Source organism: Natrix helvetica, assembly GCF_964273705.1.
Source record: "Natrix helvetica genome assembly, chromosome: 3".
Taxonomy (NCBI): Eukaryota; Metazoa; Chordata; class Lepidosauria; order Squamata; family Natricidae; genus Natrix; species Natrix helvetica.
The window spans coordinates 89669707-89730654 of NC_138549.1; the positions used below are offsets into that span (position 1 = coordinate 89669707).

General features: G+C 40.0%; 1 protein-coding gene and 1 long non-coding RNA gene across 4 annotated transcripts; one reads left to right on the forward strand and one right to left on the reverse strand.

Moving 5' to 3' along the window:
* Nucleotides 1–19425: 19425 nt before the first annotated feature.
* ZNF326 (zinc finger protein 326) lies at nucleotides 19426–44767 on the reverse strand. Of its 3 annotated transcripts, XM_081947403.1 has the most exons (11): nucleotides 44617–44767; nucleotides 40788–40911; nucleotides 38463–38868; nucleotides 35512–35707; nucleotides 32582–32683; nucleotides 27710–27824; nucleotides 26798–26945; nucleotides 26004–26103; nucleotides 24703–24833; nucleotides 21708–21803; nucleotides 19426–20219 (listed from the first exon to the last, which is right to left on the reverse strand). In XM_081947403.1, the coding sequence occupies exons 1-11, from the start codon at nucleotides 44630–44632 to the stop codon at nucleotides 19932–19934; spliced, it is 1722 nt and encodes a 573-aa protein (XP_081803529.1). In that variant the 5' UTR covers nucleotides 44633–44767; the 3' UTR covers nucleotides 19426–19931. The 3 variants fall into 3 exon arrangements, with proteins under 3 accessions (XP_081803529.1, XP_081803531.1, XP_081803530.1); XM_081947405.1 differs by lacking the exon at nucleotides 32582–32683 and having other exon boundaries at nucleotides 35578–35707; XM_081947404.1 differs by lacking the exon at nucleotides 32582–32683.
* Nucleotides 44768–44823: 56 nt separating this feature from the next.
* LOC309389259 lies at nucleotides 44824–59540 on the forward strand. Its single transcript, XR_014174919.1, has 3 exons — nucleotides 44824–44927; nucleotides 58168–58227; nucleotides 59134–59540. It is a non-coding gene; the product is annotated as an uncharacterized lncRNA (long non-coding RNA).
* The last annotated feature ends 1408 nt before the right edge of the window (nucleotides 59541–60948 follow it).

The following is a 60948-nucleotide window of genomic DNA, read 5'->3' on the forward strand; positions in this document are numbered from 1 at the left end:
GTGGCCTTCTGCCCAATTTTCTTCCCCAGCAGTTAGCATGACCTTTACATTTTAGTATAGCCTGTTTTTATTCTTGCAAAATACCACTTTCCCATCATCATTATTTTAACAGTTGATACATACGCTGGCTTTCAGAAAAGGGGGAGGAGTTGTATCCCCTCTGCTTGGCCTCTATATTCAAATTTTGTTTCTTTAATTTATTTTACAAAGCATTATCCAGACTTAAAAGTTTTCAATCAATAAATAAAAAGAGCAAGTCACCTGCAAATGTGAAGCAGCTTTGTGTGATACAAAATAAATTTCTCCGTTAACTAGAGGACTTTTTTCAAATGGAGTTTTGCTGCCCTCTGCCTATCAATATGAGAAATAAGGAAGTGGATTTTATTCAAGCAGATCCTTTAAATCAAGTTGGAGAGAAAGCAAGAATAATCCTTTAAATCCAAAAGAAGAAAATATTATTAGATTTGTGTGCTGCCCATCTTGTCTAACGGGAATCTGGGCAGCTTACAAAATAATGTCAATTTCCATCCCTCCAGCCCTTCTCTCTCATACATACAGTGGTGGGATTCAGCCAGTTCGTACCTATTCGGGAGAACCAGTTGTTAACTTTCTAAGCAGTTCGGAGAACAAGCTGTTGGAAGAAATCTGATTTTGTTTTTGTTTTAACTTTACAGAACTAATCCTGTAAGGAAGGAAACATTCTGGTATTGTTTCTAGCATAATCTTTATTGCCCTGCTTACAGAAACTGCCTTATTACATTATAACAGCTAAGGCGGAAGCACCCAACCATGTGAGTGACATTGAGTTTGGCCAAGCCTGTCACGATGTTAAATGGTTTGCTAGGCCTGAACTGCCTGAATTGACACTCAAGAGTTAAACTAAGAAAGCTTTATTGCGCAGGTCATAAAACAAAAAAAGGTTCTTATCTGAAAGTGATTTATTGCGCACGCGTTACACATTCCAAATTCCTCTCTTCTTTGTTCGGCAGCCAACTTTTGGCTGACGAAGCTTTCATTATCAAAATGTAACCAATTAGTTATTTTCTGTTTTCATTTACTTTTATTATTTTATTATTAAAGTTTGTTTATTAATTAGAATATTTTCTTAAAGAGTATTTCTTTTCTAAATATCTCAAAAGATATGCAGAAGGGAATCAGCCACGGTTCATCGATCTCTAACAGGGTGTTTTTCCCCTGACAACTTGGTAGCAGAGGATGGTTTTTGATGATACAAGCTGAGATGGTTACAATTTATGGCTGTATTTTCTCTTCATGCTATCTAAAGATAACCGACTAAGCCTAATTAGCCATGTCGAAGAAGAGAAAGAAAAAGAAAGATGGGGCGAACACAGATGAATCAGCTTCCTCTGACAAAGAGGCTCCCTCGGACACAGAGGAGCAAGATTCTTCAGGTGCCGAGCCAGAAATGGGGGAAGGAGTTACAGAAAGCAAGATCTACGGACTGAGGTCAGTAAATGTCCCTCATTATCAAGATACAATTAATGAACGGCAAAAGTCTAAACGGCAACTGCCGGCAGAGGAAAAATCCTCCCACGCAGAAAGCAAAGTTTATGAAATTCCCCCAGATGGTGAGCAAGAAATGCAAAGCTATCTTGATCGAATAGAACGTTTAGAAAAATATGTTAGGGAGGCGAGAGTGTGTTTTGAGGAGATAAGGCGAAGTAGAAGAAGCTCCCCCACTCCCAAAATGTCTGAGGACGCCATCTTGTCTTCTTCAAAACAACAGCCTAAGACACACCCCACAGAGTTCACTGGTCAATTAGAACAAAGAGACATGTACACGTCACCGAGGTCACGTGGTCCCTTTGAGCCCATTGAACTTCAGCATACGGATAGAAAGGAGAGGCAGCCAAAAAGTGAAGCTGCACTGCCATCTGCTGGCGGAGAAAAATCATTACAGCAAAAGATTATGAGGTTTAAAGAATTAGCTATGAGTCCTTTAGAAGCCAAAACTTTGTCTCCAAAGGTTAAGTCTTCAACACCCCCTGGCGGTGCAGAATTCTCCCTAGATGGAAAAAGGCAAAGCCAAAGGCGAATTCGAGGAAGCCAATTTGATGTTGCCACGCAAAGGCCAATGATGCAACCCCAGCATCCCCTGGTTCAACAACCAGCTTTGCAACCTGAGCAACAAATTGTTCCTCAGCAGGTATTCACAGTCACCCCCTTGACTGGTGAGTCCAAATTAAAGGAGTCAGGAGAGAATTATAAAGCCTGGGTCAGTGAAATTGCGCTCTTGCTTCGAAGAGAAGGCACATATTCCATGGTTTTTAATCCTCCCCGTCAACCCTGGACGCCTGCAATAAGAAACCTCGAAAACAGAGCAATCACGACTTTACTCATGTCAATGGAAATTGAGATCCAAGGTATCTTTCCACCTGATGCAACTGCCCAAGAAATATGGGCTATTTTGGAAGATTGCTACAGGCCCGTTTCAATTGAATCCTCATGTTTGCTCATGTCTGAGTTCCATGGTTCGAAGTTGAAACCTGGTGAACGAATTGGTGGACATTTGACCAAACTGAAAAGAATGAGAAGTGAATTGAGACAAAATGGCCATGTAATCGATGATATCCAAATGATTAGCATCATCATTAACTCATTGAATTATGAATGGAAAGATGCTGTTGCAAAGATTAACTACGTGCCTATTGCTCAACGCACAGTTAACCACGTTTGCAGACTTTTAGTGGAAGACGAAGCTATCAGGTTAGCTACCCCACATCTGCAACGGCCTCCAGCACCAAAGGCTCCAGCCAGACGTCCCTTCCGAGGAAGAGGCTACGCTCCAAGGATGCCAAAATGCTACACCTGCAACCGTGTGGGACATGACACCCGGGATTGTCCCCAACGAGTTCCAGCTCCCGCCACGTACCAGCCCAGAGGAACAGATTCCAGAGGCAGAGGTAGAGGCGGAAGACAAGGTCGTCGTGGTCCAAGGCGTGATCCACAAGCTCCGCTTGCAACACTGGCCATAACCAACGTTCCACAACCTGATCCAAAGTTCGACAGACGTCTTTTGTGGACTTTAGATAGTGGAGCAGCTGTGCACGTTACCCACAGAAGGGAACTTTTCACAGAGATGGGCGAACCAGAGCCCGAGTATCGAGAACTGTATTCCTTCACCAACCACACTTGCAAGGTTATGGGAAAAGGAACTGTTTACATTGAAGAGCTCGATACACACATCCCTGATGTTTATTACATACCTTCAGCAACCAGTAATTTGCTTAGTCAAAGTCACTTGTCTAGAGAGTTAAAGTTCCAGGTTCACCACCTCGAAAAAGCAAGTTACTTAGTTAAAGATGGTGATATTGTTGCTGAAACCATGCTGATTGGTGGTGTTTATTACTTAAAGCCAAAGCCTAAAGGGCAAGCACAGGCAAGTATGCAAACTCCAAAAAGGCACAACGCAGACCCAGAGAGAGTTGTCCCAGAGAGAGAAAGCGTTACTGTGCCAAAGGCTCCTAAAGCCAACAAACAAAGAAAACAGAAACAGATTGCTCAAAGCAAGCCTGAGGGTCCTCATGAAACTGTTAATGTTGAGAATTCACTAACTGGTAAACCTTTGCATTCCAGGTGTATTCACAAGTGGCACAGAAGATTGGGGCATGCCAGTTTCCGTGTTCTTAGAAAGATGCCGGAGTTTGCAAAAGGTTTGGATCTAAAGGGGTGTAAGGTGTTTTTGGATTGTGCGGTTTGCAAAAAGGCTAAATCCAAGGCGGCTGCAATTCCCAAACACGCTACACGCCGGTCAACACGCATTTTTGATTTGGTACACACTGACATAGTGGGTCCTTTCCCACCAACCCTTGGTGGCAGAAAGTATTTTTTAACAATTGTAGATAATCATTCTAGATATGGATTTGTATATCCTATGAGAGAGAAATCTGAGACCTTTCAGATCTTTAAAGACTTTGCAGCATTTGTTTCTACACAATACCAAGTTCGCATCGCCGGAATCCAGAGTGACCGTGGTGCAGAATTCATGTCTCAGCGTTTCCAGGACTGGATGCGTAAGAATGGAATTCTTCATCAGACATCTGCTCCATATACACCGGCTCATAACGGAGTCGTAGAAAGAAGACAAGGGGTTCTACAAACCATGATGCGTTGTCTTCTAGAAGATGCCAATCTCAGTAACGCATACTGGGGTGAAGCAATCAAATATGCAAATTACATTGTCAACCGTACTTGGAGCAGTGTAATCAATCAAACTCCTTTCTACATGCTGTATGGCTACAAGCCTGATCTCAAGAACCTCCACATTTTTGGTTCATATGCTATGGTGAACACTCCCTTAAGTCAAAGAAGAAAGGGAGGTACAGTAGCAAAGAGACTGAGATTTATGGGTATTGATGATAATTCAAAATGGTACAAATTCATTGATACTAAACATGTGATTGTCATTTCACAATCTGCTAATTTTGAGGAAGACATTGACTGGTCCAGGATTCATTCCAATGATCCTGAAGTTTATTTTCCTAGAGATGGTGTTCCAGATGCCACGCAGCCTGATGACAATTCGCAGGCAGATATTCCTTCTACCAGTTCTTCACAACCTGATGTTCCGTCTTCTCAAGCCGCGGATGCTGATGCTAGCGACGAACGTGAGGACGAGGATGATGATGAAGAAGAAGAAGACTGGTCTGTTGTTCCTAGACGCTCCAAGAGGGCCACAAAAGGAATCCCTCCACAACGTTATTCATGGCAACTGACAAAAACACCAGAACCTTTGATTTGCAACGTTACTCTTCCTCCAGAGACATTCACACAAATCAAACAGCTTCCTGATTCAGAACAAGACAAATGGTATGATGCAATGCAGGATGAAATGGACAGTTTAAAGAAACTTAATGTATTCACACCTGCAAAACCTCCAGTAAACAAGAAAGTCATTGGCACCCGATGGGTCTACAGAATCAAGAAGAAACCGAATGGTGAGTCTTTATACAAAGCCAGACTTGTAGCTCAGGGTTTCGCTCAACGTTATCCTGAGGACTACACAAACACTTACTCACCAACAGTCAGAACTGAAAGTGTAAAAATTGCTTTAACCACTGCAACTATTCTTGGTTTAGAAGTTTTTCAATTTGATGTGGACACAGCTTATCTACATGCAGACCTAGATGAAGAGATCTACGTGAGAAGCCCTCCAGGATTCCGAAAGCAAGAAGGGGACACCTGGTTCCTGAACAAAAGTCTTTATGGTCTGAAACAGTCAGGTTTAATGTGGTATTTATGTCTTACTGACAAACTAAATTCAATGGGCTTTATTAAGTCCGAAACTGATGAATGCGTGTTCACAAAAAGATCTAACAATGCATATGAGATAATTCTTGTTTATGTTGATGATATTGTTTATATTGGTCCAAATAAGAAAATGAGTGAGATTTTTGCCAAAAGTTTGCAGAGATACTTCACACTAAAATCTTTAGGACACATTAGCACTTATTTAGGTGTTCAAATTGAAAAGACACAGAAGGGGTTTAGTCTTTCACAAGAGGAGAAAATTGACCACATTCTACATCATTGCAACATGAAAGATGCTAGCACAACAAAGACACCCATGCAAACAGATTTTCACAACTTAACACATGAACCAAGTCCTGAGTTCGAGGATCAAACACTTTATCGTTCAGTCATTGGTTCACTATTATACATTAGTAGTTGGACCAGACCTGACATCGCACTTAGTGTTAATCTTTTATCACGACACGTAGGTAAGGCAACACAATTTCATTGGTCATGCATTAAGAAGTTGTTGAAATACCTGAAACACACTAAGCACATGAAGTTATTGCTAGAACCAACACACACTGATCAACCAAAGTTGATTTGTTTTGCCGACGCCGACTGGGCGAGCGACAAGAAGTCACGCAAAAGCACTTCTGGTTACATGATGTTCCTAAATGGTTGTCCTGTTTACTGGCAAGTGAGAAAACAGAGTTTTGTTTCATGTTCATCTACTGAAGCTGAATATGCTTGTGTTTCAGATGCTTGTAATTCTCTAACGTGGTTTGATGCTCTGATCACAGATATCTGGACACGTCCGATTCGACCAATCACCGTGATGGAAGATAATGTATCTGTTGTCTATATTTCTGAGTCACATTTCACAGGTTCTAGGTCCAGACACATTGACATTCGTTATCAAAACACAAAGCAATTAGTTAAGCAAGGTTTTGTTAAATTGCAATATGTTTCTACACATGATCAGATCGCAGACATGCTTAACAAACCACTCGCCGCAAATCAACACGAATATCTGCGAAAGAAGATGTGCCTTAATTGATGATTTGATGACGTCAGCCCAGACTAGCAAAAGAAGGGGTGTCACGATGTTAAATGGTTTGCTAGGCCTGAACTGCCTGAATTGACACTCAAGAGTTAAACTAAGAAAGCTTTATTGCGCAGGTCATAAAACAAAAAAAGGTTCTTATCTGAAAGTGATTTATTGCGCACGCGTTACACATTCCAAATTCCTCTCTTCTTTGTTCGGCAGCCAACTTTTGGCTGACGAAGCTTTCATTATCAAAATGTAACCAATTAGTTATTTTCTGTTTTCATTTACTTTTATTATTTTATTATTAAAGTTTGTTTATTAATTAGAATATTTTCTTAAAGAGTATTTCTTTTCTAAATATCTCAAAAGATATGCAGAAGGGAATCAGCCACGGTTCATCGATCTCTAACAGGGTGTTTTTCCCCTGACAAAGCCCACCCAGTCACTTAACCACCAAGCCATGCCTACACAGCTGGTCATTAGGGCAGAGAACCAGTTGTTAAATTATTTGAATCCCACCACTGCATACATGCCCATAGCAGAATAAACAGAGCTGGAAGGGACCTTGGAGTTCTTCTAGTCCAACTCCCTCTCAGGCAGGAAATCTTACACCAGTGATTGTGAAACTTTTTTGGTTCACGTACCAAAAGTGGGGGGAGCTCAGGGGAGTCGTGCATGGGCATGCCACACCCATACTGCTATGCGCATGACCAATGCTCCCCCCCCCATTTTGGCATGCTTTATAGGCGCCTGGGGAGGGCAAAAACAGCCTCCCCCCCAGAGGCCCTCCGGAGGCTTCAGGAGCTTCCCTGAAGCCTCCGGAGTGCACAAAACCAGCCCTACAGGCAAACCGGAAGTTCACCTCGCGTGCCCTGACAAATGGCTCCGTGTGCCATAGGTTCGCCATCACGGCCCTACACCATTTCAGACAAGTGATTGTCCAAATCTCTTCTTAAAAACTTCCAGTCTTCTGGAGGCAAGTTGTTCCACTTGATTGTTATTTCTGCAACCTCACTAACCAGCTTTCTATTTCTGCTGACGTTGGGGATTTTTCTCTCATTAACTGGTTTGATGAAAACGACACAGAAACCAGAAGCTAAACAATAGGAAGAGAAGGTGAAGGAGCTGGATGAGTTTAATCCCAAGAAAAGAATTATATGGGGAAGGGGGATGCAGGTTGATTTTACAAAATAGCATTCTTCAAATACCTGAAAGCATGGAAGAATATTCAAATTCTGACCTCTCTCTTTTCCAGAATGCAAGACAGAGAATAGTGGACTGAAGTTACAGAAAGTCAAATTTTGATTTTTGATTTTTATTTTAAGTGCCATTCATTACGTAGGGAGATAATTTTAAAAACTGCCTTTCAGTAGAGGCCTTTCTTCACAGTCATTGATCTGGGAGACCTTCATCGGTATTTTTGCACAGAGCAAGAGTTTGAACTTGGTGTCCTCAATCAATTCTAAGATTCTTTGAGGGATAACCTCAACCCACTCAAGTTTCACAATCAAAAATTGGATAAAGCCCTCCAGTTTAAGATGTATAGTATAGAAAACATGGGGAGGGCTGCTTTATTTATGAAATCAGAGCTACCTTCTTGGCTTTTTTTTTGACCCTCTGCCTCTGTGGACTTTCCTGTGCTGAAAAACCACCTATCCTTAGGAAGCTGTCATATTTCCATCTTGTGCATCAGAATTGTGGGGGCAATTTCATCGCCATCTTCCAATGGGTCACCTATGTAGCTTTCAGGTTCACTAACAGAAATAAAGCCACCTTCTACGTCTCCTGCTCTAAATCATTTCAATTCAATACAATACAATAGCAGAGTTGGAAGAGACCTTAGAGGTCTTCTAGTCCAACCCCCTGCCTAGGCAGGAAACCCTATACCGTTTCAGATAAATGGCTATCCAACATCTTCCTAAACACTTCCAGTGTTGGCGCATTCACAACTTCTGGAGGCAAGCTGTTTCACTGATTAATTGTTCTAACTGTCAGGAAGTTGCTTCTCTCTTTGTTTAGTTTCCACCCATTGCTTCTTGTTCTATCCTCAGGTGCTTTGGAGAATAGTTGACTCCCTCTTCTTTGTGGCAACCCCTGAGATATTGGAACACTGCTATCATGTCTCCCCTAGTCCTTCTTTTCTCTTTTTTTATTGTTTTAATTAAACAAAAAACACACACAAAAACATTCTTCATTACATCTTCCAGAAAGCATGTCGATTGGTTACAAATAAATTTCGTGCGTTACTACAATCATTCTTTATACTTCATTCATATTGAATTGTAAATTTTAAATCAAAAATCTTTATACCATCAATATACCATCATTCTCATTTAACTATATTTGTTTAAACGTGCTTTTGTCTAGAATCATTTATATTTATATTATAGTAAATCTAGACAAAAAATTATTACTAGAATTTATAAGTACCCAGGAGAGATTACATCTTTATAACAAAATCTAAACAAAAAATATTAATAAAATTAATCAATCTTTTCCCCAGGTCCCATATTATAGTTTATATCCAAATTGTTTTTACCAGTTAGAGTTATTATTTCATTATTATTGTCATGATGGGTTATCTGTTAATGAATAAACATTTTAAAAACAAAAACATTTTATAAGCCTCTACATAAGTTCTACTTATTAATCACCAAAAATTAACTAAGTTTTTATTTAAAAATAAAATAAAATAAAAACCTAGTCCTTCTTTTCATTAAACTAGACTAAATTCAGTTAAGAATGCACAGAACCTCCCCTCACAACCCCTTCCTAATATACCATTTTGCAGTAGGGTGGATCTTCTGAGCCATCAATCTCATTTCTACAATTGCAGCACTCAAAAGTCATCAGTGCCTGAACAGACCAGGGTTCCTCAACCTTTGCAGAGATCTGAGGGACGTTGCATGTCACGAGCATTTGCTCAAAGCCACAGCACAGGAGCCAAGATTTGCCATTCATAAAATGGATGTTAGGATGCCATTGCTTCATCACAAAGATCTCATTCATTCAAAGTTAAGTTGATACAATAGCAGAGTCAAATAATTTAAAGCTCACATTAAAAAAAAAAAAACCTAACTATTTTAGTCCAGGTAGCCACACAAGAGATCCAGCTCTAGTTTCAATAAAGCTGCATAGTTACTGGCCTTGAAGAAAGAGGCCAACCTCTGAAGATGCCTTCATCTTCCACTGGCTAGTAAACCTACAGCAGGTTCAGTGCAGGGATCAGTATTAGGAGGCAGCAGGACCTAATGAGCAGCTCCATAGGTCATACCCAAGATCATGGATTGTATTTTGAGTCAGACAGTGAGGAGGTTGGGGAGGAAGATGGGCCAGTCCTGGAGGCTGGGAAAGGCTTGGATGAGGGCTCTGCATCCGAGGCAGAGACGGGGCTGAGGCTGTCTGGCAGTTCTCGGCTGCCTTCGGAGCTAAACAGCGGTGAGGAAGAGAACAGCTGGAGCCTGTTCCCAGTGTGCACATGCGCAGAGCTGCCAAAAGAAAAGAACAGCTAAGAAATCAGGGTCGACTTGGGAGTAAAGTCACAGGTGGAAGGTGATTGACCCCTCCCACAGGAAATAAAAGAGTGAAAGGGGAGTGGGCTTTTGCAGGAAACAATTCATTCGTTCGTTCAATCGTTTCAGGAGTGTGAAGATCTGTCCATGAATCTCAAGAGACTCTGTGCCAACTCTTTCCTTGCACAGCATTGCATTTGAAAAATATTTACATGGCAGCTTTCCAAGCTAGATAAGGTCTGTGGTCATAACTTCACCTTTGAAAGATGGTTTACCAGGCCTTTGCTGAATGTGAATGAGAGGAATTCACATTTGTTAATAAAAGGGGTTTTGTCGGGACCAGGAATCTGCTTCGTGCTTTTTGGGGAAGCCTAGGTCAGAACAGATTGTGGAGGAGAAACTAAGAACAAGACGGTCAAAGCCCGTGTTTGATTGACTGGTATACACACTTGGCAGTTTAATTATAAAAGCAAAACTGTGGAGCCTTCATAGTGTAGCTTTTTTTTAAAAAACTTAAATTGCATCTGTATTTTATTTTTGAAAGTATACTATGGAGTGTCATAGGATCTCTACAATGTGTGCACTTACATGAAATATAAATGAAACCATCAAGGATAGGGATTCAGTTGCAGGCACTTCTTTTCACATAAATTCCAGGGTTGTGGAAAGTCCTACATCTGGGCCCAAGATAGTCTATCTCTCTAAAAAAAAAAAAAAAAGCCAACCAAAATTGAATGTAGACATTACAGAAATGGGGGGAAAATGTTAATGCTGCTTGGAAAATCAGGTAGGCCACTTGGGAATGCCCAATTGTGTGCTCCGATTTCCCAATGTTAGCGCTAGATAACAATCCATCCACTTTTTGCCTGATATATTAACTATAACCCAATATTGACCATTGGCCCACATGATACTTTGGTTACAAAGGATTGACTGCTGTTATCTAGAGGTACTCAAAAGTTTGTGAACTCAAGTCGAAGTCCTAACCTTTATCCCATAGAAACGTTGCTGAAGGATCCGAAGCAAATTGTTCATATGAAGAAGCCCCACAACCAGGGCCGGATTTAGATGAAAAGAGGCCCTAGGTTATTCCACTTATGGGGCCCTTTCACCTCCCATTTTTAAGTTTGTAAATTACATGAGAGATAATAAAATACATCATTACTGTGATATATATCAATATATTAAATGAAACATGTTGTAATTGGTACTAACCTTTATAAAAAATGTGGCACGGATAATAAATAAAAATAAAAGGCCCCTCTTGATCTTGAGGCCCTAGGCCCGTGATGGCGAACCTATGGCACGCGTGCCACAAGTGGCACGCGTAGCCATTTGTCAGGGCACGCGAGGCGCTGGCCAGCTGAGTTCACCTTTTTAAAAGCTATTTTTCGCCTTCCCCAGGCTCCAGAGGCTTTATAGGAGCCTGGGGAGGGCGAAAAGAGCCTCCCCCGCCCCCTCCGGAGGCTTCAGGGAACGTCCGGAGGCTTCCCTGAAGCCTTCGGAACACTTAAAACCACCCTCCGAGCAACCCGGAAGTGACTTCCGGGTTGCTCGGATGGTCGTTTTAAGCGCTCTGAAGGCTTCAGGGAAGCCTCGGGACAGCCCCTGAACAGGCACGAGACGTGCGTCTCCATCGCCCGGGCCCGGATCGCCTCCGCCGCGCGGCGCCTCAGGCTCAGCGTCCTTGCACCCGGCCTTCACATCACTGCCGCAGCCGCTACCACTGCCGCTAGGACGGGCTTGGCCGAAGGGAAGTCCGTCAGGCCTCGGCCGCGCCGCCCTCGCCTCCTCCTCCTCCTCCTCTAACCGCGCCATCGCAAGGATTAAGGCGAAAGGGGGGGGTGACGGGGAAAGCGAAGAGGGCTTTGCATGATTTTTTCGCCTTCTCCAGGCTCCAGAGGCTTTATAGGAGCCTGGGGAGGGCGAAAAGAGCCTCCCCCGCCCCCCCCCCCCGGAGGCTTCATGGAACGTCCGGAGGCTTCCCTTACTACATCGCAAGGATTAAGGCGAAAGGGGGTGGACGGGGAAAGCGAAGAGGGCTTTGCATGATTTTTTCGCCTTCCCCAGGCTCCAGAGGCTTTATAGGAGCCTGGGGAGGGCGAAAAGAGCCTCCCCCGCGCCCCCCCCGGAGGCTTCATGGAACGTCCGGAGGCTTCCCTTACTACATCGCAAGGATTAAGGCGAAAGGGGGTGGACGGGGAAAGCGAAGAGGGCTTTGCATGATTTTTTCGCCTTCCCCAGGCTCCAGAGGCTTTATAGGAGCCTGGGGAGGGCGAAAAGAGCCTCCCTGCCCCCCCCCCGGAGGCTTCATGGAACATCCGGAGGCTTCCCTTACTACATCGCAAGGATTAAGGCGAAAGGGGGTGGACGGGGAAAGCGAAGAGGGCTTTGTTGTCCTCCTTCTCCTCCTTTCCCCCTCCGGCTCGAACGCGGCGCCGGCAGGCAGCGAACGAGTCAGAGCCTGCCGACTGGAAGAAGAGGGTGAGAGGCGGGTCCTGTGAACGGTGGCAGCAGCGGCGGCAAAAGTCGTAACTCGGCGGCGGGCCGCCCCGGCTGGGAGACAAAGGAGGGGAAAGGAGGCAGGCAGCCGAGTTGCGACTATTGTCGCCGCTGCTGCCGCCGTTCACAGGACCCGACTCTCACCCTCTTCCTCCAGTCGGCAGGCTCCGACTCGTTCGCTGCCTGCCGGGCCCCGGCGCCACGTTCGAGCCGGAGGGGGAAAGGAGGAGAAGGAGGACAACAACCCCCCCTTCGCTTTCCCCGTCCTCCCCCTTTTGCCTTAATCCTTGCGATGGCACGGCTGGAGGAGGAGGAGGAGGAGGAGGAGGAGGCGAGGGCGGCGCGGTCGAACCCTGACGGACTTCCCTTCGGCCGAGCCTGTCCTAGCGGCGGTGGCGGCGGCAGCTATGTGAAGCCTGAGGCGCCGTGCAGCGGAGGCAATCCGGGCCCAGGCGATGGAGACGCACGTCTCGTGCCTGTTCAGGGACCGTCCCGAGGCTTCCCTGAAGCCTTCAGAGTGCTTAAAACGACCATCCGAGCAACCCGGAAGTCACTTCCGGATTGCTCGGAGTGTGGTTTTAAGTGTTCCGAAGGCTTCAGGGAAGCCTCCGGACGTTCCCTGAAGCCTCCGGGGGGGGCGGGGAGGTTTTAAGTGTTCCGAAGGCTTCAGGGAAGCCTCCGGACGTTCCCTGAAGCCTCCGGGGGGGGGGCGGGGAGGTTTTAAGTGTTCCGAAGGCTTCAGGGAAGCCTCCGGACGTTCCCTGAAGCCTCCGGGGGGGGGGGGGGGCGGGGAGGTTTTAAGTGTTCCGAAGGCTTCAGGGAAGCCTCCGGACGTTCCCTGAAGCCTCCGGGGGGGGCGGGGAGGTTTTAAGTGTTCCGAAGGCTTCAGGGAAGCCTCCGGACGTTCCCTGAAGCCTCCGGGGGGGCGGGGGGGCTCTTTTCGCCCTCCCCAGGCTCCTATAAAGCCTCTGGAGCCTGGGGAAGGCGAAAAAATCATGCAAAAATGGGCGCGTTGTGCGCGCATGCGCACTGGGGGCACGTTGCATTATGGGTGCGGCACGCCCGCACACGACCACCTCCCCCGCGCTCCCACTTGTGGCACGCGAGCCAAAAAAGGTTCGCCATCGCTGCCCTAGGCTGAAGCCTAGTTAGCCTATAGGAAAATCCGGCCCTGCACACATCCCTGAGTCGAAGCTACTCTGTATGGAGGATTCCTCTGAGGTAACATGCAGGACAGATCAACAGTGATTGGGAACATTTAATGGCAGTTGTTCCTGCCCGAATCAGGCACGTCAGTTACCGACAGCAACATTCACGTACATTTACGACCTACAAATATGTAGCTTTGGATCATTTTCCTCAATAAATGTAAGAACAACGATAATGTTTTGAGACATTTTGTTCCATTCATTGGGTTGCCTTGATCTAGTTGTAGGACACATGCAGGGAAGGTGATTACATTTTTAGGCTGTATTTATACAGAAATATTGAAGCAAAAAAAAGATTCACAAACTTTTAAGCACCACTACAGGTGGGGCTGCTTTGGAAAAGCAACCAGAGAAAAATCAAATGAATGCACAAACTACAGAAAGAGTTTTGACCAAATCCATTATTTGGAACATGTTATTTGCTCATACTGGAACATCGTGAAAGGTTTAAGAGCTGGATACATTTAACCTGGGGAGAAATATTAGGGGGGAAACGTACCGTTATAGCAGTTTTTGAAACAAAATATCAAAAGAGCAGCTATCCAGGAAACGTAGTCGCCCTATGGAGGGAATGGATGCCATATAAATTTAATAATTAAATATATGATCTCTGCTATGCCAAAAGGTAAAAAGGCTGATGTATATGGGTAGTATGCTTTGAAATATTCCCTTATAGGTGGATTTTAAACAGAGGCTAAAGGGCCATCTCTGTAGGGATGTTGTGCCAGGTTTATATTTGGTTGGACAAAACAACACACAGGATTTCTTCCCATCCTTTATTTCAGCTCCATTGGCTTCAAATCTATTTCCAGTCATAATTCAATGTGATAGTTATTCAAGTGCCAAATAGCTTAGAATCTGACTCCTTAAATTATGATTTCCTCCCTGTAAAGTCCTGGCCATCCACTTACATGAAAAGAAATCATAGTTCATGACTAACCCCTAGCTAACATGTAGGGCACTTATTGGTTTGTACTGGCATTCCTAACAATGAACCTGTTAAAATCACTTTTAAGCACATTATTTGAACACAGTATAAAATGTTAACTAATGCAGTGAGATTATAAATATTAGGATACACATTGACAATTTTTTCAGTTCAAACACATGCAACTTGATCTTTCCATGTTCCATTACCTCCTTATATTGTATTTATTGGCCAAGAATAAAATGCCTTGCCCAGGCAAGCATTCTGTATAATTTAAAAATTCTTGCATATTAATGCCTCTAAAAAAACCTGCAATGCCAGCTTCTCAACTACTTTTTTCCCTCTCATTTATAGTAACAGAACTGTTGCTCTTTCAATGAAACTGATCAGGGTGGGACCAGAGAAAGTCAAAGACCAAACTTTAAACTTCACATCAGACACAAGTACCTTTTAGAATTTATGGCTTGAAAATGCAGGTTATCACTGCCTGAGGCAGTTTTCAGGAGAATGGTCAAATTCAGAAATTGTTAGAAGAATGAAGACACTTCCGCACAAAGTACACAACACACATTTTCCCACTATGCTAGATTTAAAGTACATTTCTTTACTGTAAGAAGAAAACTTTGGATTCTTCAGCAGGTCAGTATATTCATTATGGCAGCCTCATTTGTGAACATTTAACTGTCACAAAGTTTTTTGCCCTGTATTGAATTTATTCATTTTTTAAATGCAAGAGTTTTATTTTTATGATATAAAAGCATGCTGCCCTTCTGAATATTATTTACCAAAAGCAACAGAATTTGCAGCAATAAATACAACAGCCAATGAGTTAGGACTATTGGAAATGAAGCCCTGTATTCAAGTAGGATTACTTACCGTATTTTTCGGAGTATAAGACGCACTTCCCCCTCCCCCTAAAAGTGGGTGAAAATTTTGGTGTGTCTTATACAGCAAATGTTGAGGCAGAGGGGAGAGGGGTTGGTGCAGCGCCAATCAGCTATTCTAGAATGGGCTGCGGCGGTGGTGGAAAACGTGCCACTACGGCAGCAAATGTGTGGCAGAAAAAGGGTGGTGGCGAAGGCAAATGGGCATTAGCAAATGGGACGCACTGAATGGACCGCAATGGCGGCAAACGGGCAGTGCCGGACAGGCAGCAACAGTGGTAAACGGGCTACACCAAACGGGCCATGCTGGCAGCAAATGGACCGCAATGGCGGCGAATCGGTGGTGGCAAATGGGCCAGATGAATACCAGATGGATGCTGGGAGGCAGAGGCAGATTTTTTTTTGGTATCCTCCCCAAAAAAGGTAGTTGCATCTTATCCGAGTGTCTTATATTCTGAAAAATACGGTAATTTGCACAATTGTGCTCTATGCAACTTTCAGGCTTGTGTGTAATCATTGTGCTTGGAAAATATTAATTTAGCAGGTGCTGTGTTTAACGAGCTGTTGAAAAAAGCAACCAAAAAAGGCAACCATAGAACAAAATTTCTTACTGTTTTTTTTTTAAGAGGGTTAATTATAACAAACAGAGGGCCTGGAAAAACTAGAGAGGACAGGAAGATGTAAAAACCATTAGCATTTTAACTGCAAACAGTTGGTTAAACCTGTAACTCCAAATACACAACACAGGTTAGCCCCATTTCTACAATGTTTCTAGTCCTTCAGAATGAAGTTAAGAGTGTGATCCCTGAGGTACTGATTGCAACAAGCTGTTCAGATGACTTCACTGGAACAAAGCCAGCCCTGTGCATGGAGAAAAGCCACAGAATCACCCGAGAGACAGAAAATGAAAGGAGGAAGCTGGAGGTACCATTACAGCATCCTATAGTTCTCTGTAGGACACTCTTCCGAATTAACACCTGGTTGATACAAGTGTCAACTCGTAAAAGGTTTTCTGGAGAATACAAATAGAAATAATTAGATAATTTATTGGGGATTACTAAATTACTTGAGCTTCAACATTCAAAGTAACACTGAAGCTCATGATTGGGCATTCTGTATACACCAAGAAGGCTGTTTGGGGGAGATTACTTATCATATCCCAACTGCTGCATGAAAACACTAGAAGAAATGGGATTTGCAAGTATTTCTACAGCACTAAACTGGGGGCTACACACAGAGGTGGGTTTCAAATCCCTGTGCTAACGGTTCACTCGTGCTCACACACATGCGCAATGCTTCTGAGCATGCACAGAAGCACCCAGGCGGAGCCTCCCACTGCTGCCACTACCGGTTCGGCTGAACTGGGAGCAACCCACCTCTGGCTATACATTATACAACTTTAAAATCCACAGGCATCGTGCCCAAGGAGAAAGGGCATAGTTTTGTGTCCAGAGAATGTTTAAGAAGCAATACAACCCGGGTGTCAGTGTCAGGTGACATTTTGCGATGTTTTTCCCCTTTGCAGAGCTGAGGTGGGCATGTGATGCATCCAGCCCACGGGCCGCCAGTTTGACACCCCTGCAATAGAACATTAGCAAATAAATCTCTAAAGCAGGGGTGTCCAAACTTGGGAACTTTAAGACTTGTGGACTTCAACTCCCAGAATTCCCCAGCCAGCATGGCTGGCTGGGGAATTCTGGGAGTTGAAGTCCACAAGTCTTAAAGTTCCCAAGTTTGGACACCCCTGCTCTAAAGGATCAATTTAACAGTTGTTAAAGAACTCCATCCTATTATTGCAATTGCTGAACGATGTATCACAAGGGATATAGGCAAGAGATTTTTCAGAAGACCTTCATCATTTAAAAGTGAGAACAGCCAATTCACAACTAGGGTTGGAGATGGAAGCAAATTAACCCTTAAGAGTTATTGGAAGTCAGGACAATGACTGTTGTCCATGCTTCACAGGTTACAAAGGCAACACGATTGTTAGGAAATTTTACACCAACACAAGCGCAAACAGGCAGTGCTCATTTTTCACTAAATTCTTGTTTTGTTTTCCACTGAATGACATAGGCAACAATGTAACCTACGGCCTCTAGACTCAAAAAATGTATGTTGACTTCAATAAAACTATCTAAAATGATCATGCTTAAAAAGGAAAACCAGAATACATTTGTTTGTGCAAAGTATCTTTCTCAGAATGTTGACAATGGTCAACACAGCTGTTTCAAAAATTCTTTTGTAGCTTAATAGATGAAGTTTTCTTTGCAATACAATTGGTATCTATGATACCAATACCCGTTGGGTATTATGGTACAAAAAAGTTTAAGATCCCTTTTTTTTCATAACAAACAATTCATAATTAAGGTAAAATTAAGGTCAGAAATTTAATTAATTTCTACACAATATCCATTTCCAATTATAGAGGACATTACAGAAAACAAAATGTTTTCATTTAAAAAAGAACATGCCATACACATGAAAATTGTATTACAGGCAATTTTCCTTTTTTCCCACGATTATCTAAGTGCAGCCAGTATTCGGAGAGCAGAATGAAGACAAACGATGGAGCCCATCAGCAGTTCAGGTTCCAAATCAGTTTTACCAAGCAGTGACGTAGGCCTCCATAACCAGCCTTCTTTCAAAGTAGGTTCCACTTTAAGAAACAAAGTGTCACCCAAAGGAACTCATTTCTTTCATTGATTGCTATTGTTTCTTCTAAAGTGTAGCATAAATTGCACAACCAGCAATAAATAAAGCTACTATCTAATATACACAAAGTATGATAAACTTCACGTATAATGCTTAAAACTAGAATATACCAAAGCATGCAAAATTCTAGAATCAAGGAATAAACCTGGCAACTTTTTAATGCAGTTTTGATGGTTTCCCCATTTCAGCTGGAATGTATTACCATACATAACTCCTATTTCTAGGGCACTCTAGAACTTCGTAAATCTAATATTTTATTTGAATAGGCTCCTTTCATTAAAAGCCAATGTGTGTGTGTGTGTGTGTACGTGCACCTTTTAGCAGAAATTTAAGATGCAAAAGGAAAGATCTATAACTTGAAAGGACAATAAAAATATGTATATTTTATCAGGGTCAGATTTGAACTTTCATTTGCATTGCTTTCTTTATTCTGAAACTTGTTTGCATGTACACCATTTCTGATGTAATATTTTCCTATAGTCATCATCGCTAAGCCCTTCTATTCAGTTCCAAAGAGACAAGCTAATTTTGTTCCTGCACTTTTCCAAGAGTAATCTTTAAGACTTTTAAAAAATTTAGGACTTTGTAATATGTGTGGGTGCAACACGTGAAAGCAAATCATTCATAGACATTTCCACAAATCAAATGATATTTTTAAAATAGAAATCCTGCCTCGTGGCTTTTCTTAATGTAAAAAGAATCCTTTAGACCGGGGGTTCTCACCCTGTGGTCCGTGGACCCCTGGAGGGGATGCAATGTCATCAGAGAGTCTACAAAGGCTTGACGAAATCTTATGATCTGAATCTTGAGTTAAGTCTTCGAGATCCGTGGTCACAAAAAATATTTAAAGGGGGCCCGTGGTGAAGAAAAGGTCAAGAACGACTGCATTAGACCATCTTTCAATAATAAAATATGCAGTTTAAGTGAAAATCATAAATAGTGGGAGTCAAGTAGCCTTTACTTATATTAAAAAGGATCAAGTGTGCATTCACCCTTACATTCAGCCAACTAAAAAAGCACTATTTTTTGTCCTCAGCACTTCTGTTTTTTTTTTACAGGCAACAGAGAATAACAGCACTTTTGGAATGTAACAGTTGCTAAGAAAATCTAAAAGAAACTCAATCAAGGACAACTGACCGACAGATTTACTGTGAGATGCTCAGTATAAATAGATTATATGAATACTGATCAAAGTTGTGAAGATATGTGTAAAAACACTATTAATTAGCTACAAATGAAAATTAACATTTTAGATTACACTAGAAAACTAATGTACTGTTTTTCAGAGCAAATATTTATATATTGTAAATGAAAAAGGCCCTATTGTTTAATAGGCTAAATTTTGCTGGGTCTACAATTAAAACTGGACATCATGTTTTCTAAAATGTTTTATTGTTACAAACAAGTAGATTGAATCACACATACACACAAAAATACAAGTCATAACATGTACTTTACAATGAGTGATACAGTCCAGGAAGACAGGCACACTCACAACATAATTCTATATTTAATAGGCTTCTAGAACTATTTACCCTGCATTTAGTTAAAACGCTTTGTGGTGAAATGATTTAAACTTACTACTTTCTTTATTTATATCCAAATCTTAACATCAAGAAACAAAAAAAAAATCAATGTTCACAAGATACCCAATATAGTAAAGTTCTAACAGCGAGATCACTAGAAAGGTTCTATTAAAAATGGTTTTACTTTCAGTTTTAAGCAAAAGTGAAAACAAAGCGACTTCTTCAAATGAAGTACATGCAGAGGGTTGACAATAACAATAGTCTTGTTGTAATTGCTAATAAGTTTTACAATTAGCCATATGAACCCAAAAAATAAAAGTAGGACTTCCCTCTGCTTGTGCAAAATGTTTTCTATTTAATTATCTTCCGTTTGGTCGAGGGTGAAGTCAGTCTGTTCTTCTGCTTCTTCTTCTTCTTCTTCTTCCTCCTCCTCTTCTTCTTCTTCTTCGGCTTCGGCTTCAGCTTCGGCTTCCGCTTCCGCTTCGCCTTCGGCTTCCGCTTCACCTTCAGCTTCTTCTTCCTCTTCTTCCCCTTCTGCCTCTTCTTCTTCCTCCTCTTCTGCAGGTTCATTTGCCTTGTCTTCTTCTTCTTCTTCTGCCTGCTGTTCTGCACTTTGATCAGTGACTTCAAATGGATTTTCACCCTAAAAAGCAGTAATTAAAAGTTAATCAAAAACAAACTCTATTCACTGAAATATGTACTGACAGGAATAAAAATAAATAAATCTAAAATTGGATTCTCAATTCATGGTGAAAACAAGCAGGAGTAGCTTCAATATTTCCTTATACAATTTATACAATTACAACATATAATAAGCATAATTCATGTATCGATCATATAAGTCTATTTGCAGTGTTCTTTGTAATTCATTCAAACAAACCACACATTTTTAACTGATATACTGTACAGTATATCTCCAACCACTTCTTTCCAATGGCTTATTTTTTAAGCTGGAATACCTAGAAGTTGCAATATAACTCAGTGCAGAACTCAAAAGTTCTAGTGCCATTCTTACTGAAATTAAGTGTATTACTTACAGAAACAATACACTGAGTAGGGCAGAAAGTACAACTATGTTTCCTTGTCTAGTTCTTCTAGACAGTTCAACTAGATGAGACATAAAATCCAGACATTGTAACAGTATAGCTTAACAGCAGCAATCAAAAATTCAGAAGGATAAATTTGACAATTCCATTGTACTTCCTAGATCAAACATCATGAAGCATATTGAATGGTGAACATATGTTACCCTTTATTTACATGATAAATTTAAATTCTAGAATAATCCAGTTAGAAAATATCAGTTTTCTGTTAGAAGTCACTATTTTTTAATGTGCATTTATTTAAATAATTTATATGACTACCACTCTTGCAACAGTGACTCTGGGCAGCATGCAATAATTAAAATCAAAACTAGCCAATAAACTTACTGTCATCAAGTTGTTAAACTACCTGGCATATTTCGAAAGGAGCAAAAGCAGCAAAAACAATTACTTTTCAATGCCATAAAGACAGCAAAATGAATTTTGGATCATTCTAATATATTCACTTTTTATGAGCTAGCTCTCAACTAGTACAATGAAAAGAATGATCAGCATTTTTGTCTTAAGATTTAATTACATCACTTGTAACTTTCTGGGTTTTTCTGTTTGTTTTCCTGCTTGTCTTTGGCTTATTTTTCTTTTATCATACATTAAAATTATTCTAAAACAAATTTTAAAAAATACATTTGGAGCAGCAACTGACACATGCAATTTTAAAACTTGTAGAATTATGCTGAAGAAGCTTCTTGGATGAGAAGCAAAACGTCTTCAAAGAAAAACTAGAAAGTTCAGTTGCCTCTTGAAAAAATCACCCTTGGGACAATTATGCGACATACTTATTATGCTTGCTTCAGAAATATTTTAATGTAAAAGATATACTAACTTAATGTATATAAATATATTCAGTGGATTAATCTATTAACATTAATTTAATTTTCCAGCCTTTCCTTCTCTTAATATGTGAGCTACATTTTCAGCAACATCAAATGTAGTTTTGAATTTGTTAAATACAAAGAAATTAATTTCATATCAATTTTAATCATTGCTGTTGCTGCTGATGGTAAAATTAATCCATATTGCAAACTTACCTTGACATAACGTTCATACCGTGCCTTCACTATGGGGTTATTCAAAATACTGGTAGCAGTTAGAACACTTTCTCTTTTAATTTGTTCTTTGTAAGTCTGTAAATATTCCAAAGCAACATTCAAAAAATATCACAACAAAAGTTGAGTTAGCCATATATATATATATATATATATATATATATATATATATATATATATATATATATATATATATATATATATATATATATATATATATAAAGTTGTCATTGAAGAAAAAAATAATCTCAAAAAAAGTTGAATTCTTATTAATTCTTGTAAATCTAAATATCTGTCATTACTATCTATACTGAAACTGATCAAGCAGGGACCACAACTCATTACTAATTCTATGGAATCTCCATAGTGTTGAAAAGTGGGAAAGGCATGTTACAGAACTGATCATTTTGAAAAGCCAGGGCTGCAAACAGCCATAAACGCCTTAGATGTTAAGCAGCTACAGTGTTTAGGCTGATAAAATGGAGAAAAAAACTTAAATACGTATGCATAGAGTTTCATTAACTGATTTTCACATATTTTTAGAATCTGAACTAAACCTGGCTTTACTTTAAAGTTATGTTCTGATACGCCCCGAGACCTTGCAACCAGTTTGAGGAAGGAAAGAAGTGGGTACTTCTTTGAAAACTGCATTCTACTCATTATACAAACTTTCTATTTTAACCACATCTCTTTCCATCCCATTTTGTCCATATGCAGCTATGACAAACTTAATAAGAACTAAATAATTGTGTGCACCTGTGCTCAAAAAAAAAAAGTGGGCAGTTTCTCCTCATTCAGAAGTTCTAATTCCCAGCCAACCTACACAAACAATGTGTGCAAAATCATTACAAAACGAATGGTGATTGGCACTAAAATATATAACTCAGTAACTGGGAATTTTATTTACCCTGACCCAAATACCCGCTTTCACCTGCCTTTCTAATGACTGAGGCTGATCACATATTGGGGGGAGGGCATATCATTCCAAAGGGCAGGAACAGCTGCTAGAAAGGTAGCCCTTGGGTCACACAAGATGACACTGTTTCTAAGAAGAGACTTGAATGCAGCCTTCCTGTTGGGAATGTATGGGACAGGTAGAAGGTGGTCTCACTAATAAACCAGTCGAATGCTCATAGGTTTTTACAGGAGATAACCAACACCTTGAAATACATCTGGAATCTATAGAGACCTTGTGATATGTACACAATGGAATGGACTAACTGAAGCTTCCAGGTTTTCAAGGGCAGTTCCATATATAGGACATAAATTGCAATAATCCAATTAGGAGATAACTAAATGTGAATGACCATAAGCAAGCTCCCCTCCCCACGAACAGGTGCAACTGGGACACAGAATGAAATTTTGTGAAAAAATGTGAAGTCACATTTCAGTCCAGGAAGCCCCTCAAATTGTACACTAATGCAAGCAGGGTAGTACAACCCTGACCTGAGTCAAAGATGAAATATTTCCAGTTCCAGGCCCCATGAAGGCCAAAACCCACATCTAGATTCTCAGAGCTTAAAGATAGCAGGACCAAACCGTGACAATTTTACTTGAGTGACCCAGGCTCAGAAATGCAACTATCAACAAACTGGTACTGCATTCTGTGCCGACAAATTAGTAAATCTAGCACTTTGTGTAGAAGTTAAAAAGGAAATAATTCTGATTAGATTACTTTCCCCCACCCCTACCAATAACTCTGAAGGAAAGAGAACTACCACAAAACAGTGGCCCCTACACCCAGCCCTCTCTGCCAGTTCAGAAGGATACCATGTTCAATGTATCAAGACTAATGAGAGGTCAAGGAGGGATATCCCCATCCTGAACCCAACTAATTTTCTCTCATCAGAATAACGCCAATCAGCTGTTCTAGGCAATGGAGGCTGCCTCCTCTGGGGCACACTGGAGCCTTCTCTGCCAATCAGCTATTCTAGGTGGTGGGGATCACGTATTGCCGCCGTGCGATTGGTGGCTGTGAACGGGCGGTGGCGGCGATAGGCAATTTCTGCCGCCTAGAACAGCTGATCAGCAGTATTCTGGGAGGCCGATCCAACCGCCAATCAGCTGCTCAGCAGAGAAGAGTGCAGCGTTCCCTGGCAGAGATAGCAGACAGAGGAGGCAGGCTGTTTGCCATTTGCTGCAAGGATGCTAGCCAGATAAATACTGGATGGACGCTGGGAGACAGAGGCAGATTTTCTTTTCTTGTTTTCCTCCTCTAAAGCTAATGTGCATCTTATAGTCTGGAGCATCTTATAGTGTGAAAAATATGGTACCCAATATTCCTTCCTTCTATTTTCCTCACAACAACAACCATGTGAGGTCAGTTGGGCTGAGAGAGAGGGACTAGCCCAAGATCTCCCATTTGGCTTTCATGCCTAAAGTGGGCCTAGAACCACCTTCCTTCCCTTTGACTGACCCCTCTATTTACAAGATGATGTGTGGTTAGCATTCATAAGGTAACAAATGGAGGCTACTGCATCCTCCCCGTATTATACTTTTTAAAGCACATTAAAAAATGAATACAAATGTTACTCAAAGTAAATCAATAAAAGTGAAAAATGAAAAAGAGTGGAGCAAAATTACTTATTTTTTTCTTATTTATATGGAGGGAGAAGGCTCTATTTACTGTATCAGTAATATTTATTATGAAAACTCAGCAACAATCTTTTCTTTCATCCTTGAAAGAAAAGAAAAACGAAGCATCTTTACACAAATGTTATTTTTACCAGTTCTCATATATTTGAAGAATAGATCAACATCAAATAAGATTGGCCCTTTCAAAGAAAGATGTAATCAAGGGAAAGTAATATAGTAACTTATATCGTTTATATTTTCTGATTACTTTGCAGTGGGATGAATTATGCTAATATTTTATATAGTTATCAAGGTTCTTCATAAAGAACTGACAAATGGTCAGACTATGTATCTCTAGAGACCTGCAACTCTACTGAAATTGTACTAAGTAGATACATTTTACCTGTTTTCCTTTTGCATGTTCTGGAGACTTTAGATGCTGCTGAACAGAACTGTGTAGTGCAGGAACATAGACGCTGCATGCAGAGCAAAGAACAGTCTCAACTTTCATCATATGATCATCAGCCGTAACACCTAGTAAAGACATAACAGATGTCTGAGATTTGGTCAAAAAGAAAACAGATTCAATATATAAAAAAGAAGCAATATGAATTTTGCAAAATTAAAAAGGGAACATCCAAATGGGGAACATTTCCAAGTATTCAATTACTGCATAATATAAAAAAGGAGGATCAGAGGAAGAAATTACATATACAGTAGGTTAACTCCTCACAACAGTAATTGGGACCAAAATTTCCACTGCTAAACAATGCAACTGTGAAGTGTGTAACATGACTACACATTTAGCAACAGCAATCCTGGCAGTCTTGGTTACCATCAACAAGTGAGGATTTCAGGACATTAAGCTAGCACCTCCTCATTTCTTCCTGCTTGCTTCCAACAAGCAAAGGCAACGGAGAAGCCTACAGAAAATTGCAAGTCCTGGGTGGTTCGTCAGAAGGCCAGCAGGTGGGTAAGTGGTTTCTGTGGTACAAGCATGGCCAGAAGTGGATGCTGCCTGATGGGCACTATGAAATACGGGCATGCATACACTACAGTGTATCAGATCTCCATGATCTCATACTCCACAGCCAGGCTCTTTTGGGGGGGGGGGGGGGCAAGCAAGAGTGGGAACAGTTTGTGTTCAGTTTGTCATGGTACTGGGACAGAGTTGGAACTTTGAAAATCTATCATAGATCCCACTTGTTCAGCTCCCTTTAAACGGCTATTGAATGAGTGGTTGTTAACTATCTGCAGTGAGAACGAGAGCGGTCAATCCACTTGCTGATAATAGAATCAAGAGACAAATATTCAAAACAATTCACTAGTATGCACCATACAACTATTAAATGTATGAGTGATCCCCAAATATATTCTATACAGCTGTGCTAAATTTTTCAGCACTTCTTCCTCACACTCTGAATTCTAAAACCTGCTACTTTTAAGTTTCAAAAACAGGTTCAGATTTCTAATTTTTCCTTCATGCTAATTCAGATAAGAACCAATGAATCTTACATGAAATTTTTCAAATCCTCTGAAATCCAAGGATCTAAAACTAAGTTGGAAGAAAAAAAACCAGGATTTTTTATTTTTGCTTCCTAATAAGTGACCAAGATTTTACAATTTGACCTTCCAGCATATTGAAGCTATATAGGCTAGAACAGCAGTGTTGAAACAGAACACCTATTTTCATAGGCTACTTGCCTTCCATTACATCTTTTTCAGTTATCTGAGCAGCTTCCATTTGGCTTGTAGTCTGCTGTTTACGCATAGCCGTCTTCTTAAATTTATTCACCATGCACTCCTAAAACACAAATTAATATAATTTTGGAGGAATGGTAAATTATTTTCATTTATTCCCCATTCACCTCTTACATTGTGGAATTCTAGATTCAACAGTTATGATTCAAATAACTATGAAATTAGGGATAGAAGAATATAATTTTCTGCAATACTGGAGTCCTGTTCTCTTCATCGCCCACTTTGAAAAATATTAAATTGTTTCCACAACAGAATGCAAGAAAAACCTCAAAAATTCCACAGCCAGAATAAGGCACTTCTACAAATTGCAGTAACAAAAGGCTTTAGCTTTGTGGCTATGAATAGACCTGGCAATCCTATCACATGATAGACTATGATCAAACGGCACTATGAAGAATATAAAGGTAAAAAATATGTGACTAAATAAACAACCAAGCATTGGATTTAGCAGTGAGATAAAGGGTGCGGGAGGGGCAGAAAGCGAATTTATCATCTGAGCTCGATTTCAGGAAATATATGTTTTAGGATGACAACATTAGAAGATCAAACATTTTCAACTTGCGCACAATGAACCTCAGCGTTTAAAAGCACACTGTAGAAATATTTCTTAAACAGATAATAGCTATGCTCGGCTTTACACCAGTCTTTATTGTTTTTGATGATGTTTTTTAACCCGGAAGATTAAACTGTTAATTGAACTGGTTAGCTGAATTTGCAGAATTAAAATAGCTACTCACATGCAGAAACTCCATCACAACTTTGTCAAATTTGGTCTGTTTCCGAATGTGCTCTAAAGTCTCCTGGTGTACAGCACTTTCAAGATGAGCTTCAATGTCTTTCTCTTCAAAGGTTCGAAATTTACAGAATGAGCAGGTGAATGCCATTCTAGTAGAAGATACAGACACATTGTCAGTGCAACATGAAGAAAGTTTAATGGAATCAAGAGAACTAGATATTCTGATTAATGAAATTATCTTATCAAGCATTTAAACACTAATGAAAATGCATCCCTGTACTTAAACATCTTTCAACTATATGACAAATGTAGCCATCGTAATGAGATTGTGAGTTAGTCTTTTGAAGATCGCAACAAGTTTATGGACAAAGTAAAATTTGAATCTAAAATTTCCTGGCTCAAACCTTTACCTACCATACTAGCTTATAAAGCAAAATAAAAATCTGTAATGCATTTTTTTTTAAAAGAGGGTTACTTAGTCTGAACTGTAAGAAACCAGACAACCACCAGATGGCACCAGAAGGCTAGAATTTTCTTCTCTTTGCTATCTGGATTTTTACAGATCAGATCTAGTAGCATCAAAAAAAAAGTACCATTAACAAAACCACTCTTCACTATTTAATCTAAACAATTAAGATGACCCCTCAAGATGGCTTATGGGCATTCTATTCTTGTCGAAGATTTCTTGGGGATTTCAAAATATTTCCTGCATATAATGGCTTATTATGCCCATAAATCACCCTTCCCTACCCCCAGCAAAACAGATATATGCAGACATGATAGAATAAGTACTGAGATTTGAATAGACAACACCATGAAACAAACAGAGCCAAGGCAGTTTAGAGCAAGTACTATTGTTATGATACATGCCCTTAAATTAGGGGTGGGACAAATTCACATTTCCTCCACAAACCTGTAACCATCACCATACTTTTCACTATTTTTCTCCCGCCTACGCCTTTGCTTCTCTCTTCTTGCCTCAATTCGACGTTTTTCTTCCTCTTCATTTTTTACTTCTGGCTTGACGCCTAAAACAATTAAGAGTTAAATAAATTCTTAGGTTCTAGACTTTAACCAAGGGAAAATTTGAACTTACCCTACTACCTTTCAGCATTATTTAGAATCTCTTAAGGAGGGATAATTTATGCCATATGGGATGATGGCATCTATTACGATGCTGTTGAATTAAAAGGAAAAAATGCAATTTTTAACACTTTGTGATACATGTTATGTTTAAGGGCCATATTCGCAGGAATAATATCTAGAATTGAAGTCCAGCCTTAATGTGACAAAATAATAAAGTCATTAAGTAAATGCTGAGAATAACAATGAGAGATCACCTCAATTGGTGGGGCTATAATTACCATAATTTCATGTTTATTGTTAGATAAAATTTGTTAAAACTAAATATTTGCCGGTTTTATTGTGAAGACCGCTTGCAGAAACAGACAAGAAAATGCATGTAAGATAACCCAAAAAAGAAAAGAAAAGAAAAGAAAAAGAAAAAGGGGAACTTCTGCTGTGACATAGCCCTACGTGGCCTGGGACCAGGCTATTTTAGGATCTGCCTCTAACCACATCTACCTGTCCCACCAGGTCCAGCAGGAAGGGTGTGCTCAAGGTCCTGTCTGCTAAAGAGGCCCATTTGGCAGGACCCAAACAACATGCCTTTTCTATTATGGTTCCCACACTGTGGAACATCATCCCCCATTAAGGTGAGGTTAGTCCCATCCTTGTTAGCCTTTCAGAACGACCTGCATGTATGTTTTTCAGCACATATGGAGATCCCATGGTTGCATTATGTCTAATGGGATGTTTTTATCCTGCACGCTTACTTTTATTTTTGAAATATTTTTATGGTTGTGTTAGCTGTATGCTGCTAGTTGTATGCTGCACAGTCTTACATTCGGTGAGATGGACAGCTCTACAAAAATTTGTTAAATAAATAAATCAGAAATAGACCTCCTAATTTTCCCTACATGGCTAGGGAAAATCAACATACATATTAAAATGCATAACATTCCTTATTTTTCTAAACATCTGACTGAATGCCAGAAAAAATAACTTCAGTATTTTTCTCTATTTAAGGTGCTGCCTCCTTATAAGGGAGGCAAGCTTTCAATCCATATGTCCAATGGAGGTTTATTTGTCAATCTGGACATGATTTTCAAGCAGCCAAACAGCTGTTCCCTCTTACTTGTCACTTTGAAATAAAAGTCTACCTTATTAAAAACAGGTATTAAATGAGCTATCAATTTCCCAATTGACAAAACCATCTAATGTAGAACTAATAACTAAAGCATTACATAAATATTTTTGGAAATGACTGTACAACTTCCATTATCTAGGCATGAGCAGAAAGAATATATGAATCTAATAGCAGAGAAATTGGGAAAGCTTTCTGATTCCCATTGGTTGAGACACATAGCTCTATCAACTGTCACAAATTATAGTTGAAATTAAGAAAGTTTAGGATGACTAATACAGGTAATCCTCGACTTACAACCACAATTGAGCCCAAAATTTATGTTGCTAAGCAAGGCAGATGTTAAATGAGTTTTGCCCTATTCTACGACCTTTCTCCTTACAGCAGTTAAGTGAATCACTGCAGTTGTTCAGTTAGTAACATGGTTGTTTAATGAATCTGGCTTCCTCATTGACTTTGTTTGTCAAAAGTTCACAAAACATGATCCCATGACTCCAGGGCACTGCAACCTTCATAAATAGGAGTCAGTAACCAAGTGTCTGAATTTTGAACATGTGACCATGGGAATGCTGCAAAGGTCCTAAGTGTAAAAAACAATCATGTCACTTTTTTTCAGTGCCATTGTAACTTTGAACAGTCACCAAACGAACTTCTCTATAAGTCGAGTGCTCTCTGTACTGAATTTGTTGTGGAAAAACTTTTGTTTCATTTGAATATACTAACAAATTGAAGGGCCTACAATTCTTTAGCATTAAGAATCTGTATCTTACATCAGGCTTTAGTTAATGAGTCTTCGATTCCTTTTAAAAGTTAAGAGAGATACATATGCCTGCCTGGTCATACACTGCAACCTGTAGCAACAAAAGCACTCTATTTTACAGAACAGTCCCACTCTAAAGCGGTGTCTAAGTCTAAGCGCTATTGTTATTATTAGCATATATAACCTAGCCGAAGCACAGGGAACTGCTAACCTAAAAGCCTTGGTGCCCCTAGAAATTTTGAATCCAGCCTCCAAGCCTTACAATTTTCTCTGTAACACTAAATAGAATAGAATTCTTTATTGGCCAAGTGTGATTAGACACACAAGGAATTTGTCTTTGGGGATATGCTGTGTACAGAAAAAAATATATACATTTATCAGGAATCGTAAGATACAGTACTTAGTTATAGGATACTAAATAAGCAATCAAATCATACTAGGAAGCTAAATAAAATAATATAAATTGTGAAAAGGTTATAGTCACTGGTGAGATTCAGCTAGTTCGCACCAGTATGGAAGAACCATCTGTTAACTCTTTGTGGAGTTCTGCGAACTGGCTGAATATTCAAGGCTACCTGCCTGTCTGCCGATTCCAGTAGCTCACACACACCTCCGATGTTCCTGTGCATTTGTAATTAATCAAAGGAAGGGAAAAGAAAAGGAAGAAATAACCACATAGCCATTTCCTCAGCAAAAAAATTCTAGCCTCTTTAAAACTCAGGGGAGGAAGTAAAGTTTCTATCTGGCCTTCAGGTGCCTTGCAAAATAGCTTGACCCCTTCCTCTCTATGACAGTGCCTCAAATATTGGAACACTGCTATGTCTCCCCTGGTCCTTCTCTTCACTAGACTAGCCATGCCCAGTTCCTGTAACCGTTCTTCCTATTTTTTAGTCTCCAGTCCCCTAATCATTCTGGTTGCTTTTCACTGCACTTTTTTTCTAGAGTTTCAACATATTTTTATAGTGTGGTGACCAAAATTGGATGCAGAATTCTAGGTGTGGTCTTACTTCCATTGAAGTCTGTGTCTGTTTTGTTTGGTAGCAGAGCCAAAATAGACAGTTATAGAGGTGCAGATGACAGTGTCAATAATTCCTCTGTAGAACTCAATCAGCAGCTCCTTGGGCAGTTTGACCTTTCTGAGTTGGCGCAGAAAGAACATTCTTTGTTGTGGTTTTTCAATGATGTTTTTGATGTTAGGTGTCCATTTTAAATCTTGATATATGACAACCTAGAAACATGAAGATTTCTCTATTAAGATGTATGATCTGTAAACCTGTGTTGTTTAGTATTGTAAAAGGTGGTAGTATAGGAGGGTTTCTCCTAAAATCAACCACCATTTCTATGGTTTTGAGTGTGTTTAGTTCAAGATTGTTCCGGTCACACCACAAGGCTTGTTCAACCTCCCATCTGTATGCAGAATCATCGTCTCGAATGAGATCACTGTTCTATCATCTGCAAACTTCAGTACTTTAACACAGGGATCTTTTGAGATGCAGTCATTGGTATAAAGAGAGAAATGGAGAGAGCACAGCCCTTGGGGGACAGGGGGATGTGCTAATTGTACAGGTATCTGATGTGATTTTGCCTAGCTTCACCTGCTGCTTTCTGTTTGTTAGGAAGCTTGTGATAGATCCATTTACAAGTGTGGTCAGGTACAACTAGCTGATTTAGTTTAGTTAGAAGAATATCTGGAATGATGGTATTGAATGCTGAGCTGAAGTCTACAAAGAGGACCCTTGCATAGGTTCTTGGGACATTCAGGATGTAATACAGAGCCATATTAACAGCATCATGTGTCGATCTATTTGCTCGGTAGGCAAATTGCAAGGGGTCTAACAGTGGATCCGGGATGGTTTTCAGGTGGGCCAGCAATAGCCTTTCAAAGATTTTCATAACTACAGATGTTAGAGCAACTGGTATGAAGTCATTCAGTTCCTTGATGGTTTCTTCGGCACTGGGATGATAGTAGAGGGTTTGAAGCAAGAAGGAACATAGCACATCTCTAGTGATTTATTAAAGATGTGGGTGAAATGGAGGCCAGTTGGTCAGCACAAGCTTTTAAGCAAGAAGGAGTTATCTTGTCTGGGTCTGGTGCCTTTCCCGGCTTTTGTCTGTGAAATAGACCTTGCACCTCAATTTCTGATTGTATAGCATTCTATTGCCGTTTCTGTAGCCTTCCTGTTCGGTATGACGTAGCTGCTTAAGTTTAGCTGTGAATCAAGGTTTGCTGTTACTGTAATATTCGCAGGTTTCTGGTCGACAGACGTAGGTCTTCACAAAAACTGAAATATCATGTTACAGTTTCCATGAGTTCATCCAAGTCCGCAGAGATATCTTCGAAAACATTCCAGTCAGTGCAGTCAAAGCAAGGCTGTAGCTTTAGCTTGGCCTCTTCAGTCCAAGACCTCACTGATTTAATTGTTGGTTTCATGATTTTAAGTCTTTATCTATAAGCAGGTACAAGGTGAATCGTGCAATGATCAGTGTGTCCCACAGCTGCTCGTGGTAAAGACTGATAAGCATCTTTTAATGTTGTGTAGCAATGGTCTAAAGTATTCTCGCCTCTAGTGGGACAACTGACATGCTGAAAATATTTTGGTAGCTTTTTCTTAAGTTAGCACTGTTGAAATCTCCTAACACAGTGAGTAGTGAATCTGGATATTTAACTTCAGCCCACATAATCTGGTCAGCTAGTTTGTAATGCATTGTTTACACAAGCTTGTGGAGAAACATACACAGCAATTAGGAGAAATGAGGAGATCTCTCGTGGAGAATAAAATGGTTTGCAATTGATAATTAAATAATGAAAGTACCATTACCTAAAATTCCCGCTCTACCCCTTCTTTGCCTCCGGTGTTTCTTCTTGTTTTCATTTATCGATTGTTCAGAGGAAGCTGCTTCTTCCTGTATTAGAATCTCTTCTGCATTTGTAAAGACAGGGGGGGTGTAGTGATAGAAAGCTGCCCATTAAAGAAACATTGCTTGATGCTTAGCAGTTGGTCTCTTGTGTATGAAATCCGTAGTGAATCACAGAGAATGATAAAAAAAACAGCAAAACTTAAAATACTTATCAAAATAAAAACTATTACTATTTATGTAAGTGGGACATAATTTTAATCCTAACAAGCGACCAAGAAAAGTCTGTGTGTTGGGGGGAAAAGAATAAGGAGAAGAAAGGAACAAGCCATGATCCACCACCAACTCTGCTTAACTTTAGAATACAGTCCAACACTTTTTCCCCCTTCTGCGATCATGGAGCTTGATAATAAAAAGGAGATGATTCTCCACCACTGTTCTAACCCCTGCCACCCAGAAACCTCCCCAATACTCTCCAAAATACTCAATAGGGATACACTTGCAATGTTGCATCTTACCTCTGAAGCTCAAAGAGTATGCAAATGAAATCGTGTTTAATTTCTTTGTAAGTTATTTGCTTGACCTCTGCAGAGGCACATTGCTACATCTTGGGGTTTCAAGCTCAGCAGACAACTTTAAATCCTAGTCTAACACAGACCTGGAGAAGAGATGTTCAAGTCCATATATGAACTTGAGACCTCTATTTGGAGAGCTGAGATTGGAACATGTAAACAATTGCTAAAGTACCACTACCTAATAGATCTACAGACATACTGGTAGACTAAACAAACTTTAAATCTGAAAATGATTTAAAGAGGGAGAAATAAATCCACTTAGCTTCATTATTAAGAACAGTGCAGATTTTTATCAGTGCAAGACAGTTTAATGGAAAGCTTATTACCCAGTATGAGATATGCCCACAATTTTTGAAAACAAGAAACTTTATGTAATAAATTTCCAGCACACTTCAAATCATACAGATTACATACAACAACAAAGCACAACAGGGAAAAAGAAATTTAGGATCAAATTTCAATTTCAGATTCACTTAACAATTTACCGTACTTGTGGGCTTCAAAATATATTTTAGCAACTGAAGCATTTAGAAAAAGTTTTTCTAAAAGCAACAGTCATTTTTTGGCAAAATTCATCTGGTAGTTGGACTACTCTCAAATCAATACCTGAAAAAATTCTCAGTAACTAAAAAGTAAGGATCCTCAGTATACCACAAGCAAGAGATTATTTATCTGACACATTAATTGATCACTGTTACCTAAACAATCAACTTGAACCCATACCCGTACTGCAAGAAATAGCACAATTATATAACGTGCAGCTTTTATATAAAGGTATTTCACCAGGTGAAACTGAAAAGACCTATGTTATTTTTCAGTGAAACCGAGTCTAGACTAATTCAATTTTTTTGCAAAACACCTCTTCAAAGCTTTTACGGTTTCAGTTTTGTTCAAAATACATTTAAATATTAGAAATTCAGACTTTAAAATTAAGAGGTAGTCCTTGACTTACAACAGTTCATTTAGTGACTGTTCAAAGTTACAATGGCACTGTGAAAAGTGACTTATGACAATAGTTCACACTTATGACCATTGCAGCATCCCCATGTCACATGATTTACATTCAGATGCTTGACAGCTTGTTCATATTTATGGCAGTTGAAGTCCTGGAGTTATGTGATCCCCTTTTGCAGTTTTCTCAGATGCAAAGTCAATGGGGAAGCCAGATTCACTTAACAATCATGTTACTAATTAAACAATTACAATGATTCACTTAACAACTGTGGCAAGAAAGGTCATAATATGAAGCAAAATTTACTTAACAAATGTCTTGCTTGACAACAGAAATTTTGGGCTCAACTGTGGTCATAATTCGAGGACTACCCTGTTTTCCCAAAAATAAGACCTCCCTGGATAATAAGTCCAATAGGGCTTTTAAGCACATGCGCTAAAATAAGTCCTCCCCCAAAAATAAGCCCTTTCCAAAAATATTGCAACACAGCAGCAGCCATGAGGTGACCACAACCGCTTCTACCTCCACCTCAAAAATAATAAGACATCCCCAAAAATAAGGCCAAGTCTATTTTCGGGGAAACACGGTATCTATATATGGTCTATATCTGGGTTACAATTTGTTCTATCCTCTTTTATTTAATCTGTTCACTCTGCCAACTGCCAGCAGTTCATTCCTGACCGGCTCAATCCTTCTCTGGTCAGTAAATGAGAATCCATATTGTTGGGGCCAATGTATTAACTCTGTAAACTGCTTAGAAAGGGCTGTAAAGCACTATCAACAGTATATAAGGCTAACCGCTACTGCTATATTATCAATACTTTATTAGTAGAAAAGCACTATGACAATTTTTTTTTCTCAAATTTCATAACACAAATCAAAACTTTTTGGCACATCCAATCAATAATTATTTAAAGTATAAAAACCCATGCAAAAAAATCATTCACTGGCATGTCACTTGGGTCCCTCCTTAAAAGCATAAAATTCTGGATGAATTCCAAAAATAATGTAATTGTGCAGAGAAAATGTTAAATTTGGGAGGACTATTATTTTGTTGATAACAGCCCTACAGCATCACACGTAGCAAGTAGTCTTCACAATAAAAAGTCAGAAAATTATTATACATATAAACAGATTAAATTTCCTTAATCAAGAGCATAGTATATAGGCACAAAGTTGGTGAAATATCTTTTAACTATCTTTCAACAAATTTAATTTGTGCCACCAAGGTTAATCCTTATGAACAACTGGTAATAGAAGGGGCACTTTGAGGCTGGAAAATGAGGAACAGCAATGCATTATAAATGTATCCTCTCAGAAAATATTAAATAGAGCTTTAATTCACATCTTTCGTTCAATTACTTACTAGGTTTGTTTTGGTTCATCTTCACATTAGGTTTTGTCAGTTTGGGTTTCTTGATAAATGTCCCACCTGGTTTATTATACGGCTGCTGTATCATTTTTCTCTTTATTCCTCGTGCAGCTACTGCTGCAGAACTGGGTTTGTTATGATAGTCTACCACAATTCCAGGTCTATGCATGCCTCCAAAGTCTCCCATATACTGTAAATAGGTGAAGACCAAGTATTAGAAAATGATATGGCTGACCATAAACAAACTAGCTTATATAAAAACATTTTAAAATATTTTAACTCAAGAAAAAATGCAATACTAGTCAGTTAACACACACCAGGATTGCAAACTGATTAGTTTTTAAAATATTTTATTTAAAATGTTTATATCAAATGGATTTCTGCTTATTCAAAATCATTGGTCCAGACTATGAGCCTTGCCTTGTTAGAATTTTACCCAGATTCATTCTCAGTATTCTCCAAATAATGCCTCAAACAAACAGAAGAAAAATTATTTTTATAAAACTATATGTATATATGTATATATTTTACTATGATTAAAAAGTTTTAAAATATTTTGGTTTAAAATCTGCTCATTGAATATGTATGTAGGGTTTTCTGTATATAATACTGCCTATGTTTAAAATTTGTTAATATCCAAATAATTTTTTTCTCTTTACAACTGTACTGGGATTCCAGTTTCATTTATGAAACTTTTTACTTATATAAAATAGATTTTAAGGTAGTATATCTCATATATTCCTATTTTCACTAAACAGTAATTTCCAAGTAAATACACATAGAATTTTTATGCGAGTCAGGGATTTTAAGATTATTTATATATTATAAATATGTGAAATAGCCCTGCATTAAAGCAGTTAATTTAGGTAGATAAAAAGCTACCTTCATAAAATGTCTTTTCTTTTCTCTCTCACATAACAAGTAAACCTAATACAATGCATGACATATTAAAACTGATTAGAAATCTTCAATGTTTATGAACAATTCAGTCCAATCAGCAGCTTGTGTGTGTTTATCCATCCCCAGTGTGAGATAATTGCATAGTAAATGTAATCTCAATGATTTTTTAAAAAACTATTAATTATATCAGAAGGAATAATGAGCAAAATAAAATATTAGCTCCTCTTAGATCAAATTGTTTCAAAAGAAAAAAATAAAGTTTAGAATATCAATAAAGCAGTTAAAAAAACCTCTAATCCTAATTCGGACATCTATCTTATAACAGGACCTATATGATTGAATTCATTGATTTTAAGGCACTGAATTATAAAACAAACTGAAGAAAAGGAATGAATACAATAGTTACAATTTAGGCTCCTAAATTATCTGTAATACTTACTTGGAAGTTAGTAGCACTTACTTCTGAATAAACACAGACAAGATTCTACTGTTTACTGACAGTAATATAGGCTCATCTGACTGGATGAGTGAAATTATATAAGCAGAAATAAATAAACTGCCATAAATATTTAATAGTAAAAGTTAGACACAATAAAGGCAGTACGTCTATACAATATTTCTTTACTTTGAGTAGCATTTATTCCTAGTAGGCCACAATGTGTTAGAGATCATTATACTAAACAAATCCATGCATATGTTCTATATGTCACTTTGTAACAAACTGAGCTCTAGTAAATAACAGTCTAGCAATATTCTCACCCTGCATATTACATACATCAAAGGACACTTTCTAGGTAATGTAGATTTGCACGAGCAAATATTTTCAGAATCTATTAAAGGTGCAATGCATTTCACATAAATAAGCAGTTTATTTCTTAAAGCAGTTAGTTCTTAAGAGTAACACTAAACTCAAGAAAAGGGAAACTGTTTACAGACTAAACAAATCAGCTTGTTCCTTTAGCAACAAATTATAGAAAGATTACTAGGGTTCCTATGTCTATGGATTAAATGCCAATTGTGCTCTTCAGATGTATCATTAAAATTTAATAATAGGCATGCAGAAAACTTTAAAAATATTCCAGTTTACATTTAATCCTGCAATCTACTTTAAACTTGTAATTGTTTTCTTAAGGCCAACTTCTTGAAATTCTTTATTTAAAAAGTTTTAAGAGATTATTAATGATCAACTGAAATGAAACTCTATATAAATTCAGATATGAAATTATAAAGCAAGTTAATGGGACATCATCTTATAACTTGAATCTTCTGAAGTTTAAGATGCTGTTAGTGATGTTTTGATTTGGTAGGGTAATATTTGATATTTGTTAATAATCTTTGAATTGTTCCTTTGAATGTGCACTAAAACATTAGATCCAGCATGTGAGCGCATCTAGTACTGAATTATAACACAATTAACATAATTGAGTACAGTGTTACCTTTCTTTCAGCATGAACAATTCTGATGATATCCCTTTAACAATGGTTTGAAATTATCTTTTTTAATGCTTGAATGTATTAAATCTTCCCTTCCATGTAAGTCTAAGTGACCTTAAAATAAGCTAAAATTGGGTAGTTAATTGCTTCTTGCCTCAACAAAATCTGTTCTGTGGCATTTATCCTTCAAAATAAATAATATACATACATTGCACCTTTAACCTACTTAAAACGAAAAAAGGTTCTAATTAACCTTTACAAAGTTTCAAGACTTCTCCCACTAGCCAAGATGCTAGTGTTAACAAGGAAAAATGCAATTCCTTTTAACCCCTTTTAGACCAAACCCAATGCCTTAATATTCACTTTTCATTAAAAAAGTGATATGATAAAACCTTAGCAACTAATCTTATAGTACTTTTATTTGTGTAAATGAAGAGAGAGACAGGGTACTAAGTTCTGGGTAAACACCAAACCGGATTGGAAGGTTATCAACCCTAACAGTTTGGCAAAAACTGCAGTGTGATATACAGTGCTTTTGTTTTAATGCTATGGTCTTGAAAGGGTTTAAAAGAGTGACTAGTGAAAAGAATCTGAAAAGATTCTGTACTTACTCCTCGGCCACGGCCTCTGCCTGTTGATGGTCCTCCAAAAGCATCATAGTTTCTGCTTCCAAATCCACTGTCAGGATAAGCAGGCGTTCCTCTCCCCCGAGAGCCTACAGGTGCAGGCTTCATATGGGGTGAAGAAAAACTGCTGTAGGAAGAGTAAGTCTCTCTTCCTCTGTCCTCCATAAACCCAGGCCTCAATTTTGAGCGTGAGTAAGGTGCTTCCCAGCTAGACCCGCCCTGGCTTCTACCTCCGAAAGAGTCAAGGCTATTCCGGTAGTTGCTGTCAAATCGACCACCATAACTACCTCCGAAGCGGCTTTGTTCGGGTTCATTATAACCATAGCCAGATCTGTACAGATCTCGCCCACCCAGAGAAGACCCGGAGTCATAAGACTCATAAGGTCCAAACCTGGAAAAGTTGCAGTGAGGAAAAAAAAAGTAAGCTTACTAAAGTTAAACATTTCAAAAGACAAGTTATCAGTTGACATTTATCAACTAAAATCAATGTATATTTTACTTTGGTAGGGTTTGCTTTGATTAGGGCTGGGCATTTCCATGCTGTGATCAGACAGAAAGCTATCTGAGTCACTTTTCAGTTAAAAATAGTATTAAAATTCAGAATGCCTAAATTTCACTAAATTTAGTTGCTTAAAATTATTTCACCTCATTATTGTGCCCAGACCTAGTCTAACGAATGCAGGCACCTGCATATTTTAAAGGTTCATAAAAGTCTTTTGTTTAAAGTCATGCCAAAAACAATTCAATAGCATTTGAAAGACTTTGCTCTCAACTAAGAAGCTGTGACAGTATCAATAATGCAACTATTTTAACTTGCTATTTCAATGGTTCATAGTTCAGTTATATCTTACAGAAGAAATCTAAATACTTTTCCTTAACTATGCCTCATCTTCTATTACATTTACAATGTATCAGAAAGGAGTGGGGAATCTACAGCCCTCCAAATGTTGTTGGACATGAGTCCCAGAATGAAATGCTAAGGAATGTTAGAATTTGAAAACATTTGGAAGGTTGTAGATTCACCTGTCTCTGTTTGTAGGGAATAAGACAAACACCCTTTATAGAACTGAAAAGTCAAAATAAATCTTAAATATTAATGACCCTTTTGGCACAGAGAAAGGCTGTACATTACATGCAAATACTATATTACCAAAAAGCTGTATGCAGCATTTAAAAAACATACTAATTGAAGAACAGAAAAAAGTGTGCAGGGTAACATCAATGTCATGAACTGCACGGAAATAGGAATTCATTTTCATTCCAAAGTATTAACTATATTTTAATTCTTAATTAAAGAACTTGAAATGAAACTTCAAATACCGGGAATTAAAAATCACAATATGAGAAAGCTAATTTTATCTTGTCTCCACTTCATACTTTAAATATAAAACTTTCATATTTAAAATGCCAACTACAAAGCAGTCCATTACAACAATAAACTTTTTGTATAATGCATTCAGTAAATTCCAACCATATTCAGATTACTAAATGGTAGGTACATTTTCTCGATTCTCAAAATAGTTTACATCAGTGTTAGTTATATTAATTGTTGAAAAGCACTGTGTATTTATACAGCTAATTTCCCAATTCTTTAACAATCAATGCCACAAAAAACTGGAAGAATCGAAATTGTCAACCATGTTCTTCTTGCTGCCATCAAAGAATTGGGATATGCAAATGAGACTGCAACCAGGTTTAATATATCATACAGTTATTTTGTTTCAAATGCAGAGTTCTTACAAGAAAGCCAAATTTAGAATTAAATTATGATCTGACATTAGTAGACATCAACTGCAGGCACAGTGAAAAATCAAACTTTGCCAGAAATATTACTATAGTGCTAGGAACAATTTTAAAACACTGCACAAAAGTGTGTTTTAGTGTAATTAGTACCTGCCAATAAAATAATCTGGACATGAAAAGCTGTCTACCAATGAATATTCTTGCAAAATATATTACTATTCAAATTAAATTTAAGTGTTCCTTTCAAACAGAACGGGGAAACAAACACAATAGTTCTGATACAATTAAGAGCATTTCAGCTCTAGATTCTGTGCTAATATTTAATTGCTAGGTTTTTAAATATCATTTGTTGAAATAGATTTTAAAAGAGATCTGAGATAAAACATGTATTGCAGCATTATATTTCATATAAAAATTATTTTAAAATAGGCTACACATTACATTTCTGGATAATAAATGCACCATACCCTGCAATATGCTCAAGGAACACTTAAATTGGATAGAGGTATGCTTCAGAATATATTTATATTATCTTTGACATACAAAGCAAATGATTCAGTATTTTACCTGGCAGCGCCACCTCCTCCTCCACCGCTGCCTCCATGGCTTTCCATTCCATATGACTGATTCATATAAGAGTCCATAGCTCTTGGGGCACTATAGGCACCATGTCCATAATCACGGTCCATTTCTTAAAAGAGAGAGAGAGAGAGATTTAAGATTACTGAACTGTTGCAGATTAGTAAATTAGGCACTCCTCAATTTACAACCACAATTGAGACCAGAGCTTCTGTTGCTAAGCAATGCAGTTGTTAAGTGAGTTGCACCCCATTTTATTGCTATTGTTAAGTGACCCACATGTTTCTTAAACAACTCATATGGTCATTAAATGAATTCAGCTTTCTCCATTGATTTTGCTTATGAGAATGGTTGTAGGTTAAGGCCTACCTGAATTCCAGTCCCAAGAACTTATAATAAAGATACCATCAAGATGCTTACCTCTCTACAGCAAGACCATACAAATTCAATCACACAAAGAAAACGATATGTCATCTGCTTTCCGGTTCAACTAAGAACGCTAATTTGCAGAAAAGCAGCTAGAAGAGATGGGACTAAGCAAATGAAGCACGAAGATTCCATATTTGTTTCAAAAAAAATTAAAATCTGAGAGAAGGGCCATAGGATGATCAAGAAAGTTTTTGCCCAAAATATTAAAATTCTGCTTCTTCCAAGACGTTCAACAGTAAATGTTATATATTTGTGGTTCAACAGTAAATGTTATATTATATGCCTGCTGCACTACATTTCCCTCAATAAAATATTTCATTTCTCATAATTTTAGCTGTTACGAATACAGGGTTTAAAATTATGTGCAGTTTACATTTTTACCTGGGTCTATTAAATGCAAGTCAGCTAATCATATTAAACATTTCTGATAAATTTTAAAATTAAAATTCTAGAAACCCTTTATTAGTGATTTAAAGAACACATGGAATAGCAAGGAATTTGCACAAAGGACAAAATGTTGCAAATGCTTTTATTGGCTACATACAAGTTTGATAATAAGAGAGACAAAGTTAAATAAAGTGAGACCATACATGAGGTATACCCAAGAAATATATGGGAAAAGAACATTTTATTAATGTTTATAGGGACATTTTATGAAACTTTTATGTAGTATATTTTTTATCCACACAAAACGTCTTGCAACTTCAAATTTGCTACCAGCAATTGTCCCCAAATGGCATATTGTCAGGCCCAGCTCAAGAAAGACATAGAACACAGACAGAATATTGTCAGACTAAACCTTTTATACTTTCCCAAATGAGTAGACCCTGGAAAATTCTAGCAAATCAGTTATCGTAACTATCTGTCTCCTATCCAGATCTGGTGCAGTGGTGGGTTCCGGATCGCGTTGCAACTGGTACGGTTGCAAAGAGGCCCGGCGACCTCCACATGAACACGCACGGCGCGCGCATGTGTCATACATGCCAGCGACACCTCCGCAAGCCTCCGCGACACTCCAGCTGCTCGGCGGAGCATCACGCAGGTGATCTATGCGCCCTGCGCATAAGCGCAGAAAGCTTTAAAGGACAGGTAAGGAGCTCGGGCGGGTGGGTCCTCCGGAGCACCGTACCGGAACGGTACCCGGTGCTCCAGGTAGGCTCCGGTATGCCCGCACCGGGGCATACCGCCTGCAACCCACGACTGATCTGGTGAGATGCAATTAGTTTAATGCCCACTTCCTAGAATGGGAGGAAAAATAATACTTTTCAACTTCTTATACTGAAATTGATGACTATTCTGCTTTTATCACATCATTAATTAATTAATGCATAGTGAATAAAGGTTAGAGGAGGCAGAGCTATGATTGCAAGTTTCTTGTTGAGCTCCTTATATATATATTTTTGGTAACTATTTTTATTACACAGAGCAAATAAATTCTGGCCATATAAACTTTTATATATGTATCTATACATTTACCAGCCAAAACTATCAACTTCTATAAAAGTATTCTACCGCTTCCACGAAACACTCAGTTACTACAGTATCAGTGAAATGTTTAATCTCAGGAGTTATTTTAATTTTTATTCAGAAGGATTATATATTCATTTGACCATCCTATATAAAGTGCAGCTGATTTAGCAAATTAAATCTGAAAAAGCAGGTTTCCAGCAAAATATTTATATTTATATTTATATTTATTTATTTAAATATATATTTATATATATATTCTTATGATAGCAGAATTTGACAACCAGCAGTAACGGCAAGTTTGTTACCAAGCGCAGAGTAGGAAGGCAAGGGGTGTTATGGGTTCCCTCTAAGGAGGTTCATCTAACAAATACCAGGAAGGCTCTGCTTCCTTTTTGTGGAACATCATCCACACAGAAATAAGATTGACCCTCACTTTGATATATGCTTTTGCAAGGCCCTAAAGACCTGGTTTTGACCCCAGAATGTGATGCAGTCCCCTCCAGTGGTTTCTTTGATTGAATCATTGTTGCTGTGGGGGAGGGGGTGTTACAAGTTATCGACTTACAAGTTCACTTAGTGACCGCTCGAAGTTACAACAGCCACTGAAAAAAGTGAGTTATGACCATTTGTAACATTTATGACCAGTGTCCCAGAGTCATGTGATCCCTTTTTTTGTGAACTTCTGACAAGCAGTCAGTGGGGAAACCAGATTCACTTAAAAATCGTGCTACTAATTTAAGAACTGCAGCGATTCCCTGAACAAATGCGGTGAGAAGAGTCCTAAAGTGGGGCAAAACTCCCTTAACAACATACATTCTGGGCTCAATCGTGGTCATTAAGTTGAGAACTACCTCTACCATTTTTCGTTAGAATAGAATAGAATAGAATTCTTTATTGGACAAGTGTGATTGGACACGTCTTTGGTGCATATGCTCTCAATGTACATAAAGAGAAAAAAAAAACATTCGTCAAGAATCATAAGGTACAACACTTAATCAGGAAACAATCAATATCAATATGAATTATATTGGGTTTTTATCGTTGTAAGCGGCCTGGAGTTACCCAAACCCATATATAAATATAAATTTAATTTTTTTATATTTAAAAAAATATAAGTTTTGTAAATCAAATTTAAAAAAAAACGCCTGGAAACAGCAGGGAAGAAACCAGGAACAAAATCGAATACCCTCCTCCTGACAAACGCTGCGGCCGAACCACCTCCCATCCGCAGGCGAGAAAAAGCAAACCTTCCCTTCGGTTCGGCTCCGGGGCCCTTCCAGGAGGGCCTCCCTCGCTCCCACGTGGGGAAGGACCAGCTTTCCTAAAACGGCAAGGATCACGTGGACGCCAGGCGACGTAGCGGGGCCCGGAGATCTACCGTAGGAAACCCTCTTTCTAGCCTCGGTTCAAATTCCAGCCATCCAGATGTGGCCCGAGCTTAAAAAAAAAAAGTCATCCCTAACAGTCCCTGGGCCGGTGAATAGGTTCGGAATAGCTTTATACGAGGGTCTTCGTTGCCATCAGTTACTACGCCATTCCAGAAAGCCACGCCCGTTGTCGGTTTTTTTCACCCCCTCCGAATATGACTAATGACTTCAGGCGGGACTATTATTCGCGCCGGGATTGGGATTAAAGACAGTCGGGTACACTAGGCCTAGGGGGTTGTGGGGGGACGGGGACTGTGAGGAGCGCGGCCTCCTCAGGCTTCCCTGGGCCTTTTGTGTCGAAACCCACGCAGAGCATTTCGTGAATTAACATGGCGCGCCTACGGCTGAGGGAAAAAAAACCCTCCCCTCACTGCCCCCCCCCCAACTAGGCCGGCACGCTCGTTTCCCACCGGCGCGCTCCGGTTTGCTCCCGCCGCCATTTGGAGGCCAAGGCGCTCCACGGCCGCGACGACAAATCCCCAAAACCTCACCTTCCCCGTAATCCATGGCGGCGACGGCCCTCGGGGGTTTCTAAGCGCGGTTTAGAAGCGGCGTCGCTGTACGCGCGGGATTCGCAAGTTCCCTGTGACGTAGCTTCCGTTCAAGCGACGTAGAGGAGCACGGCGCGCCACGCGCCGCTTCTGAGCACGCTTAATGGCTACGTCAAAAAAAAAAAACTCTCTGAGCGTAAAGCCGTTGAGAGAGAGAGAGAGAGAGAGAGATTGGCCGAGCACGTGAAGGTTTCAATCGCCCACCTAGAGATAACAGCAGCTGCGGGAAGATTGGCCGGGAAGGAAAAAGAGTAGGAACCGCTTTCTTGATCGCCCCCTAGCGGTCTGATATTTATACGCATGCATGTTAAGACTCCTCCTGGTATCAGAATTGTGGACAATGAGATGTTGTGCAACATGTGTTGTTTGTTGTTGTTTTTTGCATAGGGAAAATTACAGAAGGTCAGGGTGGCAAGGATGAGATCTGTTTGAACTCTCCCATTAAAAAAAGTCCTAAAAAAAGGTTTGTCAAAATGGACAGTGATTAATGTATATGTATGTGTGTGTGTGTGTGTTTGTGTGTGTGTGTGTACCGTATCTGTGTGTCAGTGGTGGGAACTGCAGGTATATATTTATGTCTTCTGCCAACCTAGCAGTTCAAAAGCATGTAAAAATGCAAGTAGAAAAATAGGGTGCCCCTTTGGTGGAAGGTAACAGTGTTCCATGCACCTTTGGTGTTTAGTCATGCCAGACACATGACTACGGAGACAGCTTCGGACAGCACTGGCTCTTCGGTTTTGAAACGGAGATGAGCACCATCCTGTAGAGTCTGGAACGACTAGCACTTTTGTGCGAGGGGAACCTTTACCTTTATATATTACACTTGCTCTTGAGAGCAGAGAACACAATTTCATTTTTAATGTGGGCTGGTGTGCTCACAATAAAAAAAAGTGACAATTATCTTAAAACTTGGTAAGAGATAATTGATTGATTTTTTTAACAAAATAAATGTCTAAAAATATGCATTTATGCATCTCATATTCATATTCATCTCATATGCATCTCATATTCCACCCAAATTTGAAGGGTTACTCCCGTGGTGTTCGATCACTTGTACAGATGTCACAGGTGAGATTCCAGGTAGTGCATGAGGGACACTTAAAACTTAGCATAGATCACTTTTATGCATTCATCACATTTGTATACTGTAGCTGCCCATCTCACAATCATGCATGTAAATATGTAAACATTCCTGGAGAAAGGGTTTTTTTGTTCCTACTTTGGTGGATCCAGGTTATTTGTTTATTTAACAGTATTTATGTGCCGCTCAATCTATCAATCTATCCACGATTTGGCAGCACACAATTCAAAGTACAATATGGTAAAAAAACAGATTGTGTTACAGTAATACATTCAAATATGTTTGATGGCCACCAAGCAGAGGTAAAGGTAAAGGTTCCCCTCACACATATGTGCTAGTCGTTCCTGATTCTAGGGGGCACTGCTCATCTCTGTTTCAAAGCCGAAGAGCCAGCACAGTCCGAAGACATCTCCGTGGTCATGTGGCCAGCATGACTAAACACAATGCTGTTACCTTCCTACCAAAGTTGGTTCCTATTTTCTACTTGCATTTTTACATGCTTTCAAACTGCTAGGTTGGCAGAAGCTGGGACAAGTAATGGGAGCTCATTCCGTTACACGGAGCTAGGGATTGGCCGAACTGCCAACTTTTCTGATCGATAAGCTCAGCGTCTTAGCCACTGAGCCACCGCGTCCCTCCCACCAAGCAGAACAATGGACCAAAAACTCACTCTTCTGTTGCTTTTTATAAATTACTGATGAAATGTAAACAATAAAAGGAGCATACAACCTTATTTGGTGTAGGCTGATTTTATAATTTATATAATAACCTTGAAGGAGTATTTCTCTTTCCTTCTGTTAATAAATTACCAGTCAATTATTTTAGCTAATGTTAAAAATAAAGTTTTCTCTTAGTTGAATATGATTCTTGTAACAAATGCATAACATTTGTACTTTTCCTGGAAATACAATGGAATTGATTTGTTCATGGATGTTTTTCAACTTCCCTGTCTAGGTAAGTATTAACCAGCTCAAACCTATTTAAATTCCAAGCTCAGACAAGGTCAATCATTTGCTGTCACTTAAGGTTAGAAACTGCTGGATTTTGTATTATTTTGGGTCAAAGCACAATACCTTTTAGGATGAAACATGAAAAAATGGTTTTTTTCCTCAAAAAAATCTACATTAGCTCAAGATATTCATGCAAATATAATTTGTGAGAGCATTCAGAAAATGCTTATTACCCCAATTATCCTCCCAATTCTCCTACTTTGCCATGACATTCCTTTTTCCTAAGCTTTTCTACCACAGCCTCTAATCCTTTTTTCCCATGTCCAAAGGCATTGTGCAAAAAAGCAAGGTTTTGTGTCATCTTTTTTTAATGTTCTTCTAAAGTTCCTGGTTTTAATACATCCAATTAGGCAGTGCTTTAATAGGATCAACTAGCTTTTGAATTATCCAGAATTCTTGTTTAAGTTTGATGTTAAAACAGTAGGAAAGGAGAAAAACAGAATATGTCATATTTATTTTATTTATTTATTTCTTAGATTTTTAAACCGCCCCCTCTCCCAAAAAGGGACTCGGGGCGGTGTACAGTCAGTGCATAAAATACAGACATAACAATAAAATACATTTAAAATACATTAGAGGGGGAGATAGACTGTACAAGAAATAAATACCTAAAAACATCCCAATTAAAACCCCAAACCCAATTAAAATAAATCCCCGGGAGGTAAAACTAAGAAAGTGCCAAGCCAGCTGATTGAAATAGGTGAGTCTTTAACTTTTGACGGAAGGAACGGAGGTCAGTGGTAGTTCGAATATCAGGGGGGAGGTCGTTCCAGAGGGTTGGGCCCATCACAGAGAAGGACCTACTCCTAGGTGTCGCCCGCTGGCGGACGGCCCCAGGAGGAGCCCCTCCCTGTGTGAGCGGATAGGTCGCAGGGACGAGTGTGGTAGGATGCGATCCTGCAGATAACTAGGTCCTGTGCCATGGAGCGCTTTAAAGATGGTGATCAATACCTTGAAACGCACCCGGAAGGCCACAGGTAGCCAGTGCAGCTCGCGCAGGAGAGGTGTTACGTGGGAGTAACGTGTACTCCCCATAATAACCCGCGCGGCTGCGTTCTGAACTAGCTGCAGTCTCCGGATGCGTCCCAAGGGAAGCCCCATGTAGAGAGCATTGCAGTAGTCCAGGCGAGACGTCACCAGCGCATGAGTGACCGTGCGCAGGGCACTCCGGTCCAGTAGGGGGCGCAATTGGCGCACCAGGCGAACCTGGTGGAACGCCCCCCTTGCCACGGCTGCTAAAACACTGGGATCTGGAAGTAGGAAACTGGGATGTGCATTCAAACTATTGACTGGAAGAAAGGGTGGAATGTATTTCATACATTAGACGAGGGGCCAGAATTTTGCTAGCTGATTCCTATTTCTATATATAGCCTATCCTTTCACCAAGTTCTTGGAGATATTTGTCAGAAATGGTGTAAGGTCTCCTGCTTGGGCAGGGAGTTGGACTTTATGATCTACAAGGTCCCTTCCAACACTGTTAATCTGTATGATCTGTATGAGATAGCTTTCTGGCTTGCCTTTTCGCTGGATTTTAGCACCTTGCTTTTCAGTGCCATACATTAATGCAAGAAATTTGTTACTTATGACCAAAGTGTGGAGATGCATGTTGATCTTGCATCAGTGGTGGGTTTCAAAAATGTTTGGAACCTCTTCTGTAGGTGTGGCCTGCTTTGTGGGAGTGGCTTGCTGGCCATGTGACTGGGTGGGAGTGGCTTGCTGGCCATGTGACCAGGTGAGAGTGGCTTGGCCATCATGTTACTGGGTGGGAGTGGCTTGGCAGCCATGTGGCCAACCATGTGACCGGGTGGGAGTGGCTTGGCAGCCATGTGACCAGGTGGGAGTGTCACTGAATTATTTGCCCCAATGGATGAACTACAAAAAGATATAAAAAAGAAAATTTATTATTTTGTGCACTTACTACTTAAATAAGATTAAAATAAGTACACAAAACAATAAAAGAGTTACTTACAGAAGGAAGATGACTGTCCTTGCCAGTTTTCAGTATCACTGACTCCAATGAATTGCTTGCACAAAGAAGAGACACAGAAATGGACTCTTCCATTGCATGCACTGCATTAGGATGAAACCAGCACACAAAACAATAAAGACAGCTACTTACAGAGGGAAGATGACTGCCTTGCCAGTCTTCTGCACCACCACCTCACCACCTTGCTCTAATAACCTGCACAAAGAAGAGACACAGAAAGGAAGACTTTAATTGCATGCACTGCATTAGGATGAAACAAGCACACAAAATAATAGAAAAAGAAGATTACTGTCCTTTTCTGCGTCTTCAACACCACCTTGCTCCAATGAATGGCCTGCACAAAGAAGAGACACAGAAAGGAAGACTTTAATTGCATGCACTACATTAGGATGAAACCAGCACACAAAACAATAAAGACAGCTACTTACAGAGGAAGGATGACTGGCCTTGCTGGTATTCTACATCACTAAACCACACTTGCTCCAATGAATGGCATGCACAAAGAAGAGACACAGAAAGGAAGACTTTAATTTCTTGCACTACTATATTAAGGATGAACCCCAGCACACAAAGCAATAAAGACAGCTACTTACAGAGGAAGGATGATTGCCTTGCCGGTCTTCTGCACCACTATCTCACCACCTTGCTCCAATGACCTGCACAAAGAAGAGACACAGAAAGGAAGACTTTAATTGCATGCACTTACACCTTACATAAGAATAACACAATGAAAGAGATACACTCAAGTACTTACTTGTGTTATTAGTTTTCTGGTTGTTAATATTTCCATATTGTTCTTACGCTTCCAGACTCCTCATTTGCAGCTTTCTTGGTCTTTATTCATGGATCATCAGCCGTGTGATGGTGCGCTCTAAGCCACTTTTTCACTGCAGGAATTGGGTCCCATCTCTCAACAGGTATGCCAACAACACTTATCATCATCAGATTTATTTATTTATTTATTTATTTTATTATTAGCGTTTATATACCGCCCCCTCTCCCGAAAGGGACTCGGGGCGGTGTACAGTCCGTATCAAAATAAAACAAATTAAAACATAGTAATAACTACATAAATACATGTATGAGAGGAGGATAAAATATGTCAAACTGTACAGCTAAATAAATAAATCGATACAAAAGTTTAAAATCCCAATGTCATATCAGGTTGAATTTAAAGCACTATCCCTCTAAAAACCAGTAAGAATGTGTATGCCAGGAGGTAGATGTTATAAATTATGCCAGACCAGTCAGTCGGAACAGGTGTGTCTTCAGTTTCTGTCGGAAGGAGCGGAGGTCAGTAGTGGTTCTAATGTCGGGGGGGAGGTCATTCCAGAGGGTTGGGCCCATCACAGAGAAGGCCCTACTCCTCGGTGTCGCCCGTTGGCATTGCCTCGTGGACGGCACCAGGAGAAGGCCCTCCCTGTGAGAGCGAATTGGCCGCAGGGATGTATGTGGGAGGATGCGATCCCGCAGGTAACTAGGCCCTATGCCATGGAGCGCTTTAAAGATGGTGATCAGAACCTTGAAACGCACCCGAAAGACTACAGGCAGCCAGTGCAGCTCGCGCAGGAGAGGTGTTACGTGGGAGTACCTAGTACTCCCCATGACTACCCGCGCGGCTGCGTTCGGGACTAGCTGCAGTCTTCGGGCACGTCCCAAGGGAAGCCCCATGTAGAGAGCGTTACAGTAGTCCAGGCGAGACGTCACCAGTGCATGAGTGACTGTGCGTAGGGCATCACGGTCCAGAAGGGGGCGCAATTGGCGCACCAGGCGAACCTGGTGGAACGCCCCCCTTGCCACGGCTGCCACATGGTCATCCATTGACAGCCAGGCATCTAGGAGGACGCCCAAATTGCGCGCCCGTTCCACAGGGGGCAATTGTTCGCCCCCTATGGCTAGTGATGGAATTAGCTGGCTGAACCGAGGTGCCGGTAGCCACAGCCACTCAGTCTTGGAGGGGTTGAGTTTGAGTCTGTTGTCCCCCATCCAGACCCCGACAGCTTCCAAACACCGGGACATCACTTCGACAGCCTCGTTGGGGTGGCTTGGGGTTGAGATGTACAACTGAGTATCATCAGCGTACAGATGGTACTCAACCCCAAAACCACGGATGATCTCACCCAGCGGCTTCACATATGCGTTGAACAAAAGGGGCGAGAGGACCGACCCCTGCGGCACCCCACAAGAGAGTGGCCTCGAGGTCGACCTCTGCCCCCCAGTCAACACATATTGCATCCGGCCGGAGAGGTAGGAGCCGAACCACCCTAAAACGGTGCCTCCGACTCCCATCCCCTCCAGCCGGCGCAGTAGGATACCATGGTCGATGGTATCAAAAGCCGCTGAGAGGTCTAATAGGACCAGGATAGAGGAGCAACCTCTATCTCTGGCCCTCCAGAGATCATCCACCAACGCGACCAAGGCTGTCTCGGTGCTGTGCCCGGGTCGGAAGCCGGACTGGCGTGGGTCTAGATATACGGATTCGTCGAGGCGACGTGGAAATTGCTGCGCCACCACATTCTCAACAACCTTCGCTAAAAAGGGGAGGTTGGAGACTGGACGGTAATTAGCTAGCTCCGTTGGGTCAAGTGAAGGCCTCTTGAGCAGGGGCCTCACCACCGCCTCTTTCAAGGCAGTCGGTAAGGAACCCGACTACTTACGTTTGGAACAATTAGGCGGGTTCTTTGCTCTGAACATATGAGGTTCATTTTTGAGAACCCCCTTTCCGCCTCTGCTGAACTAACAGCAATTGTCCTGACAATATCTCTAGCTTTTCTGACACCATCAGGAATTTTGTACTTGTTTGGACTTTTGAGCACATTTTCCAAAAAATCTCTGTAGTCATTCAAATTAATTTCATAATTAAAAATTTCACCAAATTCAACCAATGCTGCCTCTGCTTCTACCCATGGAATGACTACATCTTCAATGTTCCAGTAATCTGGCTCCAAATATGTGATAAAGTGTAACTTGTTTGTGGCTGGCAATTGGCTACCTGTTTTTAGATGGTCGCAATCCATCAGCCTTTTCTTCAAATTGGTGATGATGCTTGCCTAAAGGTTTTCATGAGGAAGGGCAACAAATCGTTGATTTGGAGCTAAATTTATGTTTTTGAAGGGTTGTGTTTTTAGCATTGCATCAATGTTGTTTTCATATGTGCCCTTTCTCTGTCTAAACACTTCAAAAGCTTTCATTGTTTGCAATACTAACTTTTCGGCCTTCATGATATGTGTGTCTCTCCCCTGCAGGGCATTTGACAGAAGAGAAATCTCATTTAGAAGGTCGATCATGAGGGCCAAATCCTTCAAAAAATTTAGATTTTCAAAACGGGAAGCCATGCCTGGGAATCTTTCATTGCCCAGAAAAAACTGATGTAGCGTTGGATAAGCATGCCACACAGCCATGGTTGCCCTTAAACTACAGGCAGCCCATCTTGGTCCCAAACCTCTGCCAGTCTTCACAATTTCAATGCCCAATTGTTCAGATATTTGGAAAAGGTCATTCTGGCTCTTGCAGGATTTATGGAAGGTGGTGTGTACTTTATCAAGGAAGATCTTGAAGTGTCTGAGTTGCTTTATATCTTTATATGTTTGGGAAGTCTTGAACGATTCTGGTGTTGATTTTCTCTCAAGCATAGCGTTGGCACCATCGGAGCAGAAAGCTATTAAATTCTTCTGCAGATATTTGGGGGTAAACCCAACTTTACGCAAGCTTCCCATCGCTGCAGAACATATGGTCTCCGCATCTTGTTTCTCTAATTCCAATGAAAATGGTTGCTGGGCATTCTGGATCCTCAACTTTAACAAAAACTATCAGAACTGTTTTCATTGAAAGGTTGAGGCTTCATCGATTATTAGGCACACCTTTAGATTCTTTGCAATCATCCTAGAAAACACAGTAGTTTTGATATTGGTCACAATGAATTCAACTATTTTCACCGCGGATCTCCGTGAATGCAAGCCAATTCCCACGTCTACTCCAACCGTAGTTAGCAAATTTACTTTCACTTCGACGTCTGAGAATGGATTGCAACTTTGTGCCAGATTGTAAACAGTAGAAAATATTTTGCAAGTACTGGATAAATGTTTCTCAGTTGACTTATCTACGGCTTTGGTTAAAGCATCCTGTTCCCGTTGTTTACTGCTCTCTAAACAAAGAAGGTGTGCTTTTGATTGAACATATTCCTTTAATTTTTTTCTGAGCGATGCTTGTTCTGTCTCCTTAGTTTTCCCTGCTGGCACAACCTGGAAATGTTTCCACTCTCTAGAAACATGAATACCTTTCTCTAATGAGAACATGGGTTTTGCACAGTACTCACAACCTAACTTTTTGTCGGATACTGCTCATATTTCTCCTGGAAGTTTCTGTATTGCTGCAAACTCCAGCAGTCAGGAAGTTGTGGAAGTTCAGTGGAGGAGATGGACTTGCTGCTTTCTCCAACCTCAAGTTGTGGAAGTGGTCATACTGGTGGTGCTGGTGCTGGTGCTGGTGTTGGTGTTGGTCCTGGTGCTGGTGCTGGTGACTGTTGTGGATCAGCTGATTCCTCGTCCCTTGTTTTTTTGGAGAAGAAGAGGTCATACTCTCTTGCCTCTTCGTCATTCTGTTAAATAATACTAACTGCAAAAGAAATAAAACAATATTGGACTCGATTGTGATTGTAAGCTGAGGACTACAGGTGACAGAAGGGACCTCTGTTTTCACCCAACAGTGTACAGTCTTTTCAGGAAGGATGTCCCCCAACAAACAGGAAAGATATAGTCTTTCATCTAAGAAGTTAGCTCAATAATGAATGTCATAGGTAGATTCACAGAGCAATACAGATTTCTTTTTCTGAAATTTAGTTCTCAGTTCAAGAAACAGGAATATATGAATCAGGTTCAGTACTTAGATCAGTCCAAGTAGCTATTCAAGAGTTAGTGGTTAGAAGCAATTGTAAAGTAAGATATGGATTTAAAACCAGAAATATTTTGTTGGGTATTTCAAAGGGAATACAATACATATTTAATTTTATACATGTTAGCAGCTGCTGGACTTTTGTTTGCACAACAGTGGAAAAACAAAGATATGAAAATGAATAAATGTTAGAATGTGCGAGAATGAATAAATTGACAATTAAAATCAAGGCATCTTCGAATATTTTTTCACATAGGGTTTGTTTTACCAATGGCTAACTAACAGAAACAGAAATTAGAAATCTAAAAGTATGAAAGAAAACACCAATTATGTAAGGAAAGGTCACTAAAATGTATAAGGAAATATTATTAGTACTTGATCATTATTAATGTGTAGATAACTGCAGGAGATTACACACACACACCCAAACTATGACAGTGCCAGGAAAACACCAAAAGAATAGCAGTTTTCCCCCAAAAGACTGCAGATGAAACCAGCTTTTCCCCTAACCCTAAGGACAGGAAAGACAAAGCCACTGGAATAAAAGCTATCAAGGCATTGTGGAAAGTTATAAAGGACAGTGCCAAGAAGTTCACAGAACCAGAAACCACAAGACAAAACACCATCTGAAAGGTAAATTTTAAATACACCCATTAAGACAAATAGATTGCCTGCCTCCCCTTTTCTGTTTCCTGGCAGAACTAATCCCCAGGATAGGAAAGACAAAAGAATAGGGACCAAGAGTAATGCAGGAAAACAGGAAAACAAAAACAGGGCAATCAGAAACCAGCAAAACCCATCAAGCTGTAGGAGCTCACAAAACAGCAGAACTCAACATATGAAGACAGCCATGGAGTAAATTGGTTATTGCTGCAAGAAGCAACCACCTCACAATTACCTCAACAACCAGGTATCACACAGAAACACACAAAATCTCACAAAGCTGCCTTGCACCAACCTGGCCTGCCCATAGAAAAAAAAAATGTTCTAATTTTAATGTGTCTCAAAAGTGGCTGCTTTTCTATGGCCAGGTTGGTGCAAGGCAGCTTTGCGAGATTTTGTGTTTATTTCTCTAGTGAAAAATCTCCCAAAGTACATGCAAATAAAACCATCAAAAATATTCTATCCACAATACATTAAAATAAAACCATCAAAAATATTCTATCCACAATACTTTTAAAAGTATTGTGGATAGAATATTCTTAATGGTTTTATTTTAATTTATTGTGGATAGAATATTTTTTTTAAAAGACAGACCATTTAAAAAAATATTCTACCCACAATACATTAAAATAAAACCATCAAAAAATATTCTACCCACAATACATTAAAATAAAACCATCAAAAAATATTCTACTCACAATACATTAAAATAAAACCATCAAAAATATTATATCCACAATACATTAAAATAAAACCATCAAAAAATATTATACCCACAATACATTAAAATAAAACCATCAACTACACCATAGCCAAACAGGTAAGGACTCTTTTCAAAGGACTCTTTTGAAAAAAGACTCTTTTGAAAAGAGGTAAGTGGGCTGTTGCGCTGCGCTTTTGAACGGGCTATTAGAGGCGGGCAGGGCGACTCCAGCCAATCAGTGAGCGGTGGCCAGGGCTAGCATAGTGCGGATGGACCAGTGGTGGGTTCCTGCCGGATTGCGCGCTCCCTTTCGGCGCTAAACCCGGAAGTACGTTCTTGCCCCACCCCTGGCAATGGGACAACGCTTGCCTGCGCTCCACCAGCTCGGCTGGGAACGCAGACGTTTCTCTGCTCAGCAATGTCTTCAGTGGAGCAGTGGCAGCCTGGCAGGCTGAGCCTGCGTCCCTTTCAGGCGCTCCGCTCCGCTGAGGAAACGTCTCCGGTCCCAGCCGAGCTGGTGGAGCGCAGGCAAGCGTCGTCCCGTCGCCAGGGGCGGAGCAAGAACGTACTTCCGGGTTTAGCGCCGAAAGGGAGCGCGCGATCTGGTGCGATCCGGCAGGAACCCACCACTGGGATGGACAGGGGAGCGCGCGATCGAGCGGTTTCCGATGGATGGGGCTGAGCGAGTGAACGAGTGGTCTCCGGATGGGCAGGAGTTAGTGAGCGAGGGGGCGGAGCGGTTCCTAGCGAACTGGTTAGAACCAGCAGGAACCCACCCCTGTCTTGCATCCTGTATATCATTGAAATGATGATAATGGAATATAACTTGGGCACCAGCAAAATGTGGGATAACCACCAAAAAGGAACAAAGCCTTGATACATTCTGTAAAGGTAGTCTTCTCTTAACTAAGATAATTGGGAATATGATTGCAGTTACTAAGTGATTCAGTCATAAAGTATGGTGTCATATGACCATATCACTTAGTGATAGCAATCCCAACATTCCCCTTTTCTATTGTTAAATGGGTTCCAGGTGAGTTGCAAGCACACCGGCAGGCAGGTAAGTGGCTGTTGCCTGGTGAGTGAGAATGCAAGTGACTTACCGGAGCAACTTGCAAACAAGGTTGCAAATGGTGATAACAATAGTAATAGCACTTAGACTTATATACCACTTCACAATGCCTTACAGCACTCTCTAAGCAGTTTACAGAATCAGCATATTTCCCCCAACAGTGACTCTGGGATGCTGTAAGTGCAACCCCATTGCGAAGCACGCAGATCATGGTCACATGACCACAGCTGCTGGAACAGCTGGATCTTCAAGGACTGGTCAGACGTACCACACATTCCGTGTTGTAACTATGGTCGTTCAACGAGTGGCCGCTACGTTGAGGACTACTACCTGTAACTCCCTGCTGTCGTGAAGTATTCATAGTGTAGCATAGAAACAAGCCAGAAAAAGTAACCATAATATAGCTAAATATTAATGTAAAAGTATTTTGCCACCCTACTTCCTGCTGCAATAAAACAGATCTAATAGGCAGGGAAGGATTTTTCTGTCCTCAAGAGCTCATTTGGGGCTCCAGGAGCCAGGATGGATAAAATAAGTGTGACACTTAAGGAAAAGTCCATCTTCCTTTTTTATTCCATGGGCAGTAAATTTAGCTGAAAAGATGGCATCTGGCCATAGATTATTCCGTTAGCTTCATGGCTGAAGAAACATTTAATTCTAAGTCCCCCAGCTCTTCAAACATTCTATTACAATCAGGCCCCGTGGCGCAAACTTATCCTCCCTAAGACCATGATGGCGAACCTATGACTTGCATTTCACAGGTGGCACGCCATGTCATGTTTGGTAACACACCAGGCTTCCTCTGGAAGTCATGTGAGAGGCCCCCCGGTCTTCTTTTTAGAAGCTTCCAAAAAACTATGCAAAGCATACTTCCCTGCTTCTCTGGGAGGCTGCAACAGAACATTCTGTGAAATATCCAGACTTCGTGTGACCTGGAGTTGCCTCAGATGGGCATTTTGAAAAATATTTGCAATTAGGTATTTATTTATTAAAGAGTGCATAATGTATTTTAGCACTTCTTTTTATGAATTCTTCCTCTTTTTGCCCTGGAGGGGCGTAGGAGTGAAACACCAGCTGGGTTAAGATAGGCATTTTATGAACTTATAACACACCAAGCAGAAAAGATTTGATTTGAGCCTCAGAGTCTCAGTCTCACACTGATATCAGCCATTTCATTTGAAGGCAGGTACAGCCAGAGTTTGTTTTCATGCTATGGCCAAAGGACATGACAACAATGGCCATGGAGAAAAAGCGTAGTTGCGCTTTGTATTTTCATGGAAGTTCAGGCCCTCACTTTTCCCAGAAGGACACACAGCATCTTGTCTCTGCTTTCCACGCAGCAGTTAAAAGTTTTTTTTAAATTATTATTCTATTATACTATTGGTGATAATACCATGTTTTCCCAAAAAAAAGACAGGGTCTTATATTCTTTTTTTCCCCTCCCCCGAAATAAGTGCTTACCCTTATTATCTTATTATTTTTGAGGTGCAGGAGGTGGCAAGCATGGGCATCTCATGGCTGCTGTATTGCAATAGTTTTGGGGAGGGCTTATTTTTGGGGGAGGGCTTATTTTTGGGGGAGGGTTTATTTTAGCGCATGCGCTCAAAAGCCCGATGGAGGTCTTATTTTCAGGGAAACAGGGTACATTGATTGGCATGTACTCACTGCTGTGGTTTTTAATCTGCTGTAGGTTTTTTTTCCTCTATCTTGTTCTGCATAAGCCATCAGGATGGGAATAGTTTACCCAGATAGTATTATAAAAAGATACCCACTGTATTGCTACTTAATGTGCATGCATATGTTTGAGGGGGGAGGGGTGTACGCATACATACATATATATAAATATTCATCTATTTTTTAATTTCCTTATATATGCGCACAGTTATAAAAGGAAATTAAAGATATCAAATTTAACAAACATTTAAATCTCTAAAAATTATAGTACAGTAAAAAGAAATAGTAATATTTTCTTTTAAAAAACTATAGATTTCTATCTCTCCTTTCTGTACATTTGCTAATTTGCAATATCTGTTAGTATTCAGTGGTTATATTTACCACGCTTTGTGTTGTGTTATTGTTTTTAAGCTTTATGCTGCCCAGAGTCAACCTGAGTGGGACTGATTTATAAACCTTACTACTAAATATGTAAGCCCATTTTAAATGTCTTTTTTAAAAAACATCTGCTTTACTCCCGCAAACTATATTGTTCTTTCAACAGTATGTTTTATTTTTTTTAATTGTATGTATTTCAAGTTGTTTTTACTACTACTTAAATGGCTGAGCTGGGCTATTTCAGATTCTTCCATGTAATGCAGCTAAAACGTATGGACTGGTGATAAGATTGCTCTTTATTTTTATTCCTGGTGCTTTATTAGAAATAGCCTTAGCGTATCCTTATTTCTGTATTTGCATGCATATTTGTGTCTCAGGTTTGGACTCCCTCTTTGAAATCTAGGGCATGATAATTTTTGCATGCCTTGCAGAATTGTTGTTAGAATTAAAAGCAATTGAGGAGAACATGCTTCATGGTCTTGAAAGCACTGTACAGTTCTTACATGCTGTCACTGCCAGCAGTATTCTGTGCTGTTAACTATGAGGGAAAAGGTTGTGGGATATGGCACGCAAAGACACAGGTTTATAGTTTAATCCAGGGCCTGTGCAGGTCACCTTAAAGAACAAGCTGTCTGCTCCACTTGGAAAGCAGAAGTGTGATTACCAGCAATTCAGAAGTTGCTCAGCAATGGGAAAACTAGCTGGAGGAACACATTGGCACATGATGCACCCTGCAGGACAAGAACCGGTTCCATCACCCCAGCAACAGGGCAAGGACATCTGCAGGCTTTAGTGTTGCGCTCTTAGATAAGCAGAAAGTTGTGGGACGGAAGTGACTAGAAACAGTTTTTGTGGTCAGATAGAGAGCTGCAGATGTACGACCGAGACAAAAGAAACAGTGAGAAAATATTTTAGCTTTAAAAAGTATTAGGGGGTTACTACTATGTGTAAGAAGCAGTTTGGGGAAAAAATACTGTCCACTTTTTTGTCTCCCCACAGGACCTCAGATGCAAAAAGCAGAGAAGAAGAAGAAAAAAGTTAAGAAGAACAGAACAGACACACACGCAAAACCCAGAACACATAACAGTGCTAGTCTGTAGATGCCAGCAGGAGAAAGAATCTAAACCACAAGGGACTCCGCCAAAATGCTTGCTTTGTTTATAACAAAAGCAAAGGTTTTTTATTAGGTTCAACAGCACAATCTTGCTTACCAATCAAAGCTTACCATTTTGATCAATAATCCAGTTACTGATCAAACTGGTGGTGCAGTTTTTGAAGTGGGAACTATCTAAATCTACTGTGGTGTAAACCAGCTTGAGCAATTAAAGTTGGAATGGCGGCTTTTTGAATAAACAGACATACAAGCAAAGATCAGAAACAATTTCTTCCATTGCAAAATGATGCTACAAAGACTTCTCTGTGTTGACAGATTGATAAGAACAATTGCTGCACACCAAATAAATGTTGATGTTACAAAAATCCCCCCCAAAAAATGAATTTTATCACTGTTGCTTTTTTCTCATCTTAATAGTCAGTGGATTCATTTGTGGTTTGTAGCTGATCTAATTGAGGAGTCTATCCTCTTTATTAAGGTTAAAGGCTGGAGTTAGCTAAGAGTGTGTTGTGATTGCAGATCTAGGCAGGCCTTGCTGAAAGTGGCTCAGGCTTGCGATATTGTTGAAGCCACATTTGCTATTTTTGGAAAGATAATCCTTGTTCTCTTCCCTTGAGGTCTCTGTCCTCTACTTCACTTTCTTTGGTTTTCCAAAATACACAAGGAAGAACAAGGTTAGCCTCATAAAGCAAAAGAAGATATTTATCTACATTATGCAGCTTGGTAAAATCAATGTGCATTATGGATCATAAGCAAAAGGTTAGATTTTTGTATTCAGACAACAGTGGATGGGGGTGTGTCCCTGTGGGTCTATGTCTTTCTGTGTGTGGCTGTATTATGTATCCGAGATGAATGACATTTTGATCCTGAAAAAAATCAAGGTGAAAAGTGAATGTTTGTGGCAATGTGGAGAATCCACATTGAAACCAAACATGGAAAGTATTGGATTGCACATTCCAAGCAGGGTCTATGACCATGTAGACATCGTTATTCTCACACAAACACTTAAGAACCCTTGGCTGTCCTTAAACCAGATGAGTAAACTCTTTTCAAATGTTAAGAAAATGTATATGTAACCCAGTGGTGGGTTTCAAAAAATTTTAGAACCTCTTCTGTAGGTGTGGTCTGCTTTGTGGGAGTGGCTTGCCAGCCATGTGGCCGGGTGGGAATGGCTTGGCAGCCATGTGACTGGGTGGGCGTGGCCAAATTGTAAAATATGGTGAAACTCACTTAACAATGCTCTTGCTTAGCAACCAAAATGTTGGCTCAGAAATTCTGGCATTTGAAGCACGCAAGTCTTAAAGCTATCAAGTTACAAGACCCTTGCACCCCTAACCCTTTAGAAAAAAAAAACCAGGGGTGTTCAAACCTGACAGCTTTAAGACTTTTGGACTTCAACTCCCAGAATTCCTCCTCCAGTCATGTTGGTTCAAGAACTCTGGCATTGAAGTGTGCAAGTTTTTTTTCTAAAAGTTTTTTATTTTATTTTTAATTTTCAAAACAAACACAACACATAAAATCTTCCTTCTTTACATACTGTAGAAAGTGTATCAGTTGGTTACAAAAGGCTTTCGTGCATCTCTTCCACAGTCATCAAGCATAATTCATATTAACTTAAATATTTTAACTCAGATATTTATACATGTTACCATCATCATACCTCCATTTTCATTTGACTATAATTGTTTAAATGTCCATCA

Coding starts and splice junctions, on each gene's coding strand:
- ZNF326 (XM_081947403.1), bottom strand. Junction 38,869..40,787: donor GGAGGAGGTGGCGCTGCCAG/GTAAAATACTGA, acceptor CAACTTTTCCAG/GTTTGGACCTTATGAGTCTT. Junction 26,946..27,709: donor AAGTATGGTGATGGTTACAG/GTTTGTGGAGGA, acceptor ATCTTCTACTAG/AATGGCATTCACCTGCTCAT.